Source organism: Phaseolus vulgaris, chromosome 10, assembly GCF_000499845.2.
Source record: "Phaseolus vulgaris cultivar G19833 chromosome 10, P. vulgaris v2.0, whole genome shotgun sequence".
Classification (NCBI taxonomy): domain Eukaryota; kingdom Viridiplantae; phylum Streptophyta; class Magnoliopsida; order Fabales; family Fabaceae; genus Phaseolus; species Phaseolus vulgaris.
Genome location: NC_023750.2, coordinates 12,650,404 through 12,722,492, shown reverse-complemented (window position 1 = coordinate 12,722,492; position 72,089 = coordinate 12,650,404). Strand labels below are relative to the sequence as shown.

The following is a 72,089-nucleotide window of genomic DNA, read 5'->3' as shown; positions in this document are numbered from 1 at the left end:
AAGACACAGCTCACCTGATCTGCCTTATCAAAACGGGCCTTGGCTTCTTGTCATTGCTTGAATTTCTCCTGGTCGCCAAAGAGTCTTGGCGATACCAGCTTCCTCTTGCCTTCACAACTTGGACATTGCTCCTTCATCTGGGGGGTAGAGGCGCCTTTCGGATCCCTCTCTACCTTCCCTGACCTTCAGAACAGCAAGCCGGATAGCTAAGTGTTCTCTTCGAACCTACCTTAGCTATCCTTTAAACTTCTTCCACTCTCCACACCGTACCTGAACTCGTTTGAGACGAGAAGGATTTTATCTTGCCTGAACTCGCTCATCGGCGAGAAGGTCTTTAACTCGCCTGAACTCGCTCATCGGCGAGAAGGTCTTTATCTCGCCTGAACTCGCTCACTGGCGAGAAGGTCTTTAACTCGCCTGAACTCGCTTATCGGCGAGAAGGTCTTTAACCCGTGCCTCTACATTGCCCCAGGGGCTACATCTTCTCTCCCCTAGAAACACTGAGGACTTTTCACTGGTGCCTCTACATTGCCCCAGAGGTTACATCTTCTCTCCCCTGGAAGCACTGAGGACTTTTTGCTGGTGCCTCTACATTGCCCCAGAGGCTACATCTTCTCCCCTCTGGAAGCACTGAGGACTTTTTACTCTAACTCACCTGCACTCGCTCGACGACGAGGAGGTCTTTATCTCTTTCTCACCTCAGGACGCGCGAGGGCGTTGAGGTCTTTTAACTGATGCCTCCGATCGCCTAAAGACGATGAGGACTTTAAACTTTAACTGATGCCGCCAATCGCCGAAAAACGATGCGGACTTAGAAACTTTTTTAGAAAGCATGCGGCATAACTTCAAAACTTACCTCAAATCAAAACTCGCCTTAAATCACATATAAGCGACAAGGTCTTTCTTCACAACTTTCGAAAAAAAACAACAAGCATGCAATCTAAAACACTTCAAACTTTGAAAACTCTTCTTTATTGGGTGGCCTTATTAAAAACCCTCCTTAGGGAAAAAAGAGTGCCCCCTTCAAACTGTTTTAACAGAAAGCTTGCAAACTCTACGTGTTTGTTTTTACTTACAAAGCTTTCAACTGTAATATAACTTGAGGTGCGTGGCGTTCCAAGTGCGAGGAATCGCCCCTCCTTCCAACGTTTCTAAGCGGTAGGCGCCGTTCCTGAGCGCCTCGGTTATCCTGAACGGTCCCGTCCACTTAGGCGACAGCTTGTTCTCCAGCTCGTACTGGTGGGCCTTCCTCATCACCAGGTCGCCTTCTCTGAACTGCCTTGGCATCACCTTCGAGTTATACCTTCGTTCAATCCTTCTCTTCACTGCCTCAGCCTTCACTCTCGCCTCCTCCCTGACCTCGTCCAGCAAATCCAGATTCAGCCTTCTTTCCTCATTCAAGTCTTCCGCTACAAAGTTCTGGAATCTCGGCGAGCTCTCCTGGATTTCTACTGGAATCATTGTGTCGCACCCATAGACCAGGCTAAACGGGGTCTCATGGGTTCCTGACTGCTCGGTGGTGTGGTACGCCCAAACTATACGGGGTACCTCCTCAGCCCAACTTCCTTTGGCTTTCTCTAGCCTTCTCTTCAAACCTCTCAGCAATACCCGATTGGCTTACTCTACTTGGCCATTCGTCTGAGGGTGCTCGACGGATGCAAACACTTGTTGAATTCCCACCCCTTCGCATAGCTTCTTCAACAGGTGACTTGCAAACTGAGTTCCGTTATCTGACACCAGGCGCTTGGGCACACCATGTTCTTCCACACAAAGCTTTCGATCTTGTGTGCGGTGATCTGGGCCACTGGTTCCGCTTCAATCCACTTGGTGAAATATTCAATCGCCACCACCAAGTACTTCATCTGCCTGATCGCCAATGGAAAGGGTCCCAGAATGTCGATTCCCCATGTATGAAACGGCCAAGGGCTGTAAATCGACTTCAACTCCTCGGGAGGCGCCTTGTGCCAGTCGGCGTGCTGCTGACATTGCTTGCAACACTGTGCATACTTCTTGCAGTCTTCTCTCATCGTTGGCCAGTAGTAACCTGTACGGAGAGTCCTTGCGGCCAGAGCTCGACCCCTGACGTGGCTTCCACAGATCCCTTCATGGAGCTCAGCCATGATTCTTGTACATTTCTCTCCGTGCACACACTCCAGGAGTGGGTGTGTGAACCCAAACCTATACAGCTCGCCATCAATCATTGTGAACTTGCTAGAATTCTTCTTTATCTTCCTAGCCTCCGTCGGATCCAGCGAGAGAAGGCCATCCGCCAGGCATCGCTTGTACTGTGTTACCCAGGTGTCTGGCTCATGGGTCGTGCAGACCTGCGTCATGTTCACCTTTTCTCCCCGACATGCTCTTATTCTTGGCGATCTCAAGGTCTCTTGAGTCAAAGATCTGTGACTCCTCGCCGCTTTCTCCGTCGACTTGCTTATCTGAAGAACCAGGTGATCTGCCACAAATGCTCTGGGCGTCTTTAGAGTTTCTTGAATCACCGTCCTCTGCCTACCCCCCTTGCCTGAACTGGCGAGCTTAGCTAGCAAGTCAGCTCGGGCATTCTGCTCTCTGGGCACATGCACCACTTCAAAGGAGACAAAGGAACTCTTCAATTCCTGTACATACTCCAGGTAAGCCGCCATTTGTGGATCTTTAGCCTGGAACTCGCCTGTTACTTGTCCCGTGACTAACAGCGAGTCACTCTTAGCCATCAGCACCCTAGCTCCCATCTCCTTGGCCAGCAAGATACCGGCGATCAGTGCCTCATATTCTACTTGATTGTTGCTGGCCTTGAAGGCAAACCTCAGGGATTGTTCGATCAGCACGCCGTTGGGTCCCTCCAAGATGACCTCAGCACCGCTACCCTGCTGGTTCGACGATCCGTCCACTGAAAGCACCCAACGAAAGTCATCCCCCTCAACTCGTGTCGCTTCAGACGAGAGCTCGACCACGAAGTCTGCGAAGATCTGCCCCTTGATCGGACCTCGGGGCTCATACTTAATATCAAACTCCGACAGCTCCACTGCCCACTTCACCATCCTCCCGGCGACGTCGGGCTTCTTCAGGACCTTCTGGATGGGCAGGTCGGTCATCACTAGTATCGTGAAGCTGTGGAAATAGTGGCGTAGCCTTCTCACCGAAAAGACCACTGCCAGTGCAGCTTTCTCCAAGGCCTGATATCTTACCTCCGGGCCCTGTAGCACCTTGCTGACAAAGTAAACTGGCTTCTGGGCCTGATCTTGGGCTTGGACGAGCACCGCACTCACCGCCCTCTCAGTCACAGCAAAATACAACCTGAGAGGGGTTCCCATCAGCGGTTTGCACAAAACCGGCGGGCTCGCCAGGTACTCTTTAAGCTTGACGAAGGCCTCTTCAGACTCCTTCGTCCAGGTAAACTTGTTGTTCCGCCTTAAGCACTGAAAATACGGATGGCCCTTCTCTCTACTGGCCGACACGAAACGAGACAGGGCGGCCATCCGACCTGTAAGCTGCTGCACTTCCTTCACGGTAGCCGGGCTCCTCATCGCCAAGATAGCAGCACACTTGTCAGGGTTGGCTTCTATCCCTCTTTCAGTTAAGAGAAAACCCAGGAACTTTCCCGCCTCCACGCCAAAGATGCACTTCTCGGGATTCAGCTTTAACCTAAACTTGGCGATCGTAGTGAACAACTCCTCCAGGTCCGCAACGTGCTTACTCTTCTCCAGCGAGGTCACGACCATGTCATCCACGTACGCTTGCACGTTCCTTCCCAGCATTGGTGCAAGTACTCGATCCATTAACCTCTGGTACGCGGCCCCCGCGTTCTTCAGCCCAAAAGGCATCACCTTGTAGTAGTAGCACGATCTCTCGGTCATGAAGGCAGTCTTCTCTTCATCCATCGGATGCATCTTTATCTGGTTGTACCCCGAGAAGGCATCCAGAAAACTCAGCAACTTACACCCTGCAGCACTGTCAACCAGGGCGTCTATGCTCGGCAAAGGATACGAATCCTTTGGGCAGGCCTTGTTCAGATCGGTGAAATCGACGCACATGCGCCATTTCCCATTGCTCTTCTTCACCAGCACGACGTTAGCTAGCCACTCAGGGTACTGGACTTCCCTGATATGGCCTGCAGCGAAGAGCTTCTGTGTTTCATCCCTGATCGCCTGCCTTCTCTCCTCGTTGAATTTCCTTCTTCTCTGTCGTACCGGTCTGACCTGGTTGTCCATCGCCAAATGATGGCACAAGAAGTCGGGATCGATCCCGGGCATGTCCGAAGCGGATCATGCGAACGCATCCAGATGCCGCTCTATCACCTTGGCGATCTGGTCCTGGAGCTCAGCCTCCAGAGATCTTCCCAGCTTGAAGATCTTTCCCCCGATCTCCCTTTCGAGCCACTGCTCGACGGGTTTTGGTCTGGTTTCTCTGGCGATCACCGCCCTGGCGATTCCCAGCTCCCTCGCTTCCTCAGGGCGATTCCTCGCCTCTTCTTCCTCTAGACCGGCGTTTCCCTCCCCCAGCTCAGTATCCCCTATCACTACGTCGCTTCCGGCGGCCTCCTCTATTATCGTCGGCCTGGGCTTCACACCGGGAGGCGGGGTGGTTGTCACGTAACTCATGGACCTCTTGTTCTTCAGGCTATTCTCATAGCACTTCTTTGCTTCTTTCTGGTCGGATTTGATGGTGATCACCACCCCCTCCATAGATGGCAGCTTTACCTTCATGTGCCGGGTCAAGGGTATAGCGCCTATTCTGTTGAGCGTGGGTCTTCCCAACAGAATGTTGTATGCCGAAGGAGCGTTCACGACAAGGTACTTGATTTTCTCTGTTCTCGAGCCCGCCTCATCCGTAAACGTAGTCCTCAACTCAATGTACCCCCTGACCTCCACCTGGTCGCCAGCGAAACCATACAAGCACCCTCCACAGGGCCTCAGCTGGTCAAGGGGTAGCTCCAACTGCGTGAAAGTCGGCCAGAACATCACGTCTGCCGAGCTTCCTTGGTCCACCAGAACCCTGTGGACCTTCCTTTCCGCCGTAATCAGCGATATGACTATGGGGTCGTTGTCATGAGGCACAACGTCCCGAAGATCTTGCTTTGTGAACGTAATGTCCACATCCGGCGAGTGGTCCTCAAACATATCCACCGTCATCACAGACCTCGCATACTTCTTCCTCTGTGACGCGGTGCATCCACCACCCGAGAAACCTCCTGCAATGGTGTGGATCTCTCCGTGGCTGGGCATCTCGTGCTGCTGAGCTTCACCACCTGCTGGTTGGGAGCTCGACGCGCCCCCCGTCCTTCTATCCAGCAAGTAATCATTTAGGAACCCGCTCTTGACCAGATCGTCGAGCTGGTATCCTAAAGCCAAGCATGAGTCCACGGTGTGGCCAAAGCCCTGGTGGAACTCGCACCAGGCGTCTGGCTTTGGTCCCAACACCTTGTCGCCCACCTTCTCGGGCGCCTTCAGCCTAGCTGATATATTGGGAATGGCGATTAGGTCCGCCAATCCCATGACAAACTTGTGCTTTGGCGGGCGATTGTACTCCCGGCGTGCTGGTTGAGGGCGCCCTGGGCCCCTGCCCTTGTTCTTCCTTGGATCATAAGGATGGCGAGTCCTCTGATCCCTTTTGGCCGCCGCTGTCTCCAGCACCCTCTGTGGCTGGATCCTGGTCTGGGCACGTGGCCTAGCGGGAGCCACGCTTCCCCTCTTCTTGGCGACCTCACTTTCATCGGCGATGTGGGCCACCGCAAGTCGCCTGACCTCGGCAAATGTGGCGGGGTGAGCTCTGATCAATGCCTCACAGAAGGGTCCCGGCAGCACGCCCTTCTTGAACGCGTAGACCAGCATCTCTTCGTCCTTGGCCGGCGAGCGGACCATCTGTGCCCCAAAACGATTCAGGTAGTCCCTGAGGGACTCTCCCTGGTACTTCCTTATATCGAATAGATCGTAAGACACCCTGGGGGGCGCCTTGTTCACTATGTACTGCTCGACGAAGATCTTCAAAAACTGTTGGAAATTGGTTATGTGCCCTGTAGGCAGGCTCACAAACCATTCCAGCGCCGTTCCCTGGAGTGTGCTCACAAACATCTTGCAGTACACGGCATCCGATACTCCTGACAGCATCATCTGCGTGTGAAATGTTGTGAGATGTGCTTCAGGGTCCTCCACACCGGTAAAAACAGCCTTCACAGGGACCACACTCGCAGGGATAGGCGTGTCTGTAATCGCCTGAGCGAATGGCATGGGAAAAACGCGAGGCGGCGTTGACGGCGCGACCTCTTCAGCGACTGGGCGCCCCCACTGCTCCTGAAGAGCTTGGCGCAATTCTTCAGTAACTCTGCTGAGCTCTTCATTCCTGGCCTGAGAGGCGACCAGGTCCTCGTGCATTCTTGCCTGCTCTATGCGCGAGGCTTCCACATTCGCCTGCAGCGAACGCATGATTTCCACCATCTGCGCCATAGTCATGGCGCCTTCAGCAGCAACGGGCGCAACTGGACTTGAACGGTTGCTTCTCATCTTTCTCATGAAAACTTGACAAATCACAAAGAGCGATGAACAACTCCTTCCTCAGCGACGATCGATTCAGCGATCAATCGGTCAGAACTTCGCGAAACTTCGAAAAGCCTCAAGAATACAGCGAACCTTCACAGAAACTCGCAACTCCACCAAAAACCAACGCTTCTTCCACGAAAATCCAAACGAGCAACAGAACTCAGATCTCACCGATTAAAACTCGCGTAAGCAGCAAAAAACCTCACCTCACCGAACAAAAACTCAAACGAACGGTGGAAAATGGTTGCACCAGCACACAACCAAACAGAAACCGCAGAAACCTCCAAGAACTCACGCTGTGGATGGGAACAGGTTTTACACGGCCCCACGGTGGGCGCCTGATGATCCTGCCTGTTCACCAAAACGCTGGAGCCTTGCCTCGTCAAACTTGGATCGACTTCTGCACCGTGCTAGCCTCCGTCCTTCACCGCGATCCACCTCAAGAACCTGTAAAAGACAGAACGGCGCGGCTGCGGCCGATCACGCTCCGACGCCCAAGTCAGCGACTGAACCACCAATTACTAAGAGAAAAACTCAAGAACTTTTAAGGAACCGTGCCAAAGTTCTCTCTCAGCGTACTCTCGTTCTCGCAGTTGTAAAGAAGTAATCTAAACGCGTGCGTACCTCAGAAGTTCGTTGGAATCTCTTATATACCTGCACACTTTCTCTCTCCAGACAGTTACACATCTGGACACGTGGCTCGCATCCAGCTGTACACGTGTCACCATCTGGAGCATCCTTGACTTGGGCGCCACTTCTTACTCTTCAGGCTTTTAGCTAAGTTACTTATGCATGACACAACTCAGTGCATAGCTGCCTTGGAGCGTGATCTCTTCTGAGTGGCGAGTTCGGGTGCCTTCGTACACACCTTCCCTGTGGTCTCGCCGGCCGCCTTCATGATCTACTTTACTTGCTTCACCGTGTATGTTCAGGCAAGCTGTCTCCCGACCTCATGTTCTGGCTAGCTAGAAAATGACTATCTGCCTTCATCTTCGGCGATGTCCTTGTTTCGGCGATCTCTAATCACTTGGTCGCCTGGGTTCACATCTGGCGACTTCATGTTCAACCCGGTGACCGCCGGTTTAGGTATGCTGGAGATCGGAGCACGCCAACTTAATAACTGGCGACTACACGAGCCCCCCGACTTCCTTCCCTTCTGCCAGCCTGGCGTCCCGTTTAACACGCCTATATGATAGCTCGATGCCACGTCATCACTTCCGACTACCAGGGCGGTACAAGCACCTTGATCAATCTCTCAACTCTTTAGCAATCTCAGAATACTTTGAAAAACTCTCTTAGATCAAAACTTTGTTTAAAGATTCTTAATATATCAAAACTGTTTTTCAGAATATATCTAAGAATATAGTTTGTTATCAAATCTTAACAAACTCTTAATTGCATTTAAAATTGATTGGTCAAAGCATTTAATGACTGGAGCATATTCAGTTAAAGCATTTAAAGCTCAGTCAAAGAAAACAGTTTTTCTGTTATGGTTTTAAAACAAACAATCGATTGTTTCATCGAATCAATCGGTTGTTTTGTTACTTAACAAAAACACCATTCAAAAACAGTTTTCAAACTTTCTCAAAACACCTAAGTGTAAACAATCGGTTGTTTCGACAAAACAATCGGTTGTTTCAACTTAGTTTGAAAATCATTTTGCTTTGATAAAATTGAGATGCTAATTGCTTTGAGATTTAATCTAAGTGTTGATTACAACATTGAACTACCCCAGAACAAGGCTAAAACCAGCACAGCAGCATCAAGCAAAGCAGAGGCTTCACTATCCTTCAAAGGATTTGGATTCTTCAAAACATTGAACATCACTTGGTTCAACAGTTTGGATTAAGGTATATAGAGAATGAATTTGTGGAGAAAGTTTATTAAAGTTAGTGAGTGATGTGATGTGTGTGAGGAAATTTTTAATTTTTTAAAATATTATAATGTAAATTTATAAATTTATTTTAATCTTTAAAAATAAAAAATAATTTGTAGTAATTAAAATTTTGTATATTTATTTTTATTTATTATAAATAATTTTTTATTATTAATTATTAGTATTTATTTTTATTAATAATATTATTTAATATTTTTATTTTTATCATAGATACATATAAAATATATTTTATAAATAAAAAATAAAAAATTATTGTTAATATTATTATTTAATAAATTTATTTTAATTATTATTAGATTTATAATTTATATTTATTTTTATTATTATTGTTTGTAATTTTATTATTATTATTTTAAATTTTATTTCAATTACTATTACTATTTATAATTTTATTACTTTTTTTATATATTATTAATATTTTAAATTTTACGTATATTATTATTATTTTATAATTTTTATATTTATATTATTAATTTATTTTCTTTTATTATTATTTATAAATACATTTAAATTATTATATAAATATATTAGTTTATTATTATATTATATTACCTAACTTTTTCAGAATTCACTCCTTTCTTCGCAAATATGCGGGCAATCATTTTCTTCCTCTTCCGTAAATCAGTGTCTTTCTTTCTTCGATATTGAATTGAAACAAACGCAAAATCTTTTTATAAATCATCAATCCAAGTGAATACTGTACCGTCTCGTATCCGGGCGTTGACTAAGTCAAGGTCAAAGTCAACACCAGGAGTTAAAGTCAACGCAAGGCGTTGCCTAGGTGGAGAGACGTCAAGTGTCAGCGTCGTCGAGAAGAGGCGTCGCCAAGACAAGGCGTCGCCTAGGAGAAGGCGTCACCCAACCAGGGCGTCGCCAGATCAAACATTACTAAAGCAAGGCATTCACAGTGTGGTTCCCCGATACCCATGGGTAGGAAAGACCATGGAGGGAGCGACGCCGCGGGAAGGCCTCAGGTCCCGATGATCCGGGAGAGTGATAGGGAGAAGAGAAAGGTGGCTTCAAGGCCATAGTAACAACACCAGTGTAGGGCAGCCTGACTCGTGAAGTACCCCTGCCGCCCAAGAGACGCCTTTGGGACAGATACGACTCAAGAGGAAGGTCACGCCCAGGGTAGCCGGGTGCAGGGTACAAGAGGAAGGCAGATACGCTCTCAAAGTGAGTGACTAGATGATTGGGGGCATGAGTTGGCACCCAAAAAAGTCACCCCTAGCGCAGTAGCACTCCCAGGCAGGAGGACTCACACGTAGAAACGTCCCCAAATGGGCAGAAACGCCCCCAGATGGGGTCATGGCGTCTCCACGTGTACAACAGCCAGGTCAGAATAGAAACACCCTTTAATCAGGTGCCAGGTAATTAAAGTCATTCAATACAGTTTCCGTTTCGAGCGTTCAGGTACTATAATGGCTCCCAAGCGTTTCAACGTCTTAAATGCGCTACGTTTTCTAATTAGACGCTTTAATTGAGCGTGTTACGTTTGTGATTAAAAGCGCTTTAAGGCGCTTTAAATGCTTGGGTAGTTTAAATAGCGCGGAGAATGTTGGGAACGGGGTTGGACGTTTTGGCAAATTTTCCCAAAATACACTCCAGTTGCTTGCTCAAAGTCGTGAGGCTACGCACAAGGGACTGGAATAGAGGTTGTTTGCCAGAGCGAGAATATTCACACAATACACAGTTCTTTTTACCACCTTCAGAGTGCCACACGCGGTGCTCAGATATAGAGGTGCACAGTTTTGGTGTTTCTTGCTGGCTGACTTGAGCGTCGGAGTGCAAACGGCCGCTAGGGCGCCCTCTTTGTCCTCTTTTTTGCAGGAATCCACAGGTAACCAGTAGGAAGGAGTCCCTAGCTGACGATTGAGGTCGCGCACGAAGACGTCCCGGTCAACCGGACGGAACAAATACTATTCACTCAGATCCAAACTGAGTCTAAGTTTCTTCTTCCATTTTCCTTTCCATTTTCCATTCCCTTTATGCTCTTGATTTCATATATTGTTCCTTGAATTGTGCTCTCGGGTTTTGGCTCATTTATTGAGTATGGATCATCATTTGGTTTGGCAATGACCACCATTGATGCTTACCATGTTCCCATTTCATTTCCGCATTGCATTCCATATTCATCATATCTTGTTTTTTCATCTTTGCCTTTGTGAAGTGAACCTTCACACTTACTTAACTATTTGGTTATGTTCGTGTCCAGTGAGAATATTCCTTAGGTCCTTATCATTAATTGTTAAAATCTCAATCCTAAGTAAAGTGTCATATCTAAAAATGGCTAAATCTAAAATCAACTCACATCACTATCCTTGTTGGTGCTCCAAAGTGTCGTTTCCTGTAACCATTGGATGATAAAGTCAAATTGAAGCTAGTATCTTGGAAAGGGAAAGCTCTTAGCATGATGGGTCGGATTCAGTTGGTTAATACAGTCATTACTGATTTTCTAGCTTATAGTTTTAATATGTATTAATTGTTTGTTTCAATTCTTAAGCAAGACGAAAAGTGGTGTAGAAATTTTATTTGGACGGGTGATATTCTGAAAAAAGGCATAGCTACAGTTAGTTGGGTAATATTTGTTCTCCTCTTGAGAATGGAGGTTTGAAGATTATTAATTCATGAAAATAATGTGTATCTTCTTAAGCTTGCTTGGAATTTTTCTTATAGTAATAAGCCTTGGTCTCTTCTCCTAAAAGCCAGAGTTCTTAAATCAAAATATAAGCTTAGAATGGAATTATGTAGTTTTATGAAACCATTCTTGATCATACTTATTGGACTGTTGGTACAGGTACTCTTATGAATTTTTGGAATGATAAATGGTGTTCTACTACTTTTTCAAGCATTGCAGGGTTATCTAATGGTAATAATATTTCGGATACAACCTCCCAATTTTGGAATGGTTGAGATTGGAATATTCCCTTGTCTTTACAGTTGATGCCTCATCTTTTTACTATTATCATTATTAGGGAGGAACAGGATATTCCTAATTGGACTCTAGATGAGTCTGGTCGTTTCACTCTTAAATCGACTAGGACTTTTTTCTTGGATCCAGGAGTTCCCTATGGTTGGGGTAAAATCATTTGGTCTTCATATATTCATCCTTCCAAAACTCTTGTACTCTGGAAAGTTTTTCATGCGAAGCTTCCTACTTACCAGCATATTCAAAATAAAGGTTTACATATATGTTTTATGTGTTCGCTTTGTGGAAAGCAAGAAGAATCTATTCAGCATTTATTTTTTTAAAGTTCTACTGCTTTACATATTTGGAGTTGGGTTCGGCAGATTTTTATTAATTCTCATTTCTCTAATAAGGATGATCTTTTTTTCTTTTATTAAGAGTAATGGTAGTCCTTTGGTTAAATTGATTAAGCTTGTTGTGATCACCTTTTCTATTTGGATGATATGGCGTATGAGGAATTATGCTAGATTTCAGGATAAGATTGATGTTTCTCGGGCTATTTCGCTCATTAAAGATCTCGCGTGTCTAGTGGGAAATTCGTCTAAAGCTTCAATGAGAAATGATATGTTGGATTTCAACGTGATTAATTTTTTTGGTATTAATACTCGTAATGGTAAAGTTCTTCACCTCTTCCTATTAGATGGGAGTTTCCTTCACCAAGCTGGGTTAAAATTAACATTGATGGTGCAACTAGGGGTTATCTTGATCTTGCTACTTGTGGAGGTATTTTCCGTTGGAGTATAGGGGAGTTTATTGTTGGTTTTTTTGCATTTATTGACATTCAAACTGCTTTGGTTGCTGATATTTTTGGAGTTATAAATGCTATGGAAGAAGCTCAAAAGATGGGTTTTACTAATGTATGGCCAGAATGTGATTCTTCCTTGGTTAGTGGTGAATTTACTGCTAGGACTAGGTTCCATGGATGCTTCGTAATTGGTGGAACACTTGTCTGAATTACTATGGGAAAATAAGGTTTAGGGTTACTCATATTTTTCGTGAAGGGAATGCATGTGTGGATAAGCTGGCTAACTTAAGATTTATTCATAGAGACTCATTTCATTGGTATAATAGGCTTCCATCTAGTCTATTCTTAGAGTTCTTGATGAATAGGTATAGTCTACCTATATATCGTTTTTGTTAACATATGGGTTTTAGTATAATCCCCTCATTTTTTTTTGTATTTTCTTTTTTCTTTTAATAATACTTTTTTCATGTGATAGTAGATGATTATTGTTACTTGGGATGTCAACCTAGCTAAGATGTCAAGTTGCATAGTGATGTCTAACATGAAAGAAAAATAAATAAATTGGGTATTAGATAGCACATATGTACTGTATTTGGATTGTAGGTATGTTTTTCTTCTTTTTAAATGTGCATTTTTTTATCTAAAAACCCAATATATTTTTGGAAGCCCAGCTTCATTATAACCCTGCAGAAGACCTTAAGATTCATGTTTCTAATGTGATTGTGATATGAAGATGAAATGAAAAGCAATTGTGATTTGTTATGATTTAGTGGAAATAGAGAGAAACACTTACCTGTAAGAATATGAGAAAAAAATCCTTAATAAATTCTCATTTCATTGTTTCAGTTGTTATCCTGGAAATTGAGTATATCTATATCTTACTATATTTAAAGTTGGAAGCACCATAAGTTTCTAATTTAATCTGTTGTTTAGTAAAGAAAGTTGTTTGATATTTGAACTCAAATATTATTTATTTATATTCATTTACTTTTCTTGAGAACAAGCAAGATTCTAGATTGGGGGAAGTTGATAGGTGTCATAATTCAGTAATATTTCATACAAAAAAAAATAAGTACTTATGGACTTTAATTGATAAAATAATTATAATTCAACCCATAATTTAGGAATTTTAACTTTTTTACATATTTTTTGGATTATAAGATAAATGTGAACGATTTATTCTAGAATTTATGTTAATTTCAGGATTCCAAGGAAAAATTGAGATAAAAGGGCTAAAGGAGAATGGACAAGTTAAAGACAAAGTTGAGATTTTTGTCACTTAGCCAAAGTCCAATTGGGTTAAATAGAAGGTGTGAGGCATAACCCTAGGCATCATTGGGATCATTGGGGTCATTGGGAGGAACCAAAGGAATGAACCCCAAAAGGAGGTAACCGTTAAGGAGAAATGCTCTGGATCTTCTTTTCTTGTTGTCCATGCTTGTAATAGCCACCATGAATGGCTAATTACTTTATTTGGGATTAGGAGTAATTTGTTTAAACTCTTATGTATTGAGGTGATATTTATCTATAATATTCAGTTCTTGATTGATGATTGGTATTATCATTTTATTCTCATAGCTTCAAATTATTCATGATTTTGATAGATTTGACTAAAAAGTACTTATAAGCCTCTAACCTTAAATGATAATTCTTAACATATTTGAATCTTATGAATAAATTTTAAATGTTAATTGCTTTATAACATATGTTCGTAATGATAAGGAGTTTTTATAAATATGCGAGAAATCGATATTTAGGAGACTCTCTTAATAATTTTGTATGTGAGGAATTGATATGAATGGTTTTTATATGTGCATCAATCTCAAAAAGGATAGAATGTTATGTTGGGTTTAATAGTGCCAAAGTTCAAGAGGGGGGTGAATTGACCTTTTAAAACTTTCTCGCAGAAACAGTGTTTTACACAGTTTTACAGAAAATAAATCGATTTATGTAAAAATGAACAGATTTATTTCAGCACTGTTTTTGTTTGAAAAGCTTTTAATTCAGCAAGGTTAATCACAAGATTATGCAGTGCGAATTTCCAGCAGCACACACACAAATATCAGATTTGAAAAGCAGTGAAACACAAAACAGCAAGCTTCAATTTCAAGCAAGTGATTAAGGTTCAATTGATAGCATGCTAGTTAATTGAGTGACCTTTGCAAACAAGCTGTTCCAGTGGCTTTTAACAGACTATGAGTGTTCTTCTTGATGTCAAGAAATTTTCCAGAAATTAAGAACAATGAATCACAAAACAGCAAGCTTCAACTTTAAGCAATTTGTTTAAGGTTCAATCAATAGCATATACAGTTTCTTGAGCAGCCTATCACAGTCAATCTGTTCCAATGGTTTTTAGCAGATTATATATGTTCTTATCAGATTCAAACACTTTTTCAGAAATCAAGAACAGTATGCACAATGCCCAGAAAGAACAGATTTATTTTCAATTGAACAGATTTATTTCTTTGCTGTTTTATCAATTATGCAGAAACGAAATTGCAGAGAGAGAGAGAGAGAATGAACACAAGCAATTATACTGGTTCACTCAACCTGAGCTACATCCAGTCTTCACCAACAACAGGTGGAATTCACTAACACACAGTACAATCAAGTACACTTCCCACTGTTCTTGAAACCTACAAGAACTTAGGTACTCTTGCTGAAAAAACCTATTTCAGCACTCACACACACACATCCACTCTCCAAGAACACCTATCAAGAAGAGGATTCAACCAAACTATTACAAGTAATAAGAAGTGAAACGACTACACCTGATTGAGGTAACAAAGATCAGCCTTAAACCAGTAGGCAAGATTGCTAGAACAGTAGCTGCACCTCACACCAAGCTTTTGGAACCAAACCAAGAACAAGCACTTTGTGATTTTTGAAATCTTTGAAGAACAAATGCTAATCCTTGAAAAGACTCAACTCTCTACTGTCAAAACTTGTTTTTTGCAAATGTATGAACTGTTTGAATCGTTGTTAAACTCAGAAACAAGTTTGCATTTTATAGAAAGCCAGCTTATAACAGAATTTTGAAAAACAGTTAAAGCTGTTATAAAATGAACAGATTGAAAATAAAATGAACTGATTTATTTTCAAAAGCAGTTAGAGAATTTGTTAAGTGAGGAGACTTAGTCAACCATTCTGGTGCTGAGATAAAATTGAAAAACGTTTAAGCTTGACATGGCACCAGAGGCAAAAAGAATCTATTCATTTACAGATGAACAGATTTATTTTTCAAAACGAAAACAGAGAAAGTTTAACTATTTAAAACTCAGTCGTTTTGAAAAGAAGAAGACTTAGTCAAAATACCTGATGCACAAAATCAAATTTTTACAAGACTTTAGCCAAGGCATCAGTGAAGAAAATGAATCTGTTTATTTAGAAAAGAACAGATTTATTTTTATGCAGTAAACGTGTTTTTTGTGTAAAACATGTGAAAAACAGTTTAAGAAAACTTATGCTTGTTCTTATCACATGGCCAGTGGTTATGAGGTGAGTTACTCAGCAAAAAGCTACTCTTAGACAACCTCTAAGCACTAACTGAGACACACTTAAAGCAAAGCAAAATTACATGAAAAGTACATACAAGTCTTCATCAAACACTACATATAAGTCTTCATCAAACATAATCTTGAAGGGGCAGCAACCATCTTCAACAATCTCCCCCTGTTTGATGGAGACAAATCCCCATAGCTAACCTCATAGCATTGTTGCTTTAAGTACCTGCACTGCACCAGACTTTAAACCAGAAAATAGCAATATTGCATAACATGCAGAATTTGTTTAAAGGTGCAGAATCAACTCCATGTTTCAGCTAGCATCACCTAGCATGGTGAGCTATTTTTCTCCCCCTTTGGATTCATCAAACAGCAAATAAGCATAGGGAATAAAGGGATATAAAGCAGAAACCACAATCATAATAGTTCAGAACCAGAAAACCAAATTGTTCAACATTACATAAACTTGAAAACGGATAAAGAAAGCATTAAAAACAGAAAATTACTGATCCTTGTAGTAAAGCTCTGCAAGCTGTGCCTGAACTCCTTCAATCTGATGATCAAGGTGTTGGAACCTTGCATGAGTAGCCTCAAAGTGTGCCCTTTGTTCTGCAGACATGACATCAAGACGGTACAGCACTTGCCTCTCAAACATAGACATTGGTTCTCCACGGTATTCTGGACTTTGATAGGCAACTATGGCATTTGCAGCAACTTCCTCATGTTCAGATTGGGCAGCAGGTGAGTCATCATCCATAGGAATAGCTTCATCCTCATCTTCATGTTCTGCTTGAGTGTCCTTCTCCTTGAGGACCACCCACTTGTTTTCAATTTTGTGAAAACCCATTTTGGTGAGAGTTGAAGTATCAATCTCACTTACAGCTTTGATAGGGTCATTTTTCTCATTTGTAACATCAATACCAAAGTAATCAATTAATTTGGAAACAAGAATAGCATAGGGAAATCTGTAATCAGCCAACCTTTTTGACTTGAGCATGTGTTCGTTGACAATGAACACCCAGTTTACCTTAATCTGGTTCATGATGCAATATAGGAGAATAAGATCCTCTTCATGTAAGACAGCATGGTTTGTCCCTCTAGGAATCAGTTGCCAAGCTATGATGTATGCAACTAGACGTGGAGTGAGGTTCAAATGCCCTGCATGGAATCTGTTTATGCTCTCTGTAGGATTCCTCATGCAACTTTTGTAATATTGCAGCTTGTTGAATTCTGAAATTCCACTGGTATTTCCTTTCCCTACTTTCAGTCCAGCATATTTTATTCCAGCCACAGAATTCCACACCTCACTTGTGATCTTCATCTTTGTCCCTTTCACATAAGAGACAACATTCTTCCCATCCAATGTGAGGTTAGTATAAAACACCTTAACCAAGTCAGGATAGACATTACCCGTTAATTCCAGCATCTTTTTCAGTTTCTGGTGCTTCAACACAGCCCTTGTTTCTACCAATTTTTCAGATTTCAGCCAGTTGAAATCCAGCACCTTGGGTATGTTGATCTGCTTCCTGCTTGTTTCATGAATGTAGGCATTGATGCCTTCTTCATTTCCAGCGAACCATCCTTCTAACACACCTTGAGAAGTGGTTTGCTTTCCCTTGCTTTTCTGTTTTTGTCTTGAAGACGAAGCCATGTTTTGGACCTGAATTCTTTTCTTGATTTCAAATGGTGAGAATAGAAAGAGAATGGCCAATGTGGGTAGCAAGTATTCACACAGATTTATAGCAGAATAAATGGATTGATATGGCAGTTATGAGTGGATATGCATGAAGATATTATGCTCTGAATTTGTGCAGAGAATCTTTGAAAATATGCACCAAATATTTAGGGTCACGATGCATACACTCAAATTCTTATTGAGCACCCAAACCATCAAATCGGTTACATAACCATGACCAAAACCGTCAAAGGTACAGAGGTTAATGCCCACTAAGTCAGTCAAGCAGTCAAATATCAGAATTTCTCTTTCCTAGTCATCAATGCATATTAGTGCAGAAAATAAACACATTCAATTGCGAATAAACAGATTTAATTTTTCACTGCTAGGTACAATTGACATTTATAATACCCAATTCATTAAGCAGAAAATTAAACCTATCTTTGGCTAATGGTTTTGTGAACAAATCAGCAAGTTGTAAATCAGTACCAATGAACTTAATATCACATGTTCCATTAGATATGTGTTCCCTTAGAAAATGATGCCTTATTTCAATGTGTTTGGTTCTTGAATGCATGACAGGATTTTTGGTTAAGTTGATTGCACTTGTATTATCACACAGCAGAGGTATATGGTTAAGTAAGATACCAAAATCATTCAATTGTTGTCTTAGCCATATAGTTTGAGCACAACAACTCCCTGCTGCAATGTATTCTGCTTCAGCAGTGGAAAGAGCTACACAAGCCTGCTTTTTGCATTGCCATGAGATCAAGCTTGATCCAAGCAAATGACAGGTTCCACTTGTGCTCTTCCTATCAATTTTGCAACCTGCAAAATCTGAATCAGAATATCCAGTTAAGCTTAATGAAATATTACCTGGATACCACAAGCCAACTTCTTTAGTTCCTTGCAAATACTTCAAAATTCTTTTGACAGCATTGTAGTGTGATTCTTTAGGAGCAGATTGAAACCTTGCACACATGCACACTGCAAACATTATATCTGGCCTGCTGGCAGTAAGATACAGCAGTGATCCTATGAGTCCTCTGTATTTGGTTTCATAAACAGAAATTCCAGCTTCATCATGATCCAAATGGCAGCTTGTTGAGAAGGGTGTGCTGATTGGTTTACACTTGTCCATTTCAAATTTCTTCAGCAGATCCTTGCAATACTTGGCTTGACTTAGGAAAATGCCATCCTTGAGTTGTTTGACCTGCAAGCCTAGAAAATAGTTCAACTCACCCATCATTGACATTTCAAACTCACTCTTCATGACTTTCACGAAAGCTTCACACAATTCTCCATTGTTTGATCCAAAAATGATGTCATCCACATATACTTGGACTAGAATTGAGTCATCTCCTTTCTTCTTAATGAAGAAGGTCTTATCTGATGTGCCTCTGTCATAGCCTTGTGAGGTTAGAAAATCACTTAGCCTCTCATACCATTGCCTAGGAGCTTGCTTGAGTCCATAGAGGGCGTTTTGGAGTTTGAACACATATTCTGGATGTTGATGGTCTTCAAAACCTGGTGGTTGTGAGACAAATACCTCTTCATTTATATAGCCATTTAGAAAGGCACTCTTCACGTCCATTTGAAATAGCTTGAACCCTTTGATGCATGAGAAAGCAAGCAGCAGTCTAACAGCTTCTAACCGAGCCACTGGTGCATATGTCTCATCATAGTCTATTCCTTCTTCTTGATTGTACCCTTTAGCTACAAGCCTAGCCTTGTTTCTGGTGATCACTCCATGCTCATCCATTTTGTTTCTAAATACCCATTTTGTTCCAATTACATTCATCTCAGGTATTCTAGGAACAAGAGTCCAGACCTCATTAAGAGCAAACTGATTCAGTTCCTCTTGCATAGCTAAAATCCAGTTACTGTCCTTGAGAGCTTCCTTCAAATTCTTGGGTTCAACTTGAGATACAAAAGCCATTGCTTCACAGAAATTGTTCAAGGATTTTCTAGTTGACACTCCTTTCTCAATGTTCCCAATGACATTATCAAGGGTTAAGTCTCTTGGGGTTTTTCACTCTTTTGGCAAACCTGCAGCTGCAGTAGATTCTTGTACAGTATGTGTATCAGCAGTATCAAAATGAATCGATTCATTTTGATTTAAAACAGATTTAAATTCGTTACTGTCAGGTTCATCAGCAGCTTTAGATATACTTTGATCAGTTTCATCAAAAACAACATGCATTGATTCTTCTACTATAAGCAGCCTTTTATTGAAGACTCTATATGCATGACCATTCAAAGCATAACCAATGTGCACACCTTCATCAGATTTAGCATCAAACTTACCAAGATTTTCTTTGCCATTATTCAATACAAAACATTTACACCCAAATACTCTAAGGTGACTCACACTAGGTTTTCTGCCCTTATACAATTCATATGGGGTTTTCTTAAGAATTGGTCTTATTAAGGTCCTATTTAAGACATAACCAGCAGTATAAACAGCATCAGCCCAAAAGTACTTAGGAAGCTTAGATTCATTTAACATAGTTCTAGCAAATTCCTCTAGTGATCTATTTTTCCTTTCAACTACACCATTTTGTTGGGGTGTCCTAGGGGCTGAAAAGGTATGTGCTATCCCATGCTTCTCACAGAACCTCTCAAACTTAGCATTTTGAAACTCTCCCCCATGATCACTTCGAATAGATTTTATGCAGCAACCATTTTCATTTTGCAGAATTTTTGCTAATCTCTTAAAAGCAGAATAAGCATCATGTTTATGTGCAAGAAATAGAGTCCAAGTAAATCTAGAGTAATCATCCACAACAACTAAAGCATACAAATTTCCAGCCAAGCTAGCAACTCTAGATGGACCAAATAAGTCCATATGCAACACATCCAATGGATTTTTTGTAGAGACAATATCCTTTAACTTGAAAGAGGATTTGATTTGTTTACCTTTCACACAAGCATCACAAAGCCTGTTATCCTGAAATTTAATGTTAGGTAAACCAGAAACTAAATCTTTAGATTTCAATTTATTCAAGTGATTTGTGTGTATGTGAGCTAACCTCCTGTGCCACAACCAAGACTCATCACTTCTGGACAGCAAACACTCATTTGAAGAGTTAGTTTCCATGATATTCAACAAGTAAATGTTATTCACTCTCTTACCAGTAAACAGTGCCTTACTAGATGAATTACTTGAGATTGTGCAGCCACTTGACTCAAAATTCACTTTGTATCCTTTGTCACAAAGCTGACTTATGCTGAGAAGACTATGCTTGAGTCCTTCTACATACAGCACATTCTCAATGGTTGTTGAATTCCTTGTTCCAACAGTTCCTCTGCCCAAAATCCTCCCTCGGTTATTATCACCATAGGTCACATGTCCTTCTGCTTTGAGCTTTAAGCTGGTGAACTTTGTAAGATCTCCAGTCATATGCTTGGAACAGCCACTGTCCAAGTACCACTGGTTTAGCTTGCTTCCAATCTGCAAAACAGAATAAAAAAATATACAAATGGTACCCTTTTCAGTATAGGGTCCAGCACAGATTAAAACCTTCTCTTTGGTAGCCATTTTGCTAAGTTCTTAGGAACAAGATGCTTTCTAGCAATGCAAGACCTAGATGTATGACCAGATTTCATGCAGTAAAAACAGGTTACATGAGATGCCTTTTTGCCACTGTTAAAAGCTGAAAAAACTGATTTTGCTGGAACAAAAAAACTTGAAAGCTTTTTGACATTGGTTGTATTTCCAGGGGTATAACCAAGTCCATTCTTATTGAAAACAGCATTCTGTGATCCAAGGAGAGACTCAAGGTTTTCTCTTCCCTTGGTGAAATTGGAAAGGGTTTTCAGCAAATATTCCACTTGTTTTTCCAATCTTTTGCAGTTTTCACAATTTTTAATAGAGGCATGCAAGCAAGTCAGTTCAAGGCTTACCAAATCTGTTTTGGCCTTATGCAATTCTTCCTCAAGTGTTTTTACTTTAGGTGCAAGCACATTATTTACCTTTTGCAGCTTATTGCATATTACAGCTAGCCTATTGGCTTCATCATGTGTTTCCTTGAAGGCAACAAGCAAATCATCATAGTTATCAGAATCAGCAGAAAAATTACTTACTGATTCAGAGCTTGACTCCTCATCCTTCATCATGAAACACAGATTGTTCTCCTCATCTTCTGTTGAAGAGCTGCTAGTTGAGGATACTTCATTTTCCTCCCATGAGATGTAGGCTCTTCTTCCTTTGTTCCTTTCAAATTTCTTGCTGGCAGATTTGTCCTTAATTTGATTGTCTGGACAATCTGTTTTGATATGCCCTGTTTTGCCACATCCAAAACAAGTATATTTAGAGGAATTTAAATCATTGGGTTTAGGATACCTTCTTTTCTGCTGGCTCCTATTTTTGCTTTTCTTCCTCAGGAATTTGCTGAATCTTTTTGTAAGAAGGCTGATTGTATCATCATCTTCGGCATCTTCTTTTTCTTCCTTGATCTCATCCAATTCAGTTGCTTTCAGTGCAAGACCTTTGGGTTTTCTCTCTGTTGTTTCCTGCTCTTTAAGTCTTTTAAGCTCTAGCTCATGCTCCATCAGCTTTCCAAACAGTGCAGCAATTTCCAATTTTGACAGATCACGGCTTTCAGAGATAGCTGTCACCTTTGGTTGCCAGCTTCTGTCGAGGCACTTCAATATCTTTGTGTTGAGCTCCTCTCTGTCAAATTCTTTTCCCAAGCCAGTGAGGTGATTCACAATGTGGGTGAATCTCTTCTGCACATCAGCAATGCTCTCCTCGGGTTGCATTCTGAACAGCTCATATTCTTGGATGAGTGCATGTTTCCTTGACCTTTTCACATCTTCAGTACCCTCATGAGTCACTTCTAAGACTTCCCACATCTCCTTAGCTGACTTACATTGAGATATCCTGAAGAACTCATCCATTGTCAATGCAGAGGTTATGATGTTCTTGGCCACAAGATCATGTTGAGCCTTCCTCCTTTCGGTCTCATTCCATTCTGATCTTGGCTTTTCCACTTGTTCATCCTTGACAACCTGCATTGGCACATAAGGTCCATTGACCACAGCTTCCCAAATTAATGCATCAATGGATTCCATGAAAATCCTCATTCTAACTTTCCAAAATGCATAATTCATTCCATTAAACATAGGTGGTCTATTAACAGCAGAACCTTCAGCAAAAAGCACATTGAACTCAGACATTATTACAAACAAACTTGATTAAAATACAAGTCCTAGCTCTTGATACCAATTGTTGGGTTTAATAGTGCCAAAGTTCAAGAGGGGGGGTGAATTGACCTTTTAAAACTTTCTCGCAGAAACAGTGTTTTACACAGTTTTACAGAAAATAAATCGATTTATGTAAAAATGAACAGATTTATTTCAGCACTGTTTTTGTTTGAAAAGCTTTTAATTCAGCAAGGTTAATCACAAGATTATGCAGTGCGAATTTCCAGCAGCACACACACAAATATCAGATTTGAAAAGCAGTGAAACACAAAACAGCAAGCTTCAATTTCAAGCAAGTGATTAAGGTTCAATTGATAGCATGCTAGTTAATTGAGTGACCTTTGCAAACAAGCTGTTCCAGTGGCTTTTAACAGACTATGAGTGTTCTTCTTGATGTCAAGAAATTTTCCAGAAATTAAGAACAATGAATCACAAAACAGCAAGCTTCAACTTTAAGCAATTTGTTTAAGGTTCAATCAATAGCATATACAGTTTCTTGAGCAGCCTATCACAGTCAATCTGTTCCAATGGTTTTTAGCAGATTATATATGTTCTTATCAGATTCAAACACTTTTTCAGAAATCAAGAACAGTATGCACAATGCCCAGAAAGAACAGATTTATTTTCAATTGAACAGATTTATTTCTTTGCTGTTTTATCAATTATGCAGAAACGAAATTGCAGAGAGAGAGAGAATGAACACAAGCAATTATACTGGTTCACTCAACCTGAGCTACATCCAGTCTTCACCAACAACAGGTGGAATTCACTAACACACAGTACAATCAAGTACACTTCCCACTGTTCTTGAAACCTACAAGAACTTAGGTACTCTTGCTGAAAAAACCTATTTCAGCACTCACACACACACATCCACTCTCCAAGAACACCTATCAAGAAGAGGATTCAACCAAACTATTACAAGTAATAAGAAGTGAAACGACTACACCTGATTGAGGTAACAAAGATCAGCCTTAAACCAGTAGGCAAGATTGCTAGAACAGTAGCTGCACCTCACACCAAGCTTTTGGAACCAAACCAAGAACAAGCACTTTGTGATTTTTGAAATCTTTGAAGAACAAATGCTAATCCTTGAAAAGACTCAACTCTCTACTATCAAAACTTGTTTTTTGCAAATGTATGAACTGTTTGAATCGTTGTTAAACTCAGAAACAAGTTTGCATTTTATAGAAAGCCAGCTTATAACAGAATTTTGAAAAACAGTTAAAGCTGTTATAAAATGAACAGATTGAAAATAAAATGAACTGATTTATTTTCAAAAGCAGTTAGAGAATTTGTTAAGTGAGGAGACTTAGTCAACCATTCTGGTGCTGAGATAAAATTGAAAAACGTTTAAGCTTGACATGGCACCAGAGGTAAAAAGAATCTATTCATTTACAGATGAACAGATTTATTTTTCAAAACGAAAACAGAGAAAGTTTAACTATTTAAAACTCAGTCGTTTTGAAAAGAAGAAGACTTAGTCAAAATACCTGATGCACAAAATCAAATTTTTACAAGACTTTAGCCAAGGCATCAGTGAAGAAAATGAATCTGTTTATTTAGAAAAGAACAGATTTATTTTTATGCAGTAAACGTGTTTTTTGTGTAAAACATGTGAAAAACAGTTTAAGAAAACTTATGCTTGTTCTTATCACATGGCCAGTGGTTATGAGGTGAGTTACTCAGCAAAAAGCTACTCTTAGACAACCTCTAAGCACTAACTGAGACACACTTAAAGCAAAGCAAAATTACATGAAAAGTACATACAAGTCTTCATCAAACACTACATATAAGTCTTCATCAAACATAATCTTGAAGGGGCAGCAACCATCTTCAACATGTTATATGTTAGAGTTTGGGACGGGCTTTGCTCACAGATCAATCATTCCCCCTAAGGTCATGCACCTTGGGTTCTTTGATGAAGTCAAGTTTGAGTTCCAAAATATTTGGAACGTCAAGGACTGAAACAATTTTTAACACTGAGATATTTATGCTTTGACGTTATGATCAAAGTTTTTTATGCAAGTCTTAGGATTACAAATGATGGTATCCTGTTCGGAGGTCAACCTCCAAATTGGATGTCGTTGGTTAAATTGAATTATTAAGGACTTCAATTGAATGGTGCAACCCCTCTTGAGCACCTAAACTACGACCGTGACACGACATTAACAAGTATGTTGAGGCTAGGGATGGAGGCTCATAATCTAAGTAATGTTGGTGTTCTGTCAGTGAATGACAGACTACTTCACTACACGTTTGTTCACATTTTTTGTCCTCGACGCAGTAATTATTCTCAATTGCAACATGAAAATATTTTCATGATATTGGCAATAAATAACAATATTCCGATTAATTGGCCACATTACATAATGCAACACATGGTCAAATGCAAGGACAACAACATGCCTCTGTCATACGACACGCTCATCTCACAGTTTATGACAACATGTGAAATTGATTTATTCCTACAATTATGTATAAATCTCGGATGATGCCACTTTTTTGGAAAAAGACAATGAAAAAGTTAAATATCCATCAGGTACATAGTGTGTGGCAGCATGGAAAGGATGATCAGGAGGATGATGGAGATCATGAAGATGACGTCGACCCAGCTATTCCAAAGGAACACGTTTATGGCAATGTGCCTCAGGTCCCAATGCAAGACCACTCTACAATATCACCACAAAATTTGAGTGGATTCCAAGCGTTGCAAGAATTCATTCAGACTATGAACCTCAACATGAACAGACGTTTCAACAACATCGACACACATTTCGACAACATGGACCGCATTGACGAGATACAAAAACAAATTAAGGACTTCCATGACTCTTTTGAATGATACATATTCTAATGTATCATTCATATCATTTTTCGAAACATTATTATTATTATTATTTATTTCATGTTTCTTTTTTATATACATTTGTAGTGTGCGTTTAATATTTCTTATGCACGAACTTTATCCATGAATTTTTCTTTAATAGATTAGAATTTACTGCATTAATATTTATTTCATAAATATTTTTTCCTTTATCAAATTATAGCTCCAACACAATATCGAAATTAATCTGCTCTAACACAGTATCGAAAATAATCTTTTAATTGCATACAACTATAATTCACAAATAAAAAATCTACAATTACAACTTTTTTCTAAATAAAGTTTCTGGCATTCATAAAAATGGTTTGAAAATTTTACATCATTTATATTTTTTCCTAGGTTAGCTCTAACACAGTACCGAAAATAATTTTTCAATTACTGAGAATAATATTTTCATTCAAAATAAATATAATTCACAAATAATCAGTCAAATTATTTTTTCAACAATTTTTAAATATAAGGGCAAATGTGTAAACTTATATTTGTATCAATTAAAAAAATACAATTTCAATCACATTCATCACATCACTCACAAAATTTCATAAATTTTTCCTACACTTTTCACTCTATTTACCTTAATACAAAGACCATCACCTTTTTCATATTTTTCCTTCAAATTATCTCAAATCAACTCTCTTAATTTCACTCCTTAATCCAAACAAAACATTACAAAATGTATTTTAGATATATTTGGAAGATAAAGTAGTTATTAAATATTTGTGAAGTATAATCATAAATAATATATATATATATATATATATATATATATATATTTGTGTGTGTGGATTAGAGATTCATGTACTATGCATCATTTTCCTGATAAAAAGAAATGGAACACTTTGAAAAGAGAAAAATTGATGAAAGAAAGTAAAACAACATAAATTAAAAAAAAAAGTCTTATAACAATGTTTGTTTAAGAAAAAAAAAACTAAAAGTCCTGATGACTGTAATTGAGTAAAACAACATAATTGAAGTCTTATTACCTCTTTGTTTGAAAAGACCTAAGTGTACTGATATAATGTGATTGAGAGAGAACGCATAATAAAAATCACAAAAAGTTTAGAAGAAAAAAACTATGCAAATTGTATATATAAAAAAAACGTTATTATTTTTTTTCAGAACTACGGAAAAAAACTATAAAAATTTATATATGATTAATTGTATGTAATAATATAATCAATTATGCAAAATAAAAATTGAAAACAAACTACCCTTTAAAAATGAGAAGTGACTCAACATAAAAAGTCATGTCATAGTGTTAAAACGGTGTACAGTAAACATAGGTAAAACGGTGTACACTAAAGAGTGAGTGTATGTAAAATGTTTCCGTAGAAATTAATAGAAAACCAAACTTGAAACTAAAACCATTTTCAACATTTCTTATACAAATCTTTAAAAACTGGAAATAAAGCGAAAAAGATACAATATTGTAAAAAGAAGTATCAAGTTTATTTTAAAATAATTTTAAGAGTCATTTTTCATCTTTATCATCAATTTTATTTTAATATAATGGTGCAAATAAATAATTAATATTATAACCATTATATTAGACAAAAATGAATGTATACTTACTCTTGAAATAATTTACTCTCTACTGACTAATTATTGCAAGCAAATAATAAAGTAAACACTTTTCTCAAATGAATAGCTCTAGTCTCGATAGGCATTTGGTTTAACTTATTTTAGAAAAATGATCGCTATTTGTCAACTTCATCAGAAATATTTTTGAAATTAATATAAACTAAACACACATTTAAAAAGTGAATGTTCTCCTACATAGACTTTGATTCAAATAATAAGTATCAAGCATGGAAACAGGGTGGTTAACCAAATGGAACTCAACCAAGATCCAAAATGTTTAAGCTTGCAATATGTTTGACCCAATTGCTGAGATCTGATGCCAAAAGCACCATAAATGAATAAGATGGGCATAATTGAACTAGGCAGTGTCAGTTGCAGGTTGGGTTACACCAAACTTCACCAACAGCTTAGTGAGGGACTCTGCGGAGCAAACTTCATACTTTACTTTACCAGAGGGTGACAGAAAAACCTCAGCAAGTTCAAGCTTATCTGAAGTCAGACTTGTGCTGTCCATGGTTTTACTTAAAACCTTCAATGCAAGTTGAACTGCTTCTTCTCTTGTGATATCATCCTTGTAGTCCTGTTTCAGAATTGATTGTGCTGCCTGGTTATTTGCCCCAATGGCTCCAGCTTTCCAGCCACCATAATTTCCACTAGGGTCACTCATGTAAAGCTGAAAGCCATAGTTTTTGTCCCATCCTGCAAACAGAAATGAGACCCCAAATGGCCGAAGACCACCAAATTGGGTGTAACCTTGCTTTGTATCACAGAGAGACTGAACTAGCTGCTCAACTGGCATTGGCTCTTGATAAGCATAAGTGTAGCGTTGTGCTTGGACCCTTGCAGTATTGATTAGAATGTTGGCATCAGACATTATCCCAGCCACAGCACATGCAACATGATCATCAATCTTGTACATTTTCTCAGTGGAGGTTGAGGTTTGAAGCAGCTTGGATGTGACCTTTTTTTCACCAACCAACACAACTCCATCTTTCGATAAGATCCCTATTGCAGTACCGGCATTCCCAATAGCTTCCATTGCATATTCCACTTGGTAAAGACGTCCTTCCGGAGAGAAGATTGTTGTTCGGCTATCATATCTTCGAGACATTTTGATCTCTGACTAGTACTGACCTGTGCAAAGTAGCAAACATGGAAAATGAAAGGATTTAAACTCATATGTCCTAGGTTGAAGCAGAAAGGAAAACATTCTAATACTTTTTTCTTTCTCTATATACCCCTACAAGCTTATCTGAATATTATAAATTTTGAAGAGAGTATAACAATGGAATTATCTAAACTCCTGAGTTACCACCAACCCTCTGGCTCTTTCGGCAAATATCAGTTCTTACTGTCCTAAAAATAACAACAGCCTCTTTAGCATACATTAGTTTATACAGGAAAAAAAATCATTAGATTGACAATATAGGCTTACACAACACTAAATTCCTACTCTTCATTACGAGAATAAGTACCACTAAGAAAAAAGAAGTGTCAAGCACATGATTTATGTCCAAAAATATAGAGCCCCCAGACTCAATTGGGAAAAATAAAAGGACGTAAAAGACCAGAACATCAGGATAATATATCAAATTTCATGTATAAAATGGAGTTTTTTCATTACACACGATACATTCACAAAATAATACGAATATGCTCCTGGACCATTGATAATATGAAAACAGTTGTGACATTTGAGGCTATTGTGGCTTTATCTCACCTTTAAAAATGAGTTTTTTCTTCTCTAAAATCAACATAAATTAGACGGCTCCATGTTTATTACACAGCTGAATTTCTCAAGATTATCTACAAAATAAAGTTTCTAGTGCCTATACATGTAGTTATTTGCCGCAAGACACAGAATAATAGAAGGATAAAGTAAAATTTCCTGCTGACAAATGATAATACAATTAGGGAAGGAATTGTGGGTGATTATTTCTTGAAGCTGACAAGGTAACCCTGCTAGTTGTGTTCTACTGTGAGGTTTACTAAGTTAAGTTGTCAATTGAATAGGAAGTTCGGGCGATCACAGAGAGCTGCTCTGACATACACTATTATTTACGCTATAATTGGCTTCCTTTTTCCAAAATGTTTAGGAAACATTCGATAAAAATACTGGTATGCCTGTTGAAATAATCCATATGAAAACCATAACAGTATCCTCCAAAATATCTTTTATACTCCTGGCTAGGAACAGGTTGTAAAATGCTAAACTTCAAAACGAAACTTTAATATGGAAACACAACAACAATAAGAACCTTGACATTTTTTAATGGAAAAGTTATGCAAGTTAGAGATATGATGAGGGCAAGGAAAAAGGCATAAAAGAAGGAACATTTCCCACCCTAAGATGTTCATAAACCTGATGCACAAACCATCAAGTTTAAAGCAACAAACAAACTAAGAGCTGCATTTCCTTATGAGATAAACTTTCAAAGACTAGCATGATGCACAAGAGGCATTAGTTTTGGTTGTTGAGTTGGTATCCACACATAATGACTTAAATAATTAAAGCAAATTTATTCTGAATTATTTATCAGCCGGAAAGATAAAGTTCCTAAAGATATGTCCATACCAATTTAGTAAAAATAATATTTCCTGCCCATTGAGCCGCAGGAGCCAAATTGAACTTCCATTCAGGATAAAAAGTATGACTCAGTTGTAATACAACATAGAAGTCAAGGCCAAAATGAGTGAACAACTAACATCTTCTGAACTAATCATCATATTAAGGTTCATTAACATTGCACACCTACCCAAGAACACATCACACATCAAACTTCAAAATCTTGTATCACAGCTCATAAACAAAAGTACCAGAGTAATAGACAAAAAATAACGCAAAAGATTATTTCAGTTTGAATGCCCTGTCAAACTCACAGCAAGGTAAGGATTAGATTTTGAAAAGCATAAAGAAAAAAGAAAATCAAACAAATGCAATTTTGAGGTTGATCCTAACCCAGTCTTACATTAAAAAAAGACAGTCATTTATATCAACATTAACTAATAATATAAACTGTTTCAGAAAATTATACATCTCAGTGAAAAGGGTACATGTAACTATCTCCAGAAATCACAAAGATCGAAGTTTTAAACTACCCACAAACAAACCTGCTGTGCAGAGTAACAAAAAATAGTCATAGACTCAACTAATATCAAAGGAAACCAATTATTCAACCTATTTGAGAACTCCACAATCGAATTAAAGAAGACAGATGGAAATTTAAATTGGAATTGAAAGAAGAAAAACAAGGAAAACTCACACGAACTCGGTGGTGAAGGGGAGGTGGTGAGTGATAGAGAGAGCAAAAGGGCAAGAGAGAAGACAGAGAGTGAGGTTGGAAGATGAGTTGAAGACTCCAATTTCCCTCTGTACACGAAATCTTACGACTTTACTTTTGTAGTTTTATTTTATTGTTTTCTTGATGTTAGACAAACTTATCAGACAAGAAATCCTAGCAGAGGGGTTTTCTTTAAGAAAAACTCATTTTTATTGGTATATAACATCTATATAAAATAGAAAGGAGATGCATTTTTATAATTGTTTTCTTTATCATTTTTTAATTAAAAAACTAAAATTATGTTATTTTACATTATATAATTTATATTTTATAAATTTATATAATTTTTGTTATATAAGTTTAGATTAGGGATGGCAAAGAGGGGCGGGCCGGCCCGCGGCCCGCTGGTAGAAAACGCGGGGCGGGCTGACTTTTTCAACCCGCTAACCCGCAAGAAAAAAAAATGGATGAAAGTTTTTCTAAGGCGGCATTCAATGTTATTGAAATGGAAGAATGTCAATAATATTTATGTTTAATGTTTTTAAATTAATGTTTATGTTTATGTTTAATGTTTTGGAATTAAGTATTTTAATGTTTTGGAAGTGGAAGAATAGTGATACCCTTGCACTCCCTTGGGCGCTTAATCCTTTGACACATGGCACGATCTCACGGCTCCTAGTTAGCGCCTCTTGGGTTGCAAATGTAACGTTCAAGTTACCCCAAACCCCGCGCTCACCCCACTGTTACATTCATTCCCTCTGCGTCTCTGCACTGTTCATCGCCTTCAACCCCTTTCTCTGCAATTTCTGCTCTCTCCCTCCCGTGCTCTCCTTCCGCCTTCACTTTGACAGCAAAGGTATGATTTTCGCACATCCACGACTCTTCCCTTTCGTCGCATTGCATGATTTATTGAACTGCCTGGGACTGTTGACATTTATGCATTACTGCGTTCTTCCTCTTCTCCTTCCTTCTCCGTTCCCTTCTCCTTCTTTCTGGGTTTTCTCGCGTGGGTGGTGTTTCCTGGGGTTCACTCCCCTTCCTGTCATGGCTACACTTGTTAAAACCTTTTTCCTCTTTTCTTTCTCCAGCTATTTATTCACACCATGACGCGCACGAACGCGGAGTCTGATTCCTCCCCCAAGACCCCCAAGTCCAACTACAAAGCCTACTACCCATGCGCCCCCGACGAGCTCTTGAACGAGTGTACCAGCCTGACTACCTTCCAGGACCTGGAAGCTCATCGTGGGGATCCCCACTTGTATAACTTTAACGCTTTCTGCCGCACTCACGACGCTCACATATCCGTCCGTCCCGGCAGGCCTGGGGAACCTGCCTGCGTGGACGACAGACCTAGAAAGGGGAACCCTTTCTTCTTTATGTACCAGACGGTGTTTAAACGCGTAGGGGTGCGTCTCCCATTCACCCCCTTTGAAAGGGAACTCCTCACCGAAATTAATACCGCCCCCACCCAGCTCCACCCCAACAGCTGGGCATTTGTAAGGGGTTTTCAAATTCTCTGCGGGCACCTGGCATCCTTCCCTCCGTAGACGTTTTCCTGCATTTCTTCGAAGTGAAGAAGCATGGGAAAAGCTTCTGGGTAAGCTTTTCCGGGATCGCGGGCAGGATCCTCCTCTCCCTCTTCCAAAACTCTTACAAAAACTGGAAAGGGAAATTCTTTAGAGTGTGCAACGCCAAGCACGACCCCACAGCCTTGGACGGCTTCCCCCTTTATTGGACGAAGCGCCCTAAGCTGCTTAGGGCCAAAGCCCTGGAAGAGCTATCTCCTGCTGACAGGGAGGTAAGCAAAGCCTTGTCTGGGCTGGGGATCGTTTTTGATACATTGAAGCTTGTTGCTAGCGAATACAATGCTCACGCCCTGACCACATACTTTGGTAAGGAAACTCTCCCCTCATCCTTTTTGTTGTGAACACCTTGCTACCGGATGTTTGTTCCCACAGCCTCTTCCACTTGTTTTCCCTTGTGCCATGTTACTTGCGTCTCACGCATCTATGCGCTTTGTAATTTTGTATAGTTGCTTTGTCCTTGATTTTTGCTGCTTGGTCTATCTGGATGTAGGATCGGTGATGGACGCCTCCAAAAGGATGATGCTGGCGAAAGCGATGAAGGAGGCTCGTGCTGCCAAGGCGGGCACCTCCTCCGCCCCCGCTGCTGATCCGATCCCCCCACCAACTCTGCCACCGCCACCACCGATCACCACCGAAGCCCCCCTAGGCTCATCTCCGTCATCTCCACATGGCCCCGAGGCGCTTAAGACTCCCGGCTCTCCTCTGCCCATCGCCGCCATTCCTCTAGCCATGGCCTCGTCGCCGGCTCCGACCCCCTTGACAAAGGGAAACGGGTCTTGGAGATTTTATCGAATGATGAGGACTCGGAAGGTGTGGCACCCTTCAAGAGGAGGAAATCTGCGCGGGTTCCCCTTCTGCCAGAGGCGTCGCCCCAGGGAGGGAACTCCTTCATGGATAACCCTCCAAGTGCGACCTCACTTCCCCCCACAACATTCCAAGAGGAAGGGGGCGAAGGCGCCGAATCTGCCCCGCTTCCGCCACCGGCAGAAGTCTCTGCTTCCCCTGCTCCCATCGCTGCCGCCCCCGATCTCATCGCCATCCCCCCTCCAATCATGCATCTGATGAGGGGCTTCAGTGGCGGAACTATGCTAGAGGGCACCGACAGGAAGGAGGGCATGCCTTTCTACTTGGGAGCCTTCTTGGCGGTGGCCCTTGAATGGCGCGCCCAGGCCAGAAATGCTGTCCTGCAAGCTCAAACCCTCCAGGCCTTGGAAACAAAGGTAACTGCCCTGGAGGAGGAAAAGAAAACCCTGGAATGCCAAAACAAGGCATACCAAAGCACTCTGAAGCAGGCTCAAGAGGCCAAGGAAAAGGCTGAAAAGCAACTGGCAGAGGCGATGGGGTTCCAGGCTGACTTTTATACTCGGGAAGTTGCCCTCCAAGTTCAGTTAACGGGCCTTCAAGACTTAGTCGAAGCTGACGCGGAAGTTCAAAAGGACTTGAAGGACCGTTGTTGTGAGCAGGCTGAAGAGATGGAGCGGATGGAGGGGGAAATGGCTACCCAGGCCAAAGCTATGGGCCTTCTCCAGATTGACTACGACAAACTACAGGTCGAGGTCAGTCGGCTTCGTGTGGAAAAGGAAGCTTTGGAGAAGCAGGTAGCTTCCGGGGACGCCGCTATTGAGGAGCTAGAGAAGGACAAAAAGGCCCTCATCCAGGACATGGCGGGCACTTTCGAGGAGGGATTCCAGGAAGCTCTAGCCCAAGCAGTCTGCGTGAACCCGGGGATCGACATTTCCAACTGCGATTCCACTCACCACATTGTCGATGGAAAGGTTGTGCCTCTGGAGATGGACGATTGAGCCGCCACCCTCGATCATCAGCCCATTCCTTTATACTTGTTTTAACCTTCTTTGATAAACTTGTAATTCTTTGAATCGTCTGCACTCTTGCTACAACTCTGGGATTTTGTATGATTACTTTCGTGCCCTCGCGACATAGAATTCTGCCTGTGTGATCTTATTCTCATTCTTTGCCTTCGCGTGCCTCGGTTGTTTTGCTTGTATTATAGCCGTTTCTTTCACTTCGTTGGGCGGCCTTGTATGCCCGGGAAAGGTCACGCGTCAATGCCCATGCCCATGGAGAGGCTCACCTAGTGGAGCCGTATCGTCCACGGGGTGTCTCTAACACCAAAACGGTCCTTTCCTTGATCCTTAACACCCGGCGCCCACGCCTAAGGAGAGGCCTGCTACAGCAACGTCGTATCGTCCCCGGATGTCTAAAACGCCGAGTGCTCTGGGGGGGGTCGTTCCCTCTATGGTCTTTCCTTCCCATAGGTATCGGGGAACACCCTGCCAGTGATTCGCTGGCGTTTAGCAGTCTCGTCTCCCTCCACAGTCTTTCCTACCTGTGGGTATCGGGGAGGCGACGCCAGTAACTAACTTTGCCCTCTTCGATTTCGTCTCCCTCCACAGTCTTTCCTACCTGTGGTTATCGGGGAGGCAGCCCTGCTGATATTTGGATTGACGTCTCTCGCTGGCGTCGCCCTTTGCGTCCTTCCGGGCGACGCCTCGGACGTCTCATGCTAGCGTCGCCTTGGGCGTCATCTTCACCTTGACATTGACTTTGACCTTGGCCTTGGTCGACGCCTGAGGACAGCGAAGAGCTCAAGGTTTCGCCTGTGCCATCCACGTGGTGCTTCTAGTATGGCTGATGGGACGTTCAGTCATTCGACTTGGTCCACGTGGCGCTTCTTGTATGGCTGATGGGACGTTCATTCATTCGACTTGGTCCTCGTGGCGCTTCTTGTATGGCTGATGGGACGTTCAGTCATTCGACTTGGTCCTGACTCCTACTGTGCCCCTGACCCACTTTCGACGGCGCATCGTACCATTGGGCATTCTGTCGATGCGACGTGTTCTGAGTTTAACCAGGGGTGCCAGGGCCATCCTTCCATCTTCTGCCACGTGGCTCAATCGTGCGGTGCATCCATTCGCGTCGTTTAGCGCTCTAACTGCAATACTTCCATTTGCATCGTTTGACGCTCTAACCGCTATATTTAATTCTTCAAGACTTTGAAACTGCACTCATCATTTCTGCGCCTTCCGTAACCTAACTGCACCCTTTCTCCTCTCACGAAGAGTTTTTCCAGTGTCTGTTCCCACCGGCGTTTACCTTTGCCAAAACTTCAAACCTTCCTGAGTCTGTTCAAGAATGTCGTCTTGTGCTACTCCCCCCAGGGTCGACCCCAAGGACCTGTATCCGTGGGCTTCGAGGGAGCTTCTTGACGAATGCTCCTGCTTACTCTCCATCAGGGCCATAAGGGAACACAAAGGGGATTCATGCTCCTATGATCACCGTGCCTTCGCGAGGAGGCACGACGACGACATTGCAGTGCTCCCTTGCACTCTAGGGGAGCCGGTATGCAGAGATGAACGGGCCAACGATGGGGTCCCTTTCTTTTACTTCTACCAGGTGGTTTTCAAGACCATCGGCGTGCGCCTGCCCTTCTCCCGGTTCGAGAAGGAACTGCTGACGGAGATTAACGCGGCTCTGGCCCAGTTATACCCCAACAGCTGGGCTTTTGTCAAAGCCTTTGACATCCTTTTCGGGTTTCTGGGTTGTGCACCCTCGGTTAACCTCTTTCTTCACTTCTTTGAGGTGAAGAGGCAAAGGCACAACCTCTGGGTAACTCTCAGTAACGTTCCTGAGAGAGTTCTCCTAACCCCCTTCCAAAACTCATTTACCGGGTGGAAAGGCCGGTTCTTCAAGATCTGCTGCACTGACCTCGTTCCCACCACTCTGGATGGTTTTCCACTGTACTGGGTGAGAGAGGCGAGGGCCCTCAAAACCAAACCCTTCAAGAAGCTGGCTCCGAGTGACCAAGTGGCTTGCCGGATTCTTGCTGAGGCGGGAAGTTTTGACTCCGCCACCTTGATCAGCTTGGAGTTCAACGCTGGAACTCTCGAAAAGTATATATGTATGAGTCACTGCCCTAGAAAATTTCGCCTTTATTGCTTTTTATTTGTGCATGTTTTGCTTCATGGTGCCTCTGACGCATTCATCTCCCTTGGTGCAGGTTCGAAAATAAACCAAGAGAGGAGGACACGACTTACCCGAGCTCTGCGGGCTGGGATCGGGGCTTCGTCTTCCTCCAGTGCTGACTCCGATGGCCACTAAGAAGTGGCTCGTTCTTGTTTTTGCATGATTTGTAATATTTGCCCCATTCGCGCTACTCCCATTGTATCGAACATTGCTTGTAACATCAACTTTACTATACCATATTTGGTTTTTGTAACACCACTCCACTTTGCATACGTCTCGTATATTGTGCGCTTTTTCCCCGTCATGTTCCTTAACGGCGCCTGCACTTAGGCGACGCCTTTCTTCTGGGCGACGCCCTCTCTTGGCGACGCCTTACGCTATTTCAAACAGAGAAAGATAAAACTGAAGACCAGGGCACGGCTTTTTCTCAAACTTGTTTTTTTTATTTTATTTGGGTGACCTCATTAAAAAACCCCGGAAGGGGAAAAAGAGCGTCCCCTTTATCAAGACTGTTACATAGCTGCTTTACATAAGTCAACTGAAATAAAACTTCAGGTTGGCTGCGTTCCAACTGCGCGGGATAGGACCTCCCTCCAAGGTCTCTAGGCTGTACGAACCGTTGCCCTTAGCCTCAGTAACTCTGAAGGTCCGGTCCACTTGGGAGACAGCTTGTTCTCCAGCTCGTATGGGTGGGCTTTCCTCATCACCAGGTCGCCGATCTGGAACTGTCGTGGCTTTACCTTAGAGCTATATTGCCGCTCTACCCTTCTCTTCACTGCTTCAGCTTTTATTCTGGCTTCTTCCCTGGCATCGTCTAGTAGATCCAAGTTTACCCGCCTTTCTTCGTTGGATTCCTCCGCCACAAAGTTTTGAAAACGTGGTGAGCTTTCATGTATTTCTACCGGGATCATCGCGTCCGAATCTCCTGCGAGAAGGGAGTGGAAAACTCCCTTGGCGGGGAGTGGTTCTCCATCTCGTCATGTTCACGTTGCCCCCGATTATTTCTCAGACCCCGGCGCAACTCCTCATTTACGCGGTGGAGCTCTTCATTCCTCTCATGCGAGGCTTCGAGATCTGCCTGCATGCGTTCCTGTTCCAGCTTCGACTCCGCCATGTCCTCCTGCAGCCCCCGCATTATCTCCAGGACCTGTTGCATGGATAGTTCTGCTGTGGCCGCGCGTGCTGTACCTCGTCTGATGGGGGCCATTGTCACGGTCTCTTCCAACTTCCTCACACGTTACTGTAACTTGGTAGATCTTTTCGAACTTGTGATGGGACTGATGTTTTATATCGACCCCACGGTGGGCGCCAAATGTTCCGTCCGGTTAACCTGTGACGTCTTTGTGCGCGACCTGAACCGTCAGCTAGGGACTCCTTCCCACTGGTTACCTGTGGATTCCTGCAAAAAGAGGACAAAAGGGCGCCCTAGCGGCCGTTTGCACTCCGACGCTCAAGTCAGCCAGCAAGAAACACCAAAACAGTGCACCTCCATATCTGAGCACCGCGTATGGCACTCTGAAGGTGGTAAAAAGAACTGTGTATTGTGTGTATATTCTCGCTTTGGCAAACAACCTTTTTTCCAGTCCCTTGTGCGTAGCCTCACGACTTCGAGCAAGCAACTGGAGTGTATTCTGGGAAAATTTGCCAAAACTTCGAACCCCGTTCCCAACATTCTCAGCGCTATTTAAACTACCCAAGCATTTAAAGCGCCTTAAAGCGCTTTTAATCACAAACGTAACGCACTCAATTAAGGCGTCTAATTAGAAAACGTAGCGCATTTAAGACGTTGAAACGCTTGTGAGCCATTATAGTACCTGAACGCTCGAAACAGAAACTGTATTGAATGACTTTAATTACCTGGTACCTGACTAAAGGGTGTTTCTATTCTGACCTGGCTGTCGTACACGTGGAGGGTCTCACGACGCCCTGACCCCATCTGGGGGCGTTTCTGCCCATCTGGGGACGTTTCTACGTGTGAGTCCTCCTGCTTGGGAGTGCTACTGCGCAAGAGGTGACTTTTTGGGTGCCAACTCATGCCCCCAATCATCTAGTCACTCACTTTGAGAGCGTATCTACCTTCCTCTCGTACCCTGCGCCCGGCTACCCTGGGCGTGACCTTCCTCTTGAGTCGTATCTGTCCCAAAGGCGTCTCCGAGGCGGCAGGGGTACTTCGCGAGTCAGGCTGCCCTATTCTGATGCTATCACTATGGCCTTGAAGCCACCTTTCTCTTCCCTTTATCACTCTCCCGGATCATTGGGACCTGAGGCCTTCCCACGGTGTCGCTCCCTCCATGGTCTTTCCTACCCATGGGTATCGGGGAACCACACTGTGATTGCCTTGCCTTAGTGATATTTGACCTTGGCGACGCCCTGGTTGGGCGACGCCTTCACCTAGGCGACGCCTTGCCTTGGCGACGCTTCTTCCTGGTGACGCTGGCACTTGGCGTCTCTTCACCTAGGCAACGCCTTGTGTTGACTTCGACCTTGACTTTGTCAACGCCCGGATACGGGACGGTACAACCAGGAAACCCACCCCTTAAGCAGACATAACTTGTACGTAGTGCAATGTGTTAATTTGAGAATAGCAATACTTTCAATTAAGAAAACATAGTTTCAGACTTTGAAATGCAGTGCCTAAAGATGAAAGCTGAAGGAAAAAAAGAACTCACTAAATTTTCATCTACAACACCATCACTAAAGAACCAACATCAAAAGAAAAACTTTGAAGTTTTCTATGTCTATGAACCTGCCTACTTCCTGAAAACGAATTAATCAATAAAATCAGGATGCGTACAACAAGGGGTTTGATTAAGAAATGACTACTAAAATTATTTAAAAATATTATAAAAAGACACCCTACTTGTCATGGTCTATGGTAAAAGTAGTAATTAAAAGAGTATGAGAAGAAACGCCTCCCACTCAATCACGGACAAGATAAAGAGAATGACAAAAAACTGCTTTGGAAATAATGATAGATAACGAAGATCATGAGCTTTGCATTTTCTCTTGGAGCATTGGTAACCGCAACTCTCTTCAATCCATAATTTTCAATCTATTTCCTCACTTTATCAAGGTCATTCAAAGGCTTCCATTGCTCTGTTGCCAATCTGAACAACCCATTATGAATTATCTTCTAAAGCTTCACAAACATTTCTTACCTCGAGAACATGGCTTCCTTATCATCAACACAACCCTTGATTCTAGCAGCGCTTCCTAGTCGTCGTCTCTCCCTTGACTCCACCACGATAGTTGTCCCGTCTCTGCCTCCCTCTCCTTTAATTTTTTTTCTTTCAATTTTTCAAATCCTAAAATTACGTTAAGTCCACGTGTACAAACTTGTCACTGTGTGCATCACACGTCATTGGTAGAAACTTAACGGAAGAAATCAATTTTTTTTTTTTTAAAACCTTAAAACCAAATTGAATCTTTTTAGAAACTACATATTAACTTTAAATTTTGAGACAAAAAAATAATTATACCAAATAAAAATTACAATTTTCAAACACTAAAATAAATATAAATATTTATATATATATCATATTATTTTAGTCAAATATTTCAAAAATTTAAGACAAACATTTTAATAAATTAATAAATTACACAATTTTTTTTATTTATTTAAACAACATCAATATACATTCTACAATCATCCCATTCACTTTACTTATATCCAATTTTTCCTTCCATTTTGGAAAGCCCCATAGTCTTCTACACAAATCCTTAGAAATAATCTTCTACTCAAATACTTAGAGCAAAAACATGAATAATGTTCTCTTTTAAATTGTGGGCGTCATTCATCATAATAACTATAAGAAGGTAGAATTTGGGGGCATTTGTAGTAATAGTATGATCAGTGCACTTAAAACGGTCTAAGGATGATTATTCATTTAAAATCATTCTACAAATGTTACACTAGGAAAAAAAAATACTTATAAACTCATAAATCTTGCGGCAAATGCAGCACTGGGACACGCAGCACCTACTTGTTCAAATCAAAGCTTCTGATTCGGTCATTCTGAGCACCGACTAGTCTTTAGTACACACTTTTTCATGAATCTGAAGCTGTTTCTTTTATTATACTTTCTTTTCTTTTACCTTCATTTTAAGTGATGTATTTGCCTTTACTTGTTTCAGGTAGAGCCAGGATTTGGTTTCCTTATTGAGTAAAATCAAAAGTTAAGATCAAAATCAAGAACAACCCACCAACATCACCATGCAGAGGTGGAACTGGAACAGAAAGAAACCCCCCATTTTCCCTTTGCTCGTGCTTATCTTGCTGTTTTTCATAGCCTTCTCAACCCTCCACAGTGAGCACACCATACAACGAATCCATGAAATCCCAGATCATATTCATAATCACCAAGAAGTTTCTTCAGCCACCTTTGTCAAACCCAACCTCTCTGGTCACCTCAAGCAAGCTCCAGGTATGGCGTTTATCTTCACTGCTTGCTTTGTGCTTCATTGGAGGCTGAAAATTGAAGGCTTTACGTGTTTTCTGGGCAAATTTTTTAAGCTTTGTGCTTTCTCTGACTTGTTGAAATGGGATTGTTGGATTTTAGAGGTTTTGGATAGATTCAGTAGATGCAACTCTACTGTTGAGTATAGTGGCCAGAAAGTTGCTTGGCGTGGTGATTCCTGGCAGTCTGGTCGCCGGAGAGTGACGCCGGAAAGTTGTGATGTTTTTTCAGGCAAATGGGTATTTGATAATGTTTCACATCCACTGTACAATGAGTCAGATTGCCCTTACATGTCTGACCAATTGGCCTGTCACAAGCATGGAAGGTCTGATTTGGGTTACCAGTATTGGAGATGGCAACCACATAACTGCAATTTGAAGAGGTGGTTCTCTCTCTGAGCTTTGTGTTTGTAGTTTTTAGGGGAGTCACCATGTTCAAGTTATTGCTTTAGATTTAGAGCTTGTTTGGAGGAAACTTCGAAAAAATGAAAAGAAAAATAAAATCAGTTTCCCTTAGCTTGTGCGTAAAAATCAGATTTTGGAAAAGCTAATAGGAAATAATTTTTAAAAATTTGCTTATGTATAACTTCATCTTAACTTATGGAAAAACTAATTTTATTTTTTCTTATTTTGTTTTCCTCCTAGACTTATGAAGAAGTTTCTCTAAACAGGCCTTAGTGGTGACATGAGTTGGAATGATCCAATTCAATGGCTTAAAGGTTGTCATTATTTTGTGAAGTTGATGTATGACCAAGATTGAGTTTTGTAAAGGTCCAAGTAGAATAACATTTGCTGAGTTGTTTGTTAGGTAGGAACCAAGAATTGAAAGGAGAAAGAAAGGAAAGATTTTTATTGAATAGAATGAAAGAACAAGAAATAGGAGACCTCTCTCTCTCTCCAAGAGTTTCCTCTTCACAAAAGATTTCTCATTAATGTTCAATATACAGAATCAATTTCCTTCCCCTCTCCTATCCTTCTTCCCCAACTTATATCTAACACCAGTCTAACTAACTAACTAAACTAACCTATTAATATTCTATCTTAATTAATTTCTCCTTCTCCTTATATCCTAACATTGTTTCTGTGAATAGTTGATTTTTTTTCTGGTGCCTAAATGTAGCATTAGATAGGGGTTGTGTAAGTGTTTATTTAACTATCGAGTTAAAGATGTTTAATCCCTACAAATTGGGAATGTTCTCCTTTAGTCCCTAACATGTTGTCACTGTTACTGGAAACATGAGTGTGAGATCAGGGGAACTGCAAGCGAACATTTTTCTACTTATAGGAAGTAAAAACATATTTAATCCTTTAATTATTTCTGTGATAGGTTAGTTTCCTTTTGATAAGATTCACTGAATTCTTGTATAAAACAGGTGGAATGTGAAAGGAATGTGGGAGAAGTTGAGAGATAAAAGGCTAATGTTTGTTGGAGATTCACTAAATAGAGGGCAATGGATATCAATGGTATGTTTATTACAATCAGTAATTCCTGCTGATAAGAGATCAATGTCACCAAATGCCCATCTCACCATTTTCAGAGCAGAGGTAAGAAACCTATTCTGGAAACATTTTTATGATGTTATAAATGTAATCCATACCAATATGCCTTTTTCCATCATTTAACTGAATTTCTTTACCACATTGCATGCTCCAAGACTTGGGTTGATGGGGTCTAGTTCACAAGTGCCATTCTCTCGAGTTTCACTTCCATCACACTGCTATTTTTGTGCTAATTTTCAGGATTACAATGCAACTGTGGAATTTCTCTGGGCTCCTCTGCTTGTTGAATCTAATTCTGATGATCCAGTAAATCACAGACTAGATGAACGCATAATTCGTCCTGATACAGTTCTTAGACATGCATCACTGTGGGAAAATGCTGATATTCTTGTTTTCAACACATACTTATGGTGGAGACAAGGCCCAGTTAAGCTATTGTCTGTATCAATTCATCAATGTACAAGTCGTTAGTTAAAGAAAAAAATTCTTCTCTATTCTAATGGATCTTGTATTTTCTTCTATTGCAGATGGACTGCTGAAGAAAATGGAGTTTGTGAAGAATTGGATGGGCGAGGAGCCATGGAGTTGGCCATGGGAGCTTGGGCTGAATGGGTATCTTCTAAAGTTGATCCCCTCAAGAAGCGAGTCTTTTTTGTGACCATGTCACCAACTCATCTCTGGTGAGCACCCAATCTATCTTTTGTATGATCAAATGCTAAGGGAAAAACATTGCTAGTATGCATTCTTGGACATAAACCTTTTTCCATAGGTTATATTATGATACAATAGCTAGAGGTGAAACCAATTTTGACTAGTCTAGATTAACATTTTTGTGCATTTTTAGAACTTTTAACAGAATTATATTGATGATTATTATTGATCTAAACCGTGTTTCATTTGGATAATCCAATGCAAATTCTATGTCGTTTACAATTTTCCTGTAGTAGAGTTTTTAATTCCTTGGCTTCTACTCGTCCCTCTTCCATGACGGTGCAGTTCTGTTAAATTAGCACTATAAAAGGACTTGTAATTTCTGGTTTGAATTTTGACTTTATCTGAAATAATCTTAATACGATTTTGTCATGTCAAGATATTTTAGATTTTACAGAGTCTAACTCAACTGGTTAAACAGTGTTTGGAAGTTGTTGTAAACTTCCTGGTACCTATTAAAGGTTGTCAAACTCGAGTTTGCAGAGCTTCCACAAACCTGACTTGTATAATAGTTGATTCTTAAACTCAGTGATCTGTAAACTCTTATAAAATAGAAAAAGTAATATTAGAAGAGTTATTAATGGCATATAGGCACAACAAAATGTTATTAACACAACAGTAATTTAATATTTCAACTTCATAATAAAGCTAACTAGCAAATACCACTAATAAAGTGTGATTATACATCAATCCAGAATTAGATCAAGCTACAGCAGTAATCAAGTTATATACAAATTCGTAAAAATGTAAGTCATTGTAGGATCTTGTGTACTAAACTACTTTCTAGGATGAAAGCATCTAGAGTTTAATAGCTTAGATCGTGTGATAAAGCATGTTGCTTATCAGAAACGCCTATTGTGTACTTGCAATCTGGTTTTCTCCATAGCTGGTTTTGTTCAATTAGTTAGCAGCTAATAAGGGTTTCTAACTAATTCTAAACAATCTTTTAATGCTCTTTATAAGAGCATCGGCCTCCCTTGTAGAGAAAAGGATTGCTTGTCCTTTGTTTCATGTGCTCTTTGTTTGTTCGTGTTCTTTGTTTGTCCGTCTCTAAAAGTGCATTTCGCAACCAGTTTTGCACTAGTTCTTCCATTATTTGTGGGCTCATTCTCGTTCTTCCATTGTTCGTGAGCTCATTTTGGCACGTTGTGCACAATAGTCATTAAAGTGAAAATATTTTAAAATAAGCTATTTTTCAAATCATTTGAGTCATGGTAAAACAGTTATTGTGAGGTCAATGGGGAAAAAAGTTACACTTGATTTCAAATTCATGAACAACATGCTTCTTGATTTGAGAGTTTATGCGAGTTTTTTGATATAGAATTAACTCTTTGTCTTCCTGAACATTGTAAAAGATTTTAAAACTTAATTTGGGAGTTTGACATCATGATTGTGTTCAATTCCCCTATCATGTGTTCAATTGTGAAAGGGCGACTTTTTAGGACCAAATTATTGATGGTTGACCTTTTACTATTGAGTTTAATCATCATGCGGATTTGTATTGTTTCTATTTTTGATGTGTTTTTGAACGGAACCTCTTTATTTTGTCGAGTATATAACAAATCCTTGCAATGATGAACAATCATTGTAAAATATACCTTGAATGCTCATCTTTGTACTTCATGAAATGATGCCTCTTTTTTGGTGACAATAGTGCATTTTCAAGACATGACATTTTGGAATGGGCGCATTGTTTTGTGCAAAATGAGTTAATGTTCATTCTAGAGACACTTTTACCACCTTTTTGACACTTTGTCTTTGAGCACACTTGTCTTCCTCTCCATCATTTGTATCCTCCAACTTGTACTCCTTTCCTTTCGTCAATCAAGATACAATCTTATTCCAGTCATTTTCTTCATCATTTTCAAATTCTTCCTATGGCCCCTAGTTACTAGGAAGGTTGGTAGCATTGTAGATGAGTGTTGTTCAAAGAGTCACAATTGACTCTTTCTCCATAGAGGGGGGACATGGTGGAGGAGAAAGCCCTCCTCCACCTTTCATTGGTGCTATCACGGTGAATGCCTCTTCCCTCATGGAGATAGTGTGTTGTTCCCTGGTTTTGACATAAGCAACAAACTATTTCTCAAGAGGTTGTAGAACTAATAGGGTTGAGTAGGTTGAGAGGTAAACGAAAAGATAGGTTTCCCTTATTTTTGATCCTGAGTACTCACGGATATTCAGTGAAGTTGCTTCATACGCCTTTGAGTATACCTTGAGGGATTCTATTAAAAAGCTCCTCAAATTGTTTACTATATGTGAATGTGATAGTGACGTTGTTGGGCCCATTATGGTCGGAACGTGTTCTGTCGAGAATAGAGTGTACAAAACCCCTCCTGTATATGCCATATATTTTACCTTTGTAGATGAGTGTGTTTTCAAAGAAAACGATGTCTTTTCTCCTTTATTTAACTTTGAATGTTAATGTTTATTGTTATGATTGTGGCCTTCAAATGGTTGGGTCTTTTTGAAAAGCTTTCAAATTATATGTCAATATATTCAAATAACCCCTACCATACGCAAATGTATGTTCTTTTACCAATTACAACATGAGTCTAAAGCTAGTTGGGTGTTATTGAACAATGACAATATGGTCCAATTTTTACTATCTACACATTATCCTTCAAAAACTTTAAGAATAAATTCTTTAAACTCAAGTGCTCTCTCGAGGAACCCTAAAAGAGTTTATTGTTTTACTCTAACTTCACTCCTCGGTTCCCACTTTTTTTTTATAAAACTTAGATAAGTTTAGGTCTAGGGAACAATATTTGGCTTAGTGTTGAGGAGAGGACAAATATTGAAATCATCAAAAGTCTTCCTCCCTCAATCAACAACAAAAGGTCTTATTAGTGTGCCTTATGTAGAGGACCTTATAGCTCGATTTAAAGGTAAGATCATAGTCTTTTAGTATCATATCCTTTTTTCTTTCTTGATATACGAACCCTAGTTGTTTCATGCAGAGGTCATGGGGTTCAGATTATATGCAGTAGGGCACTAAGATCTAGGTTCCGTCCATGGATAATAATCCACTAGTCGATTTCCAGAGGTCCTCAAAGAAAAAGAAGGGTAATGCTTTGTCATCAAATTCGGTTACAAGATGCAACCAGTGCAAACAAAAATTGTGATACTAGATGCTCCATAAACAACTTTCGTACCTCCTCCTCCATCGTCGAACTCTGATAAAGTCTCCTTAAGTAACAAAGGGTTCTTCTATACTCATTCGGAGTAACGATAGACCTTTAACTTGGGTAGATCACGTTTCTAACAACATGCCTAACACAAACTCATTGTGGTGTGTTAGCGTGCAAGTCAGGTGAAAATTGGGGGTTCCGTCTTTTTGTGCCTTTTGGATGTTGAGCTTCAGACCGTGGACTTAGCAGGTTGCTTTGATTCATGCAAGGTCACGATGGCGAGGTGTATGACAATCATGCATATTATTGGAAAGGAGTGGTTGTTGGTACCAAAGGTGGTTAGTAGGTCGATGTAACCATGGCTATAGACTCTTTCCCTAATAGGCTAGGAAAGGATTTGATGAGTGAGCTAGAGATGTCTTGCTTTAGGAAAGTCAACCAATATAGTATGTCGCCCAAGCTTCTTTAACTCATTAGTACTTTTCTTACTCGCCAGTTGACGATGATGGTAGTCTTTAGTATTTCGTAATTGTCAGTCATGAACCTATATGTCGAGCTGGTCACGTAGAACTTGGAGTTCGTTATGTTGATCATGTAGCCTATGGAGCTTGTTGTGTTGTTGTTGGAGGTTGTATGATGTTGTTGTCAAACAAGCTCCAGGTCTTTGGCTAGCTAAACCCAGATGTTCTCTTCACTCTATTGATGCATGGCTGCAATCTAATTCTGTATTTGTTCATCATTCTTTTGAAATAGGCTCTCCATGTGTCTTTTGAGGTTGTTTACGATTGAAGAAGGATCCATCTCACTGTTTGAAGAGGAGATGGTATTTTGGTTTGTAGTAATTACCATAAACATGAGTGTCTTGGGAATGATTTACCCGAGCTTCACGATGGACGCCAAAAGGTTTCACCAGAAGGTAGAGTGTCGTTGTACAAGCTGTAGAAGAAGCAAAATCTCCTTGTCAAGCTAGTGGGCTCCTTGAGGATGAGTTATGATTGAAATGTCGGAGTATTGAATGAAGGTTTACCAAGACTCTCTAATGCATAAGTCAGTAAAAGTTTTAGAATAATGTAATATAAGAGTGAAGAGAATTAGGTAGGTACCCCCTTATACACACCGGATTCGAGTATCTTGAAAGTGGGTGGTACAAGGTTCAACATTAATTAAAACTACTCTTTACCTTCTCCCTCTGTCCAATTGAAAAATGACACATCCCTCAACAACAACAAAAGCCTTGTCACACCAGACTACATGGACTAAATGGATCAGATTGAGCCCAGTTAAAGACCAATCTATCCATGATTCACTATGAGATCCCTCTTGACAATATCTTTGAATGTCCTTGTCAGTCTCCATCCTCTTAACAGAAAAATATCTCAGCAAAAAGTCTCTTTTAAATAGCAACAATTTCTTTTAATTGTCAGTGTTGAGGTGTCACTATTGAATTAGAGGGACGACAGAAGGAATGGTGGAAAATGGACAAATGAATTGATTCCATTCAACATTCCCCTTTTTCTCTGGTTATTTGGTTCCTATATGGGGTCTTCCATAGACACTTGAAAAGAAAAAAAAAATTGGCTTTTGCTGAAGTCACGAGTTCATGAAAATTAGATGTGAATTATAAATATATACATTCGTTATTAATGGTGCATAATATTGTTTTGTTATACTCATTGTCGATAATCAGGAGAATTATGTTATAATTAAGTGCAGATTCCATTTTATATTTATTAGGACAGATTTGTTAGTGATTTGATTTTATTTGATTTGTACAGCTTTAAACACTCATTATTTCTGGCTTTCATTGCCTATTATTTCTTTCTTTAATTAGGTTGTAAAACAGTCTATAAATAGAGACTGTAATCACATTTGTAAGATATCTCAGAAATATATTTCATCTATTTCTTTCCACTTGGTATCAGAGCTCCTGATCTAGGAGACTCTGCTTCCGCAATTTTTTATTTTTTAGCCTTCATTGCTGTAATCATTTTCCTTGACAGCCTTCATTGCTGTAATCATTTTTCTTGACAGCCTTCATTGCTGCAATTATTTTTTTTGTTGGACAGCCTTCATTGCTGCAACTTTTTATTTTCCTTATCCTTTCTCCATTGATCACCACCACCACCTTGCACCATTGACCGTTACTGCCACCGCCATTGACCACCGCCGACCACCACCACCGACCACCACTTCCGTCGCTCGCCGGAACTGCCACTGCTCACCGGAAACCGCCACCGGAAAATGTTTCCGGCGGATTTTTTTTTTTGTGCGTGAACAGGATCAAATTTTGCCAATCTGAAAAAAGTTGGTTTTGAACTCTCATGGACTCCCTTAGTAAGCCATCTAGCTATTGTTCCTTTACTATGAGTGGTAAGAGTTCTAGTTTTTTATCCTTTAATGCTTCTAGTACTGAAAATATCTGGATTATAGACTCTGGTGCTACTGATCATATGACACCTCATTCCTCTTTTTTTTCATCCTACACTACTTTATCCGGTAAGCCATATATTACTGTTGCTAATGGTTCCATTACCCCCATTAATGGTTGTGGTAACATTCACCTTCAACCTTCATTTCCTTTAAAAAATGTGCTTCATGTTCCCAAACTATCCAATAACCTCTTGTCTATTCAAAAGATTACCCAAGATTTAAATTGTGTAGTGGTATTTTTCCCTTCCCATTGTGTTTTTCAAGATCTTGCCACGGGGAAGACTATTGGAATTGCTAAAGAGCAGGGCGGGTTATATTATTTACAACATGAAGAAAGTAAAAAGGGTGCTAGACTACAGGCACACACTTCTAATTTTCAGCAAGGTCGTGAATCTTGGTCATCCTCTCAAATATGGCTTCAACACAGACGTCTTGGTCATCCTCCATTTAGTACCCTAAAGTCCTTATTTCCTGTTTTATTTACAAAAGTGTCTGCTAAGTCATTTCATTGTGATGTTTGTCAGTTTGCTAAACACCATCGGACAACTTTTCCTCCCAATGGTAATAAAAGTTCTAAACCTTTTGATCTTATTCATTCAGATGTATGGGGACCTTCACCTATTCCTAATATCTCGGGTGCAAAATGGTTTATTTCATTTATTGATGATTGTACTCGGGTTACTTGGATATTCCTCATGAAAGATAAGTCTGAAGTTTTTCACTTGTTTGTAAAGTTTTACAGAATGATTCAAACACAATTTGAAAGTCCAATTAAGAGATTGCGTTCTGATAATGGAAGAGAATATGTGAACCAAAACCTTTCCAAGTTCCTTGAGGAAAATGGAGTTGTTCATGAATTAACCTGTGTGGACACTCCTCAACAAAATGGGGTTGCTGAAAGGAAAAATCGTCATCTCCTTGAGGTTACTCGAGCTTTACTTTTCCAAACATCTGTTCCTAGATCTTACTGGGGGGAAGCAGTCCTGACTGCCACTTATTTGATTAATAGATTACCCTCTCGGGTTTTAGAGGGTGTTACTCCTATTCAGGTTATGACCACATTCTATCCTTCTATTCCCATGTTGAATAGTCTTCAGAATCGTGTCTTTGGTTGTCCTGCTTTTGTCCATGTTCATAGTCCTTATCGGGGTAAGTTAGATCCTCGTGCCATCAAATGTGTCTTCATCGGTTATGCCCCCAACAAAAAGGGGTACAAATGTTATCATCCTCAAAGTCGTAAAGTGTATATTTCCAAAGATGTCACCTTCCATGAAACAGAGTCTTTCTTTCCTAGTTCTCAGCTTCAGGGGGAGAGTATTCAAGAAGCTGAGGACCTTGAGTTGCCACCTTTTCCTTTGTTGCAGGATTTCGTTCTTAGGGAGGATGACAAAGACCCTGCACCAACATCATTACCAGAGAAGAATAATGAAGACAAATATTTTGGAAAACAATATCAGCGAAGGCAACAAGAACCCGTCCTGGTCGAACAACAACTTCAATTGTCTGAACCGGAGGTAAGAACTCATACCAGTGAGACTCTTGAGGACACCTTAAATACTGCTTTTGAACCTAACCTAAATGATTTACCTATTGCCTTGAGAAAAGAAAAAAGATCTTGTGCCAAATATCCTATATCCCAATTTGTGTCTACAGACAAACTTTCTATGCAGCACCAGAGTTTTCTTTCAGCTATTGATTCTATCAAAATCCCTTCATCGGTACAAGAAGCCTTAAAAGATGAGAACTGGATTCGAGCCATGAATGAAGAAATGAGCGTGTTAGAAAGGAATGAGACTTGGGAGATTGTAGAGAGACCAAAAGATAAGAAAGCAGTGGGTTGTAGGTGGATATACACAGTTAAGTATAAGTCTGATGGCACACTCGATCGGTATAAAGCAAGGTTGGTTGCAAAAGGGTACACTCAAACCTATGGGATCGATTATGAGGAGACTTTTGCTCCAGTGGCAAAAATGAATACCGTCAGGATTATTCTCTCCCTGGCAGCACACTTTGGTTGGGCAATGCATCAATTTGATGTTAAAAATGCCTTCTTGCATGGAAGCTTGGAGGAAGAAGTATACATGGAGATTCCACCTGGTTATGGTATTGTTAATGAAGGGAATAAGGCGTGCAGACTTAAGAAGGCCCTATATGGTCTTAAACAATCACCTCGTGCTTGGTTTGGAAGGTTTACTCAAGCTATGGTATCTTTGGGGTACCGACAAAGCCAAGGTGATGTAGATGATATGATTATTACAGAATGGTAAACTCACTTTACTTTTGATAATAACCATACTCTGTTTATAAAACATTCTCAGAATGGTAAACTCACTCTACTTTTGGTCTATGTAGATGATATGATTATTACAGGTGATGATGAGATTGAAAAACAAAATTTGAGGGAGAGACTAGCTGCTCAATTTGAAATGAAGGATCTTGGGAAGCTGAAGTACTTCCTTGGGATAGAGGTTGCTTACTCGAGACAGGGCATCTTTATTTCTCAAAGGAAATACATCCTTGATCTTCTCAAAGAGATTGGTAAGTTGGGTTGTAAGCCCACTGGAGTGCCAATAGAGCAAAATCATAGGATTGGGAATGATGAGGAAAACCCAAAAGTGGAGAAGACACAATATCAAAGACTTGTGGGAAAACTCATTTATCTTTCACACACTAGGCCAGATATAGCCTATGCAGTTAGTGTGGTTAGTCAATTTATGCATGATCCAAGAGAAAGACACTTGCAGGCAGTAGATAAAATTATTCAGTACTTAAAAGCCTCTCCAGGAAAAGGATTGCTATTCAAAAAGGGGGAAAACTTATCCATGAAAGTATATACTGATGCTGACTATGCAGGATCGATTGTTGATAGGAGATCCACCACAGGGTACTGCATGTTCTTGGGTGGAAATCTGGTGACATGGAGGAGCAAGAAGCAAAATGTAGTTGCAAGATCAAGTGCAGAGGCAGAATTTAGAGCCATGGCTCAAGGGGTGTGTGAACTCTTATGGATGAAGATTATACTTGATGACCTAAAAATAAAATATGAAGCTCCTATGGGTTTGGCATGTGATAATAAGTCCGCTATCAGTATTGCACACAATCCGGTTCAACATGATCGAACAAAGCACATAGAGATAGACCGACACTTTATTAAAGAGAAGTTGGATGATGGTCTTATAGCCACTGAGTACATCCCTTCAAGACTCCAATTGGCAGATATGTTTACTAAGGGACTTTCCACAAAACAATTCGAAGATCTTACTTGCAAGTTGGGAATGATAGATATACATTCACCAACTTGAGGGGGAGTGTTGCATAATCAGGAGAATTATGTTATAATTAAGTGCAGATTCCATTTTATATTTATTAGGACAGATTTGTTAGTGATTTAATTTTATTTGATTTGTACAGCTTTAAACACTCATTATTTCTGGCTTTCATTGCCTATTATTTCTTTCTTTAATTAGGTTGTAAAACAGTCTATAAATAGAGACTGTAATCACATTTGTAAGATATCTCAGAAATATATTTCATCTATTTCTTTCCACTCTCATATTTAGTTCCCAAATGCATCTCATTCGAATGACTTGATATCTTCTCATTTATATCGCTAAACCTTTCTATACCATCACAACATTAATTTATGACAAACAAAAATCTCATCCTCCATGTTTTCTCACTGAATTGAACACTAATATCTTTCAGGAGCCGAGAGTGGAAACCAGAAAGTGAAGGAAACTGCTATGGGGAAAAGGACCCTATTTACAATGATGGCTATTGGGGAAGCGGTTCAGATTTGCCTACAATGAGCACTGTGGAGAAGATCCTAAGCAATTTGAGTTCAAAAGTTTCTGTCATCAATATTACTCAACTATCAGAGTATAGAAAGGATGGTCATCCTTCCATTTTTCGCAAATTTTGGGAGGCCCTTCGGCCTGAACAGTTGTCAAATCCCTCATCATACTCTGATTGCATACATTGGTGCTTGCCTGGTGTACCTGATGTGTGGAATGAATTGCTATTCCATTTTTTATAGATGTTGTTACAATATTCAATTTTCTTCATTGAATATAGCAGCCAATATCTGAATTTTGACTGGTAAAAGCTGCTTCTGTTTGTTGTTTACACACCAGGTTAGACTTCTTTTGACAAGTGAATGCTGAAAATTTAGAGGCCTCAATGCTGATGTGCCACCTTAAGGAAGGGACATAAAACCAAGGTAGTTATTTGTTTTGATTTCTTTTGAATGTGATTTTTTCATTCTCTCTTTCATCTCCTTCTGCATTATGAAATGATTTTTTCAGTGCATGACTAACTATTATTTTTGTACTTGTTATATTCTATGCATGCTTATGTTACTTGTAAAAACATCAGGGTTATGGCATGTTTAGCAGCATCTCTAATGTGTTAGTTTCACATCACGCTAACTAAGAATATGCTTGACAGTATAAACTCTGGTGAAGTTAAAAAGCATTTCTGAGGTGGAAGAAGCTAGAAATGTATGGTATATTGGCCTTCTAATTGATGTAACGTAATTTCTGAAGTGAAATAAATACTGACTGAAACTCAAAATAGTTCATTTTTTCCCTTAGTTCAGATTTTTATTTTCACGAAATTCTTTATTTTTCATCTACTCAACCATATATACATCATTAAGGTAAGGCAATTACTTCCGGCACCACACCTAATTTCAGTATGAAAAGACGAAGATATCCTTAAATAAATAGGGTTATACATTATGGATCCTAGATATCCTTAAATAAATAGGGTTATACATTATGGATCCTCGTTTCCGGAATGTTTCTAGATTTTTTTTTCCAGAACAAATTTTATGTATTGTGGATTTTTTTATTGGAATGAGATTTTGAATTTTGAATTCTGGATATACTTTGAAGAATGTATTATTTTCAATTCTGAATTTTCATTTCTACTAGAATGAAGGGCATTTTCGGAAATAAAAAATTATGTTGGGTGCAGGTTAAATGATTGGGTGTAAGAAGAACTTGCCTTAAGGTAAACCAAATAAAGCTTTCAAAAGTAAATTTTAGATTTCTGTAAATTTTCAAAAATGTCCTTCATGAAATAAAAATCTAAAATTACAAATAATATATTTTGGAAAAGTAAATTTGGAAGAAAAAATTGTGTTTTGGAAATAAAAATCTAGAAAAAAAATCAAAATTTCATTCCTAATAAAAAAATTCACAATACAAAAAATAAAAATTTGTTATGAAAAAAAATTTAGAAATATATTTAAAAAAGGAAATTCAGAATGTATTTTTATATGTACTACATTTTATTTAAGGACATTTTCAATCTTTTCATAAAAAAATTGGATGTAGTAGGAATTCCAATGCTCAATATGGATAATTTCATAAAAAAAAATTTCAGTATGAAACTAGCGACATAAGATAATTCTGAAAGGAAAATCATGTTTTTCTTGACCGTCTGTCACTAAAAGTTGAACATACTCAAAAGGTCAAAGAAGAATATTTCACCCGAAATTGACAATGGAATGAGATTGATTTGTGATTAGTACTGCTATGATGCATACAAGGAATAATAAGTTGATTTCATAATTTAAATATAATGGGTTCATAAATGTGACATATTTGAAGTTGGGGTGTTTCTTCATCTACCCTGTCAAAAGTTCTTCTTCCATCCCATCAATATCGAAAAAAGGATTTTACTCCTTTTTTAAATGATTTTTAGTTTAGCTTTTTCAGAATCTTTCTAAACATTTTTTTTGGAATTTATAAGTATATTTTGAAAAATATTTTCTGGAATTTCTGAAAAGTATTTTTTGGAATGTGTATAATAAATTCCAGAATGTGTTTCAGGTTAATTTTTTTTTAAATGTATCTTGAAAAGAGTTTTTTAGAATGAAAGCGTATTAGATGAGATATTTTAGTTATTTTACCTATTTGACAGAATACTTAAGGAAGAAACTTCCTTGACGATGTTACTACTTGAGAATTTTATCATTTAAAAAAAATTCAAATATATTCAATTTGAACTCTTTTTATTTCAAACTATTTAAGTTTTCAAATGTTTTTATTTAGATAAAATAATTTAAATTTATCAACTTTTATTTATTCTTTGTTTGAATTGATACAATGTTAGATTTTAAGTGAAAAGATTATATATTCATGAAGAAATAGAGTTACTTGATGGATAAAATTCTATCAAACATCGAGATAATTCTATCAAAGTTGACTAGAAAATCATGAGTTACAACAGTAAACGTCGTGCAGTCCTACCTTTTTACTTCTTTCATTTTTTTTTTCTCTCTCTCCATTTCTCTCCCCTCTCCCTTCTGTTTTCATTTTCTTTTTCATAACTCATCTATTTCAAAATCTGATCATACCCTGTAGTAGCTGAGGAGTTAGACTACATTTCTATCTGATCAGATTTTCAATAAGAATAAATTCATTTTTACTCTAAAGATCACGTATTCTCTGTTTTTTTCTATGATTTAGTCATCAATATTGTGGGGCCAGTTAAGAAATATGTTTTTCTCAACTTGATTAATATCATACTAAAATTTGGTAATTTTTGGACAACTTGTTCTAGGTTCCTAAATTTTGGAGTGGTTTCTGTTGGAGGTAGAATTTTCATCACTAGAATTTCAGGTAAGAGAAGCTAAATTTAATTTTTAATAACACCTTAGGCTAGAAGACCTGGATGTAGAGGGGATGTGGTTCCAATATTCAATTTCTCTTGCAGGGATGTTGTGTGTTTATATATGATGTTGTTTGCTTATATATTATTTAAACTTGTAGAAATATTAGATTTTGATGGTTTAGTATTTAAGTGTTTTTTTTATGTTAAATAGGATTTTGAATATTGTGGATTTCATTTTGAATAAAATGGTATGGAATTGAATTCATACATTTGGGATAATGTATGGACTGATGCTTGTTGTGTATTAAGTATTGATGCCTATGTGGTAACAGAGATCTCCGAACTTCACTGATGATCTAAGTCACATAGCCTAAGATATCAGGTTGTGAGAATTTGATGGGGGAGTTCATGAACACTGTGACATATGAGATGCACGACATGGGTTGTATTGAACTTACCCTGATCCTTTCTGTTGGATTCGTTGGTAATCTTTGGATCAGGTGTTAGTCTCTGGTAGACTTACTTAATACATGTCTTTCGAAAGACGTTGTTTGTTGAATATCTTGGATGTGTAGATCCAAGTGAGATATTGTTTTATTGTTCGGATTTGAAGAAGATTGAATAATTGAGAAATTGATAATGTAATTTGGTTTTCTCTTTTGATTTCATTGTGTATATTATAAAATTTTATTTTCACTGACTTACCCTTGCTTTTTTGTTGTGTTTGAACTATGATGACTGTACTACGTACACGAGCAAATGAACATATAGGTGTCGGAGGGTCTGGAGAGCTTTAGGATGTTGATTTGAAACTTATATTGTAAATATTTGTATTTCTATAAGCTCTAATCATGTATTAGGAATGTTTTGAAAAACTCCAAGCTTGTATTGTAATAGTTAGAGGTATTTTTGGGGTGTTACAACGATAAAAAAATTAGTCTTATTGGTGTCAATAAGAAACTTTTATTAACTTTGGTTAAGGGCAGAAAAAAAAAATCTAATTAAGACAAACTCCTCAGGGCTCAGTGCTCGGTGGTCGGATCTCGGTGCATGGCACAGACAAGTCAGCTTGGCTGTTGGGCCAGTATAATGGGCTATATGATTGGGCATCGATTGGACAGTAAACCCATTTTGGTATAATTGAGGTAACCTTTTGTACGTAAAGGCAAGGCGGTTAATAAAGGATATTTGTGGACCCAGGGGTGCACTTAGTGCGTATGGGGTCTAGGTCAAGTAAATGTTTTTTTTTAAACCTAAGTCCGTGTGTTTTAAGGCACGTAGTGGTTAGGTTGTATGTATTGTGAAAGATAACGTAGCACCATGAGTAGGGTGTCCACGTAAGTAGAATTTACCCCTGATGTTGGCGCATGAGTTGGTGTCCTAGTGGTTATTCTGTTATTATTTTATGCACTCCTTGAAGGTAAGATTCTTTTCTGTTGTAGCACCTTGAGAGAAGGCGCCCCTGAAAAAAATATGTTTCTCCTGTTGAGTATGCTTTCAGTTGAGATTAGATTCTCGTGAGAGAAAGTTGTTACAAGAGGTAAGCTATAAAAGGGGCTTGAGACCCCAGGTAAAGGTACGTTGTTTCTGAGCCTGAAATTGAATACTTCGTAAATTCTAGTAAGCCCTTACTGAGTTGATCGTTGGAGTGCAATCAATAGGTAGGGCCCCTTTTGTTTCAACGGAGCTACGTTCCAGAGCTACAAGAGATAGGACAAATTCCTGAAGAGACAGACGGAGTTAGAGCTTGTCACCGGAGTCAATAGGCGAGCAAGTCAACCGACAAGAACATTTGGCGCCTACCGTGGGGCCCGATAAAACCTGATCCTATTCACAATGGTGTTTGAGTTTTCTGACTGAATGAGGAACACGAGGCAAGGTCCACTGTGATCTGAAGGGAACAACACCCCACTATACAATAACTTATGGAAACTGTGAGGGCTCTCCAAGAAGCAATGGTAATGGCCAAAGCTGAACAGGAAAAACTCTCGGCAAGCAATGAGGAGTTGCGCAAGGCTAACTAGGAATTGCGCAAGAACTTACAACAACTTGATGAACGCTCTATAAGGGAGCAAGGTCCGATTGCTCAGCTAAGAGCTCGCCCCAAGCCATTCTCGCAGATGATCATGGACGCTATCATACCAGCTAACTACATAACGCCGAAGATTGTTTTTACGGGCGTAGAAGACCCTGAGAGTCATCTCACGGTGTTCAATGCCCAAATGATCATTTTGGGAGGGACAAACGCCATACATTGCAAGATGTTCATGGGTACATTCACAGGCACAAATGGCCACATCACCTCCTTCTTCTAATTTTTCGAGTTGTTCATGGAACAATTCATTGTTAACCAGGGTTGACCACCAGTTTCCTTCGCTCTTTTTGGCGTAAAGCAAAAACAGGTGAGTCTCTGAAGAATTTTCTGAACAGATTTGGGCCATTCACAGTGAAGCTCCAGACCCAAGACGAGGCCTTGATGGTCCATGCCTTTGGGCAGGGGATTATGGCAGGACCATTCAGTGACTCACTAATCAGAAACCCAACACGAACGTTTGGGGAGATATGATGTCGAGTTGTCACTCACATCGGTGCAGAAGAAGCAGTACCTGTGAAGCGCAACAACACATACTCAGGGCAAGCCAAGCCCAAAGAAGGTAGTCGAGCTCAGCCTCTAAGGGTCGATGAAGTTGCGACCGAGAAGAGGTCAGACGCAGGAGAGCACCCTACACAACTAGGAAGAACCAGCCTAGGACGAAGGCAAAGGAAGATCTGCCATTTCGACCAAGGTTTCAGATGACTTACAAGGAACTGTTGAGCATGTCAGAGATGGTGGATAAGTTGAGATTCCCCCCAAACTCTAAAAGGAACTTGGGGCAACGAAAGGAGACCTAGTGTGAGTTCCATTAGGGGTTTGGGCATGACGTGGAACATTGTATAACTCTGGGCTATCAGTTAACAGGCCTGGTAAAGGACGAATTCTTGAAGGAATATCTGGAAGGGAACCAATAGGGGTCGAAGGAAGAGAGTGCTTCAGCGGACCAAGGGCATGAGGTACCAGTCCATGGCGAGTTGAACACCAATAGGGGGATGCTCTGCCTCCAAGCGTAAGAAGTAAACGAGAGAGGTGATGGCAGTAGAGGCGAGGAGGTCTGACCAGCTGGCAGAACTCGACCTCTGCTTTACTAGTGCTGACTTGGGAGACGTGGTCCCACATGAGGATGATCCAGTAGTGATATTCGTGGTCACTGTGGGAAGAAGGGTACACCGAGTTCTCATCGATCAGGAGAACTCAACTTATGTGATGTTTTGGGTAACATTTAATAACTTGCAATTTTCGTCTGACCAGTTGAGGCCATATAATGGTTGTTTGTTTGGTTTTGCCGAAGATCAGGTGGAGGTGCAGGGACATGTGGAGCTGAGGACGACTTTCTTAGATGGTGCCTCTTCTCACACAATTATCATCAGGTATTTAGTAGTTAATGTTGTCTCGACCTATAATTTGCTTTTGGGAAGACCCTCCTTGAACAGGTTAGGCGCGGTGGCCTCGACGAGGCACATGATGATGAAGTTGCCCTCCCTTGATGAAGGGGTGATCGTCATCAAGTCTGACCAAAAGGAGGTAAGGAAATGTTATGAGAATAGCCTAAAAAGCAAGAGGAGAGTGTGTTCGATCACTGTTCAGGTGCGAGAGCCAGGGGTGGTCATGCAAACTGAAGTTGCTAGCGAGAGGTGACCTGGACCTACTGGCGAGGTTCAGGAGAAAGAAATTGAAGGCAAGAAGTTCAAACTCGACGCATCACTAGGTCGAGAGTTGCAAGACAAGATAGTTGACATAATATCTAGGCATATGGATGCTTTTGCCTGGTCACCCTCAGACATGCCCGGGATATACCCAGACTTCTTGTGCGATAGGCTTATTATGGATGAGAAGGTCAGACTGGTAGTGTAGAAAAGAAGGAAGTTTAACGAGGAGAGGCGTAGAAGGAGAGATGCAGAAGCTCTTGAAGGCTGACCACATAAGAGAGATTCAATACCCTGAGTGGTTAGCGAACGTGGTATTGGTACAAAAGTTCAATGGAAGTGGAGTATGTGCGTCAACTTTTCAAACTTGAATAAGGCCTATCCCAAGGACTCCTATCCGCTGCCCAACATAGACTCCTTGGTGGAAAACGCTTCAGGTTGTCGATTCTTGAGTATCCTAAACGCTTTCTCAAGGTATAATTAAATCTGCATGCACCCCCGAGATAAGAGCAAGACCGTCTTCATGATCGAGCTCTCTAGCTACCGCTACAAAGTCACGCCTTTCAGTCTCAAGAATGTTGGTGCTACCAATCAGAGGTTGATGGATAGGATCCTCGCCCTAATGATTGGGCGGAACGTACAGGTGTATGTGGATGACATGCTCGTCACCTCAGAAGAAAAGGATCAACACGTTGCTGATTTGGAAGAGTTGTTAAGCACGATAGCCAAGTATAATTTAAAGCTGAACCTAGAGAAATGTGTGTTTAGGGTGGAAGCAGGGAATTTCCTTGGCTTTCTTCTCACTGAACGGGGTATAGAAGCAAACCCGAACAAGTGTGCAACAGTCATAAGAATGAAGAGACCTGCTAGTGCGAAGGAAGTACAACAGCTGACTGGACGCATGGCCGCCTTGTCCCGGTTCTTATCAGTTGGAGGAGATAAGGGTACCCTTATTTTCAATGCCTGAAGAAGAACAACCGTTTCATATGGACTCATGAGTGTGAAGACGCATTCATCAGGTTGAAGGAGTACCTGGCCAGCTCATCTGTCCTTTGTAAGCCGCTGCCAGGTACTCCCCTTCGGCTTTATTTCGCAGTCACCGATTGCTACAAACCAAGTAGCTATGAAGATGACCAATGAAGCAAAAGACAAAGCACATGGAGAGCAACCATCTCAGCAAACAATTCAAGACCCCACCAAGGATCTCAAGTACCCGACTAGAGGTGATGGGCATAAACCAGAGCACCAAATATTCTTCTTGCTGGTCTTCTTCTAAGATACATATATATTGTAAATAATTTAGGATCTCTATAGGGGTCCAAATAGCAAAAATAAGCTAGAATAAGGTGTCTTTAGCATAATAGGGTGTGTAATTAGCATTTTAGTTTGTTCCTAGCCCTTTAGGAAGGAATTTTGACCTAGTATCTAAAAGGACAAGCCTAGGGTGCGGGTTTGACTTAGTCAAACCCTAAGGCTGACCATTTTTTAGTGTTTCCCATCCTACCCTTCATGCTTGTTCTCCAAGACTCCTTCACCTATAAATAGGAGGCCTACCTCATTGTATTTTACATGTTGAATTTTGAGAAGTAAAGAAACTCTGCACAAATTGTGTGAGCTCTTAGTGAGGCTTATGTCCTCTTAGGTTTGAGGTCTTATCTTGAGTGATCTGGGAAGCTCTCAAGTGGAGGCCAACACACTCATCTTGGAGCACATCACACTCCAAGTGGCGTGACATTTCTCACCCACCATCATAAGTTTTCTCATTCCATTTTCCTTCCATTTCTCCATTCCATTTTATGTGTTTGTCTCTTAGTTTCTATTCTTTATTGCTCTTGGGTTTCACTCATTATCATGAGTATGGTTCATCATTTGGGAGGCCATGACCACCATTGATGTTAACCTTGTGCCCATTTTCAATTCCGCAATTGCATCTCATCCTCACCATATCTTGTTTTTCATCTTTGCATCTGTGAAGTGAACCTTCACACTTACATAACCACTTCGTTAAGTTCGTGTCCAGTGGGAATATTCCTTAGGTCCTCACCATTACTTTTTAAAATCCTAATCTTAAGTAAAAGTGTCACCATAAATGAAAACATCTAAAATCAACTCACATCACCGATAAAGCAATCAACTTGGTCTTTATGCAAGAATAGGATAAGGTTTTAGGGTCTATTTACTTCGTGAGCAAGGTGCTACTAGGGCCGAAGGTATAGTATTAAGCTATTGAAAAGGTCATCTTGACAATGGTATTTGCAGCTCGACAAATCCGCCATTATTTCCATAGTTTCACTGTAATAGTAATGACAGATCTGCCTATCCGCAAGGTCATTTAGAAGCCTGACATGGCAGGTCGGATGGTTCGTTGGGCAGTCAACTTGTCTGAGTTCGACGTACAATACGGACCCAGGGGGTCTATCAAAAGCCAGATATATGCTAATTTCGCAACAGAACTATCATCTGAGGCTACCCAGATAGATGGCAGTGACTTTCAGTGGGTCCTCTCGGTGGATAGATCCTTTAACCAGCAAGGTAGCAGTGCTAGGGTCATTCTGGAAGGACCTAGTGAACTGTTGATCGAGTAGGCTTTAAGATTTGCCTTCAAAGCCAGCAACAATCAGGCTGAGTATGAAGCTGTGATAGTTGGAATGTTGTGGGGTGCTCAAAGCTTTTTGGCAAAGAGTGACTCATTGTTGGTTATCGAGCAAGTCACAGATGAATACCAGGCCAAAGACCCACAATTGGCCTCGTACCTTAGGTACATTACGTTTTTAAAGGAAGCTTTTTCCACGTTCGAGCTGGTGCACGTCCTAAGAGAACAAAATGCCTGAGCAGACCTACTATCCAAGTTGGCAAGCTCGAGGAAGGGAGGTCGATAAAGGTCAGTCATTCATGAGACCTTGAAGTCGCCCATTACTGTGATGAAGGGGATAGTTGAGGTCAACCACGTAGAAGCCTTGGAGGTCATCTCAGAACAAGGAGGGAGGCACTGGTCGCTGACACAAGAGACTTTGAAGGTGCCTAGGATAAACACCTATGACTTGTTGGGAGAGGAGTCATTGAAGGTCCTGCAGGTCGATGTGGTAGAAGCCTGGATGACACCGTATCAGCGCTACCGAGCTGATGGGATGCTCTAGTTGAGCCTGTAGAGGTGAAGGCGATTAAGATGAACGCATGAAGGTATACCCTTGTGGATGGAAAGTTGTTTCGTCATGGTTACACCCATCCCATCCTCACCTGTGTAAGTGGGGATTAGTTTACCCGCATCATGACAGAGCTCCATGAAGGCATCTTTGGAAGCCATGTGGGAGGAAGAGCTCTCTCCCTGAAGGTCATTCAAGCTGGGTATTATTGGCCAACTATGACGGAGTACTCTGTGAGATATGCACAACGATGTGAACAATGTCAGAAACATGCTGATTGGCATCATGCGCCCCCTAAGGAGTTACAGTCAATACATAGCCCCTAACCTTTCCATACCTGGGGAATAAACATTTTAGGTCCTTTTCCTTTAGCAATCGTCAGATGAAGTACCTTGTTGTGGTTATTGAGTACTTCACCAAGTGGATAGAAGCCGAACCAGTTGCACAGATAATTGCCCACAAGGTGCAACACTTTGTGTGGAGAAACATTGTTTGCCGTTTCGGGATCCCTAGGCATTTGGTGTCCGATATAGGTACCTAGTTTCAAGTCAGCAGTTCTGCAAGCTGTGCACGAAGCTTGGCATCAAACAAGTATTTTCCTATGTGAACATCCTCAGACGAATGGTCAGGTCGAGTCCGCCAATAGAGTTCTACTCAGAGGATTGAAGAGGAGGTTGGAGAAGGCCAAGGGGACCTAGTCAGAAGAGGTGCGTCGAATTTTGTGGGCCTATCACACCACCCCCCAATCCACCACCAAGGAAACGTCCTTCAGTTTAGTATATGGGTCAGACGCCATGATACCTGTAGAGATCCAAGAAAGCTCACCGCGGTTCTAGAACTTCGTGATGGAAGAGTCTAATGAAGGAAGAAGGGTGAACCTGGATCTACTAGATGAGGTGCGTGAACAAGCTTGTATAAGGTTTGAAGCTTTGAAGGGAATGGTCGAGTTGAAGCATAAGACAAAGTTGAAGCCTCGTCAGTTCCGGGTTGCCGACTTGGTGATGCGGAAAGCTCACCCCTACCAGTTGAAGAATAAGTTGTCTCCAAAATGGACTAGCCCATTCCGTGTGGTGGGGGTTCTCGGAAACGGAGCCTACAGGCTTGAAACCCTAGAGGTGGGAGCTATACCTCAAATATGGAATGGGGCAAACCTCAAGTTTTATTTCAGTTGAGATATTTTTATTCTTTACAAATAATTCGAATAATAAAGGGGACACTCTTTTTCCCTTATGAGGGTTTTTTAACGAGGTCACCCAATGAAAATTGTTCTTGAAAGATGTGATGCACTAGAATTATTTTCTTGTTAGCACATGATAAGGCAACTTACCGGTAAGATTATACGGGTAAGCACCAGGTGTGCATAGCTAATTACATAATAATAAGACGAGGTGACCTATTTCCTTTGTAAGATTCCAAGTCTAGGTGTTTCGAAGTTGTGTAATTCAGATGGGGCAACCTTTTTCCGTAAAATTATGAGTTCAGGCACCATGAATCATGAGTAGTTGTAACTTAAGATTGGTTCACTAAGAGTAGGTAAGACGACCTACCTCAGCGCTAGTCACCCGAGTTCGAGCACCCTGTAGGGTGGCGATACTCCAAGAAGGAAATTTTTTAGGAGTTGACTTGGTGTGTAAGCCAACACCCGAGTCAAATACTCTAAACAATGGAAATTGTGGAAGAGTTGACTTGGTGTGTAAGCCAACACTCGAGTCAGATACTCTAAACAATGGAAATCGTGGAAGAGTTGACTTGGTGTGTAAGCCAACACCCAAGTCAGATACTCTAAAACAAAGGAAATCATTGAAGAGTTGACTTAGTGTGTAGGCCAACACCTGAGTCAGATACTCTAAATAAAGGAAATAGTAAAAGAGTTGGATTGGTGTGTAAGTCAACACCAAAGTCAAATACTCTAAGCGAGGGAAGTTACTGAGGAGTTGACTTGGCGCGTAAGCCAACACCTAAGTCAGAAACTCTAGGAAAAGGTAAGGGTTAAGGGTCGACCTGGTGCGTGAACTAACACATGAGTCAGATGCTCTAAACAAAGATAATTGTTAACTTGGTGTGTAAGCCAACACTCAAGTTAGTGTTCTAAGCCAAAGGATTGACCAACGCTCTGGACAGACGTGTCACGATTGTGAACAAGTCATCCTTGACACATGGAGAGGAGATCAAACGCAAATCTCTGAGTAACGAAGTCCCTATGTAGCAAAATCAAAGTATGTGTGCCTTATTCAAGCAGCTAAAGAGCACTCATGCGAAACAAGAGGTTTTTTTGCAACCCGAGAGTATGGATCATCCCAAGGTTAGATTTCCAAAGCATGGTGATTTGTGGTGATTAATGGAAGTTTTAAGTTTGTTGTTCTTTTAGCTTAAATGGATTAACATAAGTGTGAATTGTTATGTTACCCATAGGTGTTAAGTTTATGCTAATTACGTTTTACTAAGCATGAATGACATTAGTCGAAGTTTGCCAAAGATAAAAAGTTAGATAAGTAGAAGAAAGGCTATAGCTAGCATACATAAATAAAAGTGGTTAATAAGTTAAACTGTTCAAAGTGCTACAAAATGTGGTAAGATATACAAAGAATACTACTCTTCCATGAGATGCCCGACTACCACATTTTTGCCTGGGCCAAGCCGAGAGAAGTCTATCTCGGGATAAATTCATGAGGCTTGTCCAATAGCGTCTTCAAAGCCCACCAGGTATGAGTTAGCAGTGTCATTGGTGAAGGCTTCCTTCTCCTTGGCTAACTCCTCATCCTTCTGCGCCTGTTCCCTTTTTAGCCTCTCCATCTCAGCCAAGAGTTTTGTTTTCTCTTTAGATAAGCCTAAGGCCTCCTTGGACTTCTCAGTCAGGATGGCCTTGGCTTCTTGTTGTGATTGTCTTGCCTGCTGGAGTTCCTCATGAAGCTTCGTCATTTCTCGCTTGAGGTTTCCTACTTGTTGATGGAGCTCAACAACCTCATGGGACTTCTTCTCAACTGGCCCTCTCCACTCCTTCAGCTTGGAGACGACCAGGAAACTTGTAGCCAGTGCTTGCCCTAGTTGCCTCATGGTCTCCCCCACCACGAGATCCTCCTCAAGGCCCATCAACTTCTCCTTGGCCTTGCTGGGCAGGAGGGCTTTCTCAAGAAAAGAGGGAGCGTCCAAGCTCTAGTCCCATAGTCCTTATTCTTGGACGCTCGTGCCCTTGTCTTCCTGCACCACTACCATGTCGCGTAGTGGGGATGGGTTTGGTGGTGAGAGGGAGCACGTCCATCTGAGGTGGTGAGCTCGGAAGGGGTAGTTGTTGTCTTCCTTCTCCTTTTAAAGATTGGCCCAAAATAGGTCTCTTTGTCGTCTTCAGTAGGGGTTGGAGTTGCGGTGGCAACAACTTTGAGTTTGAGGCAATTGGGCAGTTGCCCTCATCTTCTTTGCTCTTTCTGCCAGATCCTTCTTGTTGATCCGGGCCAGCATGCTGTCTGCAAAAAAGATAAGAGAAATTCAGCAACAATAATCAAGTCAGCATCATTGAGAGTAGAGAATGAAAAATACCAATGTAAGCCTTTAGCCCCCGTAGGGAGAACTCTTTGCTTATGAGAGTGACACTAACAAAGACCACCTTTAGGCTTGAGAAGAAATGGAAAACCTCCTAGTCACGCTGTGGCATGTTTTCCAGGCACCGAGCACCTTGGAAGGTTGGTTTCTTGGTCCAATCTAAAGGAAACCCATCTAGAAGAATTGCGTCCTTCTTGTTGCAGTGTACCTTCAAGAATTTGCCCTTGAAGCCTGCGCAAGACTGCTGGAAGAGCGATAACAATGCTCTCCCAGCCACCCCATTAAAGGAAACCCAAAGTTGGCGACCTAGGTGTTTGGCCTCAAAGAAATATAGGAAGACTTCCAAAGATGGCAAAAGGCCAAACTGTGTGCAAAGAATTGAAAAACTCCGAACAAATGCCCAGCTATTTGGATATAGCTAGGCAGGGGCCACGTTGATTTCGGTGAGGAATTCTTTATCAAAATTGAACAAAGGTAAATGAAGGAGAATCTTTTTGAAGACAGTAGCATAAAAATAACAAAAGGGACTCTCAGGGTCCGAGGACTCATCACAACAAACAGGCTCATCCTCTCTACATGGGATTACCCTAAGGGCTCATCGTTCTCTCTGCCAAAATGACACTTTTTTTTGGCATTCTCTTTTCATATATGATGTGAGTTGATTAGAAGATGAAACATCATATGACACTTTCAAGAATTGGATCAAGATTCTATAAGCAATTCAAGAACACAAATCAAGAAACCCATGGGAAACCCATTTCAAGAACATAAACCGAATAGAACATCAACAAGTAATTCCAATCGATTAAAACAAGAACCAATGACAAACTATTGATTAGAAACATTCAATAACAATATTTGACCGATATAAAATCAAGAAAAAGAAACAAAACATGTTTTAGAGTTTTTGATATAGAATGGGTATGGAAGAAGAAGATGAAGAGTAGAAGAAACTTATGTGGTTGAAGACAATGGGAGTGATCACGCCACTTGGATAGTGGAAGGCTCCAAGATGAGTGAGAGTGCCGCCACTTGAGGATTACCAAGACCCACAAGATGAGACAAAGAAAAGGAGAGCAAGTCTCACAAAGAAACCACTCAAATTCTAGAGAATAACCTCACTTTCAATTTCAATATTCAACTTTCAACTTATGATACAAGGCACCATGCACCTTTATTAATACAAGGCAAGGGAGTTGGAAGAGTCACTCTTCTAGTTCCTTCTCTAAAGTAACGCCTAAGAGAGAAAGGAGTTGGAAGAGTCATTCTTCTAGTTCCTACTCTAAAGTAGCGCCTAAGAGCCTTACATGAGAGGTGTCTTTTAGTTTTTCTCTTTTGGCATTTTCCTAAGGCTACTCCTATATTATTTACAAATTTATACAAGGGTAATTACAAAAGGAGAAAGCATTTGATGCTCTTTACCCAAAACTTTAGCCTTGCTCCTTGTAATCCTTCCTTTCAACTCTACCACGAAGTTGTGCCTTGGTGACACGTTCTCCCTTGCGCGTCCCCTGGTTTGGGGCTTCCTGGACTCGTCAGGCTGCCGCTTCGCTGGAGCCCTCTTCTCTGTCGTCACCTCGTGTACCCTTAAGGGTTGAGGTCGACTTGGTGCTCGTGGGCGCGAGGGAACAATGCATGTGCACTTTTCGTTGACCTCACCTTCTGCGACAATGTGGGCCACCGCTTGACGCCTAATTTCGCTGAAAGTCTTGGGGCGATTTCTGATGAGTGATTCAGGGTCCCGACACGATGCCCTTCCTGAACTCGTGTACCATCATGGTTTCGTCCTTGGTGTTCAGCTTCACCACCTGTGCCCCAAAGCGATTGAGAAACTCCTTCAGGGACTATCCCTGATACTGTCTTAAGTCGAAAAGATCGTAAGAAATGGGTGGGGGAGCGCGATTTGCAATGTACTGCTCTCTGAACAGTTTAGAAAGTTGTGCGAATGACGTTACGTGGCCATTAGGGAGGCTGATGAACCAATCCATCGTCGTGCCCACCAGTGTGCTCATGAACAGCTTGCAACGCACCGCATCAGAGCCCCCAACCAACATCATCTGCGTATGGAAGGCCGTGAGATGAGCCTCTGGGTCCTCTACACCTGTAAAGGTGGTTTTGGGCCCCACAAACGTGGCTGGTATCACGACGTCAATGATCGCTTGCGAGAATGGCATTGGGAATTCCCTAGGTGGTGTCGCAGGTTCTTGATCTTCCACCTCACGTTCCCCTGCCTGATTGTGCAAATCCCTGCGCAATTCCTCGTTGGTTCTTTGCAAATCCTCATTTCTTGCTAGCGACGCAACCAGATCAATCTAGATGTGTTCTTGATCCGCTCTTGATGCAGCCACCGTTTCTTGGAGAGCATGCATCGTTTCCACAATTTGTTGCAGGGTGAGGCTTTCGCTTCCATTCGGTGCAACAGATCCTTGCCTCGTGTTTCTCATCTTGGTTGATCTTTTTCTTGTTCTTGCGAATGGGACACTGTTTTAAATTGTGCCCCACGGTAGGCGCCAAATGTTCCTGTTGGTTGACTCGATAGCCTTCGTACGTCTACGACGATCACACGCCCAATTATCTTTGCCTTCGTTCGTGCCTTTCTTCGATCAAACACTTGAAAATGCAAAGACAAAGGGCGTTCTAGAGGCCGTTTGCACTCCGACGCTCAAGTCAGTATAGGGCTAGGAAACACCAAAGGTAAGCTGTAAAAAGCCCTCTGTGTAATCTGTGTAAAACTTCCATAAGAATTCGCGTGTGAATAGCGTACCAACTGCCTCCCTTATTAGGTTTAATACTACCCTTTATATACTCTAGGGTTTCTGCTAACCGCAGTTAGGGTTACTAAGGGTGTGCCTTAGCGCTGTTATCACCCACTCTTAGGGCAATCTAGCGCGTAAGACTCCCTTACTGGAGTGCAACCTCTGACGGGATGACCACCTGGGTACCAACTTGTGCACCTAATCTCTGGGTCCATCCGTCCTAGGAGTGTCTTAGCTGTTCACATGCCATGCATGTAGTTTACTCCTGGAACGTGACCCTCACAGGTCGTATCTCTTCCAATGACCCTTTACTTGTGTTACGCCTGATCGCGTCATCCACACCACACGCATGGACCCCTCGTGATCTAGGCTTCTCCCTAACTGATAACTGGTGTGTGGTCTTGGACCCACCTCTCGTGGCCCAGCTCTGTTGTTTAAGTCACCGATGTCGATGTCTCATCGTCCTCACAATGTTGTTGAGGACACATCAACACATCCTGGTGATCTATCTTTGACCACTCTTCGGCACTTTGGCTCACATGCCTTGCGAGGCACTAGCCCACGCCACTCGTGGGATCCATCTTACGTGGACCCATCATTACTAGCGGTCAACGACGCTCGAGGACTGGTCGGTACAATCTCTTACTAAAAGTTACTAATTAAGTTGGTAATATGATATCATAGAAAAAGTGTGATCAGGAAAAAAGTAGGGTGCTTGATCCGGGTCTCACGTTGGTGCGTTATTCAGATGAAGACAATATCGAAGTGAAAAAGTAGCACTAAAGTTAGGAGGGACACTATGTGGAACCCTATTCCCCAAGTTACTCATTATCACAATTATACTGATAAGGTAACTCATCAGATTCTTGCCTTGACTTTACATCACTTTGATCATCACTCTTCTTCTTCATACAGTTTCATCTGTTTGCTACAGAATAGAATTTAGAACACTGACATAAGAATACCCCACGTTGTCACTTTTCTCCTGTCTCCAATAAACGATTCTGTGTCGTTTACATGCACATTTTGTATTGCAATAATGTCAAAATTTTCTTCCTGAATTTATTGTACAATTAAAATAATGAATCAGAATTATTTCAGTATATATATATATATATGTGTAATCTCACGTAAAATTAATTATTAAATCTCTGATGTCAATAATTCAATTTCTCTGGTTACTGTCCATGCTCCTGTTTTTCATTAGTCTTAGTAATAGTTGGATTATGTTCAAGTTTTGTCGTGTTTAACCAAAATTAGATTTAGTTTAATAAGTTATTTTTTCTATGGATTTTTATTGATTGAAATTATTTTTATTTCTTTAAAACGTATTGTTTTATGAGCCGGTTTTATGGGGTTGAGTTATGCTTAAAGTCCACTTTCGTAATACGGTATCAGAGCCATTTCGAGCCTATCCTAGCGAGTGTTTGTGTTGGGCCTATCGTGCCACCCGCTATCGGGCCGCTATCGGACCACCCATAATATATAGTCCCACACACGAGCTTCTATCTATCACTCTCGGCGTGAGGGGAGTGTGTTGGAGATCCCACATCGACTAGAGATAAGGACATTTCATAATATATAAATGGGTGCAAACCTCACTTCATTGAGCCGGTTTTATGGAGTTGAGTTAGGCTTAAAGTCCACTTTCGTAATACGTATTTATTCAAATAAAAACACTTTTCCAAAGTAAACATTTTTGTGAGTTTTTTAATATGTGGGAAATTGAATGTTTGTTATATAATTATATTAATTAATAATTATTTTCTTATATAATGTTCATTGTTGCGTTATTTTTACAAACAGTGTTTAAAAAATTTCAAATTGTGTCTCGTGGACAAGTCTAAAAGGATTGAAAAACACAATTTCAACATTTATTTTCTTCATATACAAAACTAGATATAAGAATTGTTTGATGTATTGAAAACTTATTTAAAAAAAAAACGTCCATATTTATAAACAAAACTTTATTAACAAAAGGGTACAATAATAGTACCCTATAACCCGGATAAATTTGTCTGATAAAGAAATAAATTATAGGAATCAGATAAATCTAAAAAGAATAATGAACATTGTTTTAAATCATATTTTACAAACTAAATTTCAACAAGTTAAAAAGGGTCATCAAAATTAAAAGAAAAAACTTAATTCAATATTGTTATGTATAATTTAGATAGATTTGTTAACATATTTAGTTTTTCTATTTTAAGTTATTGGGTTTTGTTTGTTTGACCTAACTTTCCTTTTCTGTTTCAACTAGGTCTTAGTCTTTTTCTTATATATACACCATGTATTTTACTCTCTAATACACAAGTTAATAAGAATTTCTTTTGTATTTTTTTTCTCTGCTTTTCTCTCTTTTATGCTTAAGTCATTGTCTCTTTTTCATTTACAATTAGGGTTCATCAGAACCTCCCTTTCTCCATTGCGATTTCGTGCGATTACGTGCGCTCCATTTGATGCTCCACATCAGACAAAGAATATTCATCTTCATTAACTGTAATATGGTATCAGAGCTCTTCAAATGAAGAGCTCTAGTGCGCTTCTCTGTGATCTTTATTTCCCCATTTGTTGTTCTTGGTTATCTTTTCTGTTCTCTTTCAAAATCTTGATTGGATTTAAAAATCTCTTAGGCAATGTTTAATGAAAACCCTAGTCTTCATAGTCTTAATAGTAGTCACACTATTACATGCAATTTATGTGGTAAATATGGTCATACTGAGGCTGTTTGTTTTCGCAAAGTGGGTTTTCCTTCTGGTAATGTTAAAACCTCAAAGTTTTCTTCTACTAGACAATTCTGCACTTTTTGTAATCGTCTTAGCCACACTGTCGACACCTGTTATAAAAAGCATGGGTTCCCTCCTGGGTACAAATTCAGCAATTGGACATCCCAAGCCAATAATATGATTACTACTGACACTTTTTCTGAGCTTTTTCCTAAAGAACAGGATGTAAAGAGGATTCAACTTACATCACAGCAGTACCAATTTCTTACCAACATTTTGCGTTAGCAAAACCTTGAGGATCCTACCCCTCACACTCAAATTAATCAAGTCGACACCTTCTCTGCAGATGAAATCCCCAATACTGAGCATTCTTCAACAGGTAAGTTTCTTTCTTCACTATCTGCTATAAAAGAATCTTGGATTATTGATTCTGGTGTCACGGATCATGTTTGTCACAATTTGAACGTTTTTACTACTTATACTAAAATTAAACTTGTCTTAATTAGTCTTCCAAATGGCCAAACTGTTTATGCTACATATTTTGGTTTAATATGTTTTTCTGATAAGTTTATTTGTCTGATGTGCTATATGTGCCTCATTTTCAATTAAACTTAATATTTGTTTCTAAACTCACACACCAACTTAAATGCACTTTAACTTTCACTTCAACCCGCTGCATTATACAGGACAATCTCACCCAAGAGAGGATTGGTACAGTTAAAGCCACCGCTGGCTTGTACCTTGTCACTACCTTGCCTGCTTCTAGCCGTTCTAAATCGCATTGTTTTGCTCCTTTTATTAATTGTAATATCACAGACAAAACATTGTGGCATTATAGACTAGGACACCCTTCACTTGAAAACCGTGCATAGAAATTATGGAACATGGTTCCCAAATATCAAAGTGTACAAGATAAAAAATAGCAGAGGTAACAGTATTACTTAAAGTGAAAGGAAGTTTTCTCTGTTTTGCACGACTACAAGTGTCACATACATGATGAATATCAACGGTAATAAAAGAGTATTGTTTGCTTAAGACATGTAATCTTTCATGAAAACCACTTTCCATATAAATTGGACAGTGGCTTGCCTAAGGACCCTAACACTTTATCTCTCCCTATTTCTAACGCATATAATTATGCTTTTGATTTTTTTTTTTCTGATACTGCACCTCCTGTCGAGCCATGTGCCTCTACTCCTGCACCGAATCATTATCCTCTGATCTTCCAACAAATAGTGCCTCTACTCCTGCATCCAACATTGCACCTCCACCAGAAATATCATCGCCTGCATCTCCAGGAAGCACCTGACCCCAATTTCCAAGAAGATCAGCTCGTCCTCACCGACGACCTGCCTATCTTGCGGATTTCCACACTGCAACCAACACTATAAGTAATAGATATCCTATTCATAATTACTTGTCTTACAATTCCTTATCTTTCAATTTTAGAAATGTTATTTCCTCTATCAATTCTCATCCTGAACCTCAAACATAT

General features: G+C 40.4%; 3 protein-coding genes across 8 annotated transcripts in view; 2 read left to right on the top strand and 1 right to left on the bottom strand.

Moving 5' to 3' along the window:
- Positions 1–27,122: 27,122 nt before the first annotated feature.
- Positions 27,123–30,451, bottom strand: LOC137818353 (proteasome subunit alpha type-4). 4 transcript variants are annotated; one of them, XM_068621717.1, is made up of 2 exons: positions 30,258–30,451; positions 27,123–28,128 (listed from the first exon to the last, which is right to left on the bottom strand). In XM_068621717.1, the coding sequence occupies exon 2, from the start codon at positions 28,103–28,105 to the stop codon at positions 27,353–27,355; it is 753 nt and encodes a 250-aa protein (XP_068477818.1). In that variant the 5' UTR covers positions 28,106–28,128; positions 30,258–30,451; the 3' UTR covers positions 27,123–27,352. The 4 variants fall into 4 exon arrangements, with proteins under 4 accessions (XP_068477818.1, XP_068477819.1, XP_068477820.1 ...); XM_068621718.1 differs by having other exon boundaries at positions 27,123–28,123; positions 30,258–30,418; XM_068621719.1 differs by having other exon boundaries at positions 27,123–28,345; positions 30,258–30,376.
- A 9,234-nt stretch (positions 30,452–39,685) lies between these two features.
- On the top strand, positions 39,686–52,685 carry LOC137818614 (protein trichome birefringence-like 35). Of its 3 annotated transcripts, none has more exons than XR_011082104.1 (8): positions 39,686–39,881; positions 39,980–40,269; positions 40,405–40,684; positions 41,675–41,846; positions 42,042–42,238; positions 42,329–42,481; positions 51,776–52,289; positions 52,517–52,685. XR_011082104.1 is itself a non-coding variant. In XM_068622140.1 (7 exons), the coding sequence occupies exons 2-7, from the start codon at positions 40,059–40,061 to the stop codon at positions 52,104–52,106; spliced, it is 1,344 nt and encodes a 447-aa protein (XP_068478241.1). In that variant the 5' UTR covers positions 39,686–39,881; positions 39,980–40,058; the 3' UTR covers positions 52,107–52,342. The 3 variants fall into 3 exon arrangements, 1 of the variants encoding a protein (XP_068478241.1); XR_011082105.1 differs by having other exon boundaries at positions 52,445–52,685; XM_068622140.1 differs by lacking the exon at positions 52,517–52,685 and having other exon boundaries at positions 51,776–52,342.
- Positions 52,686–70,577: 17,892 nt separating this feature from the next.
- Positions 70,578–72,089, top strand: part of LOC137814827 (uncharacterized mitochondrial protein AtMg00810-like) — a 3,009-nt gene continuing 1,497 nt past the window's right edge. The window contains exons 1-2 of the mRNA XM_068617749.1: positions 70,578–70,625; positions 70,880–70,973. Of these exons, the coding sequence (XP_068473850.1) occupies positions 70,578–70,625; positions 70,880–70,973 (142 nt within the window). The remainder of the gene's footprint in view (positions 70,626–70,879; positions 70,974–72,089) is intronic.

What these genes read in the sequence shown, in the direction of transcription:
- LOC137818353 (XM_068621717.1), bottom strand. Translation starts at nt 28,105, where the DNA reads ATGTCTCGAAGATATGATAGCCGAACAACAATCTTCTCTCCGGAAGGA.
- LOC137818614 (XM_068622140.1), top strand. Translation starts at nt 40,059, where the DNA reads ATGCAGAGGTGGAACTGGAACAGAAAGAAACCCCCCATTTTCCCTTTG. An exon ending in TCACCATTTTCAGAGCAGAG is followed by an intron (nt 41,847 to 42,041) that starts GTAAGAAACCTA and finishes GCTAATTTTCAG; the next exon opens with GATTACAATGCAACTGTGGA. An exon ending in CAAGGCCCAGTTAAGCTATT is followed by an intron (nt 42,239 to 42,328) that starts GTCTGTATCAAT and finishes CTTCTATTGCAG; the next exon opens with ATGGACTGCTGAAGAAAATG.